Below are 67,255 nucleotides of genomic sequence, written 5' to 3'. Positions count from 1 at the left end.
GCAGCTCAGCCACGGTGTACGGAGACCCCCAACACCTGCCCATCGACGAGCAGCACCCTGTGGGCGGCTGCACCAACCCCTACGGCAAGACCAAATACTTCATCGAGGAGATGATCAAAGACCATTGTAAGGCAGAGGAGGTATGGATTAGGAAGAAGAATGGCATTCACACACACACACACACACACACACACACACACACACACACACACACACACATATATATATATATACACCACAAAATCTCTCATTGTTGCTTCTGTGTGAGCAGAACTGGAATGCAGTGCTGCTGCGTTATTTCAACCCAATTGGAGCGCATTCCTCTGGCCTGATAGGAGAGGACCCTCAGGGTATCCCCAACAACCTGCTGCCATATGTTGCCCAGGTAGGTCAACTCTCTGCCAAATACACAGCTACATCAGAGAGATTTTGGGAACTCATATTCCTCTATGTGTTTCAATTGGATCTGGCAGATGATTTGACATTATTTGCTTTACTTACTTTATCATTCCCATAGGTTGCCATTGGGAGAAGAAAGAGCCTCAATGTATTTGGGAATGACTATGACACACTCGATGGAACAGGTAATGGAGAAGATCTTTTATCTGCAGTGCAAGTATTTAATTGGGGATTTGAAATATTATTTTGGGCAGAGGGCTCTTGATAACAGGTAAACTGTCATAGCACTTGTTTATTAATATTCAGAGTCATGCAAACAAGGTTTTCTCTCTCTGGCTAGGTGTGAGAGATTATATTCACGTTGTAGATCTGGCAAAGGGACACATCGCAGCTTTGAAGAAGCTGAAGGACGACTGCGGGTGCAAGGTACATTTGGAAAAACACAAAAAAAGCCTTTTAAAACATATTTTCTGCCTATGTGTGCATGCTTGAGGTGTTAATTGGTGCGCTGACATTTTTGAACCATTGTGTATGTGTCTGTAGGTTTACAACCTAGGAACAGGAAGGGGTTACTCTGTGCTCCAGATGGTAAAAGCCATGGAGAAGGCATCAGGGAGAGAGGTGAGTGAAATCTCTCCCTAGTCAATTTCAGGATCAGGGTTTTGTATTGTATCCTCTGATGGTAATTGAAGTGACTGTAGTGATCATGTTGTCCTCTGAGTTCAAGGATGGCCAAGCTGAAGTTGACTATGAAGATGCCCTCTGATCCATTTGGGTTTCCTTTTATTAACCCTCGGATAATGTGTCCTCTCTACAGATCTCATACAAGATTGCCCCTCGCAGGGGAGGAGACATCGCATCCTGCTACGCTGACCCTCGTCTGGCCGAGAAGGAGCTAGGCTGGAAAGCTGAATTTGACCTGGAAAGAATGTGTAAATTTACTTTTTCTTATCCACCTCCAAAAATAATGTAATCATCGATTTTTCTTGTTAAAATATTCTCCCATAATGCCCTGATGTTGTTTTTTTGTTGTTTTTTTGTACCCGTTTCCATATAGGTGAGGATCTGTGGCGCTGGCAGTCAATGAACCCCACAGGATTTACCAATGGCACAGCGTCTTGATACAACTCCAGCCTGTTTTCTTTTTTCTTTTTTTTTTTTTATATTAAGTCCTCTTCGAAATCACCGGGCCAAAGCAAACCATCAACTTCCTCATTTTTGCATATCACATAAACATATGATGAGACCTCAGGAGGAGCTGAATGCTTTATGTTTTGTCACGTTTCATTTCCTATTAGCTCCATATTAACAATTGTCTTGTTTTCAAATGATTGTGTAAAAATGTCTTTCTGTTTTTTCTGTGTTGGTATGTCAGATTTAACAATGGATATTTTCTCTATAAATGCATTGATCTGTGAGCCATAACAATGAAAGAATAAATTAATTTTCTTACTGAAGAAACACAAGCCTGTAATTCTGCTCCATTATGACACTGGACTTTTGCAAATGATAGTAAAATGAGTTGTAATTAGGGGAGATTGAATTAGATTAAATCACAATACAAAACCATAAGAATACTCTGATTTAAGATGCTCTCACCTTTAAATATGATGACATGGCTGTAAATTCACTATTGAGCAACACAGGGACATCACAGGTTCTTTTAGGAATACCACAGTAATGCCATGTATATTAAAGAAAAATACCTATATGATGAGGTGAGTGGAATTTGAGTGTCAATCTATAAATCCCTGCAGAAATGTTGTATATATCATTCTCAATGTATAATTCTGGAGTATTCGGTGCTCCATAGCAATATTCTGTTCATACACTACATTTAAACGGGGCACTGGGGCTTTAAATGGCTCCTTGAACCCTCGGGCACCCAGTTAATAAACACCCACGTCAGCACAGTGCTCCATTCGCTCTAACCGGGTTTCGGTCTTTAGGGCTGAGCAGGAAGTGCCTGCCTGACCGTGGACCCTGGACGAGAAAAAAAGAGCACGGGGAAAAGAGGCAAACGAAATTAAACATGGATATGGTGGCAGACTTGGGGGCAAATAGACTCTATCGGGCGCCGGGTGAATCAAGTCACCAGTGAGTATCGATGGATTTTGTCAGGGGTATCACGGCGTGGGGCGTAAGCGGGTCCTGCCGACACCTCATGCCTGGGAAAGAGTCGCTGGGTTTGGGCAGCAGGCAAATCCTCCCCGCTGCTCGCAGCGCTCCGGACCTCCGGCGAGAAGTGGGGGTGGTCTTGAGGATGAAAACGGGTGTATTAGTACGTCTTATCCCCCGTGTGACAATAATCTGAATATTTGTCAGCTCGCAGCATGCTCAGTTGCTGGAGGTTCGTGTCTATTTTTCTATTGTGTGCTGGCTGGAGCCTGAAGTGGGCGTCGCTCCAGGACAGACTGGGCTGCTCTGGTGCGCCGCTGCCCGCTTTTCTCTCGCAGGACTGCAGCACTCTCGTGTCGGTTTGTAGGTCGACTGATGTCTGAATTAACGGGGAATTGCTCAGTGGAGATATTAGACTTGGTTTGGTGTGACATGAGGAGCACTATAGAGTCTTGCGACCGGGCGTTGCATCGTGAGTTATCGGGCGCTGCGGAGCCTGTCAGCAAACATCGCATAATTAATAACGAATGTGTGTAATTCAGAGTCTAGGAGGATGGCGAAATAGGTTACTATTGAAGAAGAAGAACTATTCTGCAAATGGGGTTGCGGCAGATTTGATTCATTCTTTGGATGTAATGTCCAGCTTCAGTTTTTTATTTTCTCCTCCCACCAGTCTCGTGTGTTTGTAACACCAGAGATTTCATGCGCGCTTCACCCTCCCTCAGGTATGATTACTGGGTTTTGTCACCCGATGCTCTCTGACTGGCGTCGGGTGTAGCCCATTAGAAGAAGATTTTTGATTGAAGGCTCGTTCAGCCAATCACAGTGCAGAGACACTTGTGGGTGGGCCATCTGCGGAGCTGGTGTTCGTCCAGTGCAGGGACAAAGACGGGGGATAATTGATAGCTAAGTCAATGGGGGTGTTGCAGCTGTTTTTTTTTAATGTGACCTGCAGTTAATATTTGAGGTCTGTAGCATAATCATTTACCAAGGTAAGTTTAGAGTCACGAGGTCAGATGTCCCATGGAACACCCTCCAGGAGCCAGTGTTTCCCTCATTAATATGCAAATTACACATCATGCATGCAGGCTCATACATTTAGATTTTAGTAAATTCAGAAGATGAAAGTGTCTCACTTTCAGTAACGAGTGTCCACATGGCACACAAGGCCTCTGAGATTTGATATTTTCTTGCAGAACAACTCAGTCTATGCTGCATACAGAGCTAGTGAGAGTGCTGTCATGTTGTCTCCTGCAGGCAGCCTCAGAGGTGGTTCAACACTGCTGACATCACAGTGGCTCACCAAAGCAACCTGCTGAAGCAGCTCAACCAGCAGCGCCGCCAGGAGCTTTTCTGTGACTGCAGTGTGCTGGTGGAGGGCCAGCTCTTCAGGGCCCACCGTAACGTCTTGTTCGCCAGCAGCGGCTACTTCCGCATGCTGCTGTCCCAGGGGCCCGACGGCCTGTCCGACTCTGTCAATGCCACCTTCGACGTCTTCAGCCCCGAGACCTTCACCGTCATCCTGGATTTCATCTATTCTGGGCAGCTGGACCTCTCCAGCCACAATGTGATCGAGGTGATGTCTGCAGCCAGCTACCTGCAGATGAACAATGTCATCAGCTACTGCAAGAACTTCATCAAATCCTCCTTGGATATCAGTGTGAAAGATGAAGACAGTGACCGCTGCCTCAGCTTGTCTGAGACCTGCAGCTTCACCAGTGGAGCTGGAGAGGAGACCTCAGAACAGCAGCAACAAGGCCCCTGCTCTGTCAGCCCCCCACCTGCACTCTGGACCAGGGACAACTCCAGATCTCAGTCTGGTTTTATAGGGAAGGACCTAGACCAGGACACTTCAGCCTCAGCCATGAAGACTAATCCAAGCAGCCCTGCTAATGAGCTCAATGCAGAGGCAGAGGACATGCAGGACCCTCAGGACCCTCTGTACACCTTGCCTGGATCAGAGCGCCGGCGAGGTAAAGGAGGAACTAAGAGGAGAGCGCCGAACAGCACCCGCTCCAACCAGCACGAGGACTTGGATATCCAGGAAGCAAGGGCTCAAAAGGCAGAGAAGGCAGAGGAGCTGTACGCAACTCTACCACCGATAGTAGGTGTTATTGGACACTTTAATAAAGGTGAGTTGCACATTTGGTGACAAAATGGTGACTCAATAGTTCTTTTTCCGGAAAATTGAGAACATATACAACATACTTCATCATAAGCAGAGTGGCATGAATGTAAGCCTCAAAAGAAGAAAGTTCTATAGAAAGTGAAATCCAGTGAGTAAACAAAAAAGTAAAATGTGTGACCAGTTTCTCTTCCTCTTTGCAGACTCCAACCCCATTATGCGCTTCAAATGCCCCTTTTGTACCCACACAGTGAAGAGGAAGGCAGACCTGAAGCGTCATTTGCGTTGTCACACTGGAGAGAGGCCATCCCCCTGTCAGGCCTGCAATAAACGCTTTACCCGCCTGGAGCATCTCCGCAGCCATTTTGAGACGGTAGGTACAACACAAAACCAGGAAGTGATGTATATAAACAGATATCAATGTCCGTGTACTCGTATGCACATAGCTACAGGAACACAAGCAGATATATAACAGGTCAGGACTAAAAAATCTTTACATATTATATAATGTGTTTTTGTTTGATTTTACACTTTTTGCTTCCTTTACAGATCCATCAAGCCAGGAAGCTGGTGTGCAGGAAGTGTAAGTGTCAGGTGACAGAGGAGACAGGGCATGTGGTGTGTGAGGGCACACGACGCTACCGCATGTGCACCGCGTGCATCCAGGAAGTGGGCTGTGACAACATCCCCATGGACAGTCTAGAGGGGGCCAACGAAGAGCCGGCCCTGTTACTGGGCGTGGACGGGGAGGAGGAGGGGGACACCAAAAGGAGCTGGATGGTAACCGATGACGACGACCTCGCCGAAGACTCAGGGGCCGACCTCATCATCCAACAAGTGGACGACAGTGATGAGGAGCTGCAGTGAAACTGGACCAAAGTGTGTGTGTGTGTGTGTGTGTGTGTGTGTGTGTGTGTGTGTGTGTGTGTGTGTGTGTGTGTGTGTGTTCAATCCATGCAAGAGAATTTATGCATAAAATAAGTGATCCACTAATGTAAATACACACATTTATGATGTATTAGTTGTCTATTAGTTAAATGCAACTGGTTAATCTTTCCTTTCGATGAGATTGTTGACCTTTGTGATGAAATGGAATGCTTTTTGTTAAAATTCATAAAGATATGCAGTATCCAAAGCATGCATATTCAGTGTTTCCTCTGCTTCAGTTATAGTTATATGATAACTCTTTCAAAGATATGTTTTTTTTTCATATGCATGGAAGAACACCTTTGTACTTTCTGGGACTCTGCTTTTATAAAAGCTGGTGTTTAAGCTAAACAAAGTGACAAGGACAGAATGATGACTCTGCTATTTTCCTACGCCCTGTAGGGAAAGTTGAGAGCAGGCTTTTTTTTTTTTCCATGATTCACGGTTGCAGTGCTTTTTGATTATGATATGCACTATGATATGAAGCCAATTATAATTTATTTGTTTGTTTTTTTCTTTTTTAACTTTTTGACACATTAAAGATATTTTTATACATTGTGCATCTGGCTTGTTCATCCTCATCATAAACAAAGGAAACAGGAAGAGAGTACAATCACATGATATAAAAGTAAATAATGTCAGCTACAACAACAGTTAACTAAAATTTGTTTTGTGCCATTTTTTTTTAGGGTTTATCAAATATATAATGTCTGGAAGGGAAATAGCGTGTGTGAATAAAATAATGTTCACATTATAATCTTTTATTTATAAATCAATGCAAAATGTTTTCTAAATATGGCAATATAACATTTCTAACAGACAGCTTTAAGCTGTGTTTATAATGTGAATGAAAATAATGAAACCCAAATCATTGAGTAAATTTACATTTGTATCTTAAGGTGGTGATAGTGCAATGTACCACAATCACCCACAAAAAAAATAAATCCTATGGTAATCACAATTATATCCTCACACCACCGTGTGTGCAGGTCACCACCATTTTCTACTAAAAACATAGGATGTCTGATTTCAATAAATACATCATCTACTGGTAGCTCTACAGGTTGGCCCATTACTGAAAACTCCAACCTCAACAAATTTGATTTTATAGACACCAGATCTACCAAAGCCTCACTGACAAATGACTTGATTCTTCAGCATAATCTGGCTGTAATTGGTTTATGTGAAACATGGCTTAGAACAATTGTTTTCCTACCATTAAATGAAGCTTCCACACCTGAGTAAACCAATGTCCATGTTGCTCAGGTTACTAAACAAGGTGAGGTGGTTCCTTGATCTACAAATTCAACCTTCGAACTGGATTTTGCTTTTAACCCTTTTGAGGCTCTTGTATTAAAACATCTCCATCAGCTATAAGTTGCTCCAACCATTCCACCTATTGGTACTCTGTATACCACTGGGCCCTTATTCACTAGTTTAAGAAAGACGAGGAGAATTTATCTTAATCTGAGACTCTAATTATAGGTGACTTCAATCTTCCCCTGAACAAGGCCTCTGATCCTCGATGTAAAGGCTTTCTGGCACTTGCTGATACTTTATGAGCCTAGTCACTGCAATGATAGCACACTTGACCTAATTGTATCTCGTGGGATAAAAGTTTCTGATCTTACTGTTTCCCCTTTCACATCCGTTATGTCAGATCACTGCCTTCTCAAATCTGAAGCAATATTAGTCTGTCCTCGTAATGTATAGATACTGATTTATTTAAATGGAGGTAGATTTGTTTCCCATTATTTGTGTGAACAGATTGACAATCTGTGTGTAAATGTGTAATCTAATACAAATAATAAATTTGCAAATTCAAAAACAAATTCCACAAAAATTATCTGTGAATACATTCAACTGATTTGCAAATAAATGAAAAGCATTTGTTAATATCTTGCTAAAATTCACAAGTTTCAAACAAACATTTGTGAATCAATTTTCTATTTGTAAAACGAAAAAGTATTTGAGGATCTCAACTTTACCTTGTGGATTTTCACAGTTTCACTCGGCCACTTTCGGAAAAACATCATCACCTGCTGATGATGCCATTTCCGCTTATCAAAGAGTACATAGTCTTCTATGTGTTGTTTTTTAATAGGCTAAAATAAATGCAAATTTATATATTATTATTATCATTATCATTATTATTATTATTGTTTATTAATATTATTATTGTTGTTGTTGTTGTTATTAACTTTATTTATTTATGTAATCTCTGTCTGACTGGATATTCATTAAAAAAGTGTATATGGAGGTGTTGGGTGTAGTTCCTTTTTTGTTACTCACCAAAACAAAAATTACAGTAAACAGTAAATGAGTGAATAAATAAGAAGTAATACAAATAAAACTATTTTTCATGGTGTCTAATCTTGTTATATAACCCTGTGTCAAATGATAAATAAATTTACCTTGTAACCTTTAAGTTATTGTGCATTCTAACATACTCCTTACTATTACCCAAAGCCGGCCCAAACCATTATGTGGCCCTAAGCATAATTTGATTTGGACAGCTCCAGGCCCGGGATTCGAACTAAGAATGTTCTCAAAATGAGGTAACATTTCTAACCACTGTTCCAGCGTGCCTCTCCATCACAGAGTCATAATATAGTATGGCATAAAAACAATATATTATAGTAAGGAAAAAAAGTCATAGTAAGGAATTGAAAGGTCACAGTATAGTAAGGCATCAAAAGTCATAGTATAGTAAGACATAAAAAGGATATATTATAGTAAGGAATAAAAAGTGATAGTATAGTAAGGCATAAAATGTCATAGTATAGTAAGACATAAAAATTTCACAGTATAATAAGGCATAAAAACGTCATACTATGTTAAGGCAAGTCAAGAAACTACATAGTATAGAAAGCATAAAAGGTCATAATAACGTTATAATCTCTTAAGGCATAAAAAGTCATAGTATAGTAAGGCATAAAATGTCATAAAAACTCCATAGTATAGTAAGGCATCAAATTTCATAAAAATGTAGTAAGTATAGTAAGAAAAAAGAAGTCATCGTACATTATGGTATAAAAACGTCATACTATGTTATAGCATAATAAGTTATAGTATATCAAGGTAAGAAAAGTCAGAGTATAGTAAGGCATGAAAACATCAAGAAACTACATAGTATACTAAGGCCTAAAAGGTCATAATAACGTTATAATCTCTTAAGGCATAAAAATGTAGAAAAACATCATGTAAGGCGTAAAAATATCAACAACAAAAAAACGTCATAGTATAATAAGGCATAAAATGTCATAAAAATTTTGTTTTTATAAGGAATAAAATGTTGAAAAAAGTAAGAGTGTAGTAAGGCATAAAAACATTATAGTATAGTACAGCATAAAAACGACATAGCATAGTAACTTATAAAAAGTCATACTATAGTCAGGCATAATATGTCACTGTATTGTAAGGCATAAAAAGTAATAGTATAGTAATGCATAAAAATGATATATTATAGTATGGAATAAAAAGTCATAGTATAGTGAAACATAGAAATGTCATAGTAAGGCATTAGAGTTAACCTAATGTGCATGTCTTTGGATCGCGAGAGGAAACCAGAGTAACTAGAGAGGAACCACACTGGCAGAGGGAGAACTTCCAAAGTCCATACAGAAAGGCCCCAGGCCCTGGAGTATAGCTCATAACCTTCTCACTATGACAAACATTTGTAACCATTGTTTCACTGTGCTGCCCTATCACAAAGTCTTAATATAGTAAGGCATTAAAGGGTCATAGTATAATAATGCATCAAAACGTCAAAATATAGTAAGGCATAAAAAACATAGTATGGTAAATCATTAGATTACCCAATTGACCTAATATGCATGTCTTTGGATTGCGGGAGTAAGCCGGAGTAACTGGAGAGGAACCACACAGGCAGAGGGAGAACATGCAAAGTCCACACAGAATGGCTTCAGTCCCGGGGTTCAAGCCCAGGACCTTCTCACCTTAAGGCGACAGTGTTAACCACTCCTCCACCGTGCCACACCATCACAAAGTCGTAGTATAGTAAGGTATAAAAATGTCATAGTATAGTAAGGCATAAAATGTCATAGCATAGTAAGGCATAAAAATGTCATAGTTTGATAAGGCATAAAAAGTCATAGTATAGTAAGGCATAAAAAAGTCATAGTTTGATAAGGCATAAAAAGTCAAAGTATAGTAAGTCATAAAAAGTATTTCCACATATCTAACAGTAATCTTTTTGAACCTTTGTAATCTGCCTTCAGTCACCCACTGAAACAGTACTTACTAAAGTGGTAAATGATCTTCTGCTTACTATGGATTCAGATCCCAGTTCTGTGCATCTCAGCTTTTGATACCATAGACCACTGCACACTTTTATTATATTTGGCCAGTACCCCAGATCTCTTTCCTTGGCCCTCTGCTTTTCTCTTGGCCAAATTAAATGCAGTCATGGAATTCATTTTTACCATTCATTGGCCTGGCCCAACATAGACACCAGTTTGAACTCTCAACAACTGTGTAATGTCTCCAAGTATGACAGCCACGAACCATGGTGTTAAATAAAATCCCACCATCTCCTGTGATCATAACATTAAAGACTTCACCAAGACTTTCTTTTTTCACCTATAGTACATGGCTAAAATTTGGTGTGTTCTGTTTATTGCAGATGCTGAGACCCTACTTCATGCCTTTGTGTCATCCAGACTGGATCGTTGTAACATTTTGCATTTCTGGCCTTCCACATGCTCTTACTAAGAGTTTTCAGATGGTTCTGAATGCTGCAGCAAAAGTTTTAACTAAATCCAGAAAATTTGATCAAACCAATTTTAGCTTCTCTTCATTGGCTCCCTGTCTACGTCAAATCTGACTTTAAAGTGCTGTAAGGTTCTCTGATCTCCTTAAACCTTCCATTTAATCTAGTGCTCTTCACTCTCAGAACGCAGGGCCCATCAGTCCCCGAAGTTTTAAAGAAGTCAGCAGGCTGCAGCTGCAGGCTCTTATTGTGTGCCCCCTTCCTCTCTTGCTGTCTCTCTCTCTCTCTCTATCTCTCTCTCTCTCACTCTCTTTCTCTGCATCCCCAGATGCACTCCTCCTGTTCCTGTCTTTTCTCTGTGCATTTCTTTCCCTCTCCTGGATGTGTGAACAAATAGCTTAGTTTTGCCTCTTGTGAGTTTGTGTAGTCTGTCCTCTTTCCAGGTCCTCAGGGTGGGGAGGAGGTTGTGTGGCTCAGGTCCTATCCATTTGGTGGCACCTGGAAGTTGTTCAATGTCCTCCCAAATCATATTCGTCATTAATGTTTGGGATCTCTCCTCTTTTGAGGTTTCAATTTTTTCCCATTACAGGATTTCTTTGGGGAATTTTTCCTTGTCCAGTTTGAGGGTCTAAGGATAGAGGGTGTCGTAAGGTTGTACAGTATGTTAAAATGGTTGAAGCAAATTTGTGTGACTATTTTGGGCTATATAAATAAAATCTATTTGTGTCAGGTTTGTTTTTTACGTGAGCAAAATATTGGACTAAAGGTTTCAATTTCTCACAGCAATGGGGCTCTACATGAACACAAAGTGATCTGCCAACATTTAAACAGTTTTGGTTACTTAAATTGAAAGCTTTCTGCATTTGTGTTTTTGACTGTCTTTTTCTCAGTAATTTGAAGTGGGTTGGCCTCAGTTGGAAATAGTTGATGTCATGCACCTTTGTGTACCAATCTGGATTTAGGTAAGCATCAAGAGGTCCAGCATAAATACAAATGATACATGATAACAATGTGGCCACAATGTTTCATCCACATCTGAGGAGGAACATTTGTAAATTAAACATTGAAACGTCCATGTAGAATAAAGTAAGGACTGGAAGTGAGACAGTGGCCTGTTTTTGCCAGTCAAACTTCAGCAATATTTCAATCTACATGCGATGACAGTGGCCTTTTTCCACTGAAGACATTTTGTTACATCACAATAGGAAAATCACAGTATCACAAATACTGTAGTTCCATTTAGCTGCCTGGTTTCAGGGTCCTGATACTGTGCATTTTGGCTCAGTGTCACACTGTCAGGGCTTACTTGACAAAAGTAAGAAATTACATAATTAATGTTGCTACTAAGACCTATGCTTTTCTTTGGAAGACAGGTCAAAATGTATGGTGCTTTTAATGTTAACTTTAGTTGGTGCTTATTTAATCGCGTCATGTTATAAATAATTAATTTTCAGGCGCTTTAAATGTACTTCTGGAGCCTGGGTATCTGGGCACGCACAATTTACACGGTGTACGTTTTATTTAAATTCATATTTTAAATTCCAAAAATACTTTTCATTTCAAATTTCCAGCCAGTAGATGGCGCCCTCGCGGTGCTTTTATCAGCTGTGAGGCCCGCCGCTTCACTCTGCTCCCGAGGAAGAAGTGACGTCAGACCAGAGGCTGGACCAACATGGCGGCTATAATGAGGATTGTCAACAGAAGCACTTTAAGTTCAACAATGGGTCAGCAGTACCTGGCGTTCAGCTCCGCAGCAAAGGTGAGAGCATTGAGTCTTTTTGTCCTTTTGTGCCAGCAAATTTTAGCGTGGACGTTTGTCCAGCAGCGTATGTCTGACAGCTGTCAGCGTCCTCTAACGTTACAGTTACGGTAGGAAGTCAGCTAGCTACATATCATACTCTTTCTAATTGAACAGTTAAAGCTACTTCACCTGTGTGTTTAATGTATATGTGTGGGGATGTGTGTGTATTTGTGTGTAGGCTGGCGTAAGGGCAGGTCAAGCTCTTCCGGAGAAGGTGAAAATAGTGGAGGTGGGACCCAGAGATGGTCTTCAGAATGAGAAGGTAACTTTGTGTAAAAATGGTTGGTTGTTTTGATTACACAGCATCAATTACAGGCAGGAAATGTCTCAAAAATGCCTCAATGTGACGTTAACACTCCTCAAAACAGTTTTAACCATCGCTGTTGTACTGAGGTGGGGCAGGTGCACAGGTCATGTGTTATGTAACCAGAATAAACAATCTCAGTTCCGCCTTGTGTTGTTTTGCTGTTCCCACTCAGACAATCGTACCAACAGAGACAAAAATCCATCTGATCGACTTGTTGTCAGATTCCGGGCTGCCAGTCATTGAGGCCACCAGCTTTGTATCTCCAAAATGGGTTCCACAGGTGAGTCCGTTCTCCCAGAGGAATTCATATGCCAAGTGTTGCACACACCCCACTGGGGGCAGTACAGAAACTGCCGCACTAACTGGTTTCTGTTGTTTTGTTTTTTTTATTTTATTTTAACCCAATGTCAGATGGCAGACCAGGTGGAGGTGATGAAGGGGATCTGTAGAAAACCTGGAGTGTCTTATGCAGTCCTTACCCCCAACCTCAAGGGTTTCCAGGCTGCTGTGAGTGTCAAGCATTATATTCCAACGCACTATACACACAATAGCTACATAGACATACTTTATATGCAGCTTCTTATACTATAGATAGGATGTTTAAAAGTTTCACAACTGGGCTAAATTTTCCCTAAAATGCCTTTTCCTTGCTCTTACTTACCACAGGTGAAGGCAGGAGCTTCAGAGGTGGCCATATTTGGTGCTGCATCAGAGCTCTTCAGTAAGAAGAACATAAACTGCTCCGTGGACGAGAGTTTACAGCGCTTTGATGAGGTTATGAAAGCAGCTAAAGAGGCTGGTGTGCCAGTTAGAGGGTAGGAATACAGGCTTGTGCTTAACTGTGTGCAAACCTTTAAACCATTGAAATTTTTGTTGGATTCTTGTATGAGTCTCATCTACATGTCTTGTTTACACAGATACGTGTCGTGTGTTGTTGGATGCCCGTATGAAGGCAAGGTGGCACCTGAAAAAGTTGCACACGTGAGTTCTCACTTAGTACATGTTTACGTAATGTAAAATGCCAAAAATCTGTGTATTATCCTACAAGTAACATAACAAGTCAAGCTTAACTTTACTTCTGTCTTGCAGGTAGCAAAGCGTCTGTACTCGATGGGCTGCTATGAGATCTCCCTGGGTGACACCATTGGAGTGGGGACTCCAGGTAGCATGGCTCAAATGTTAGAGGCAGTGAGCAGAGAGGTGCCAGTCAGTGCCCTGGCAGTGCACTGCCATGATACCTATGGCCAGGCCCTGGCTAACATCCTGGTAGCCTTACAGGTCAGTCATGGTTCTGGTTATTTTAACCAAGTGGTTGATTAGTTATTAGAGCAGTGTTAACTTACAGAGGTAAATATTGTCTTCGTTTTGCAGATGGGAATCAATGTGGTAGACTCATCAGTAGCTGGACTGGGTGGCTGTCCCTATGCCCAGGGGGCTTCTGGGAATGTTGCTACTGAAGATGTAGTCTATATGTTGCATGGACTTGGGATTCAAACGGTAAGAAGCCACACTTTGTTTCTCTTTAACCTTCCCTGTCTTTTAGTTCCTTCATATTAGATATTACAGATGCAACCCTATTGTGTTTACTGTTTAGTTATGTACAAATGAAGGAAGAAAGTGACTTCTTCTTTTTTTCTGTATTAGTCATTAACAAACTACCAAACCTTTAAATTTCCTTTCACCAGTGGACAAACAAATAGACTGAAATCACACATAATTTAGTTAGCAGTTCTTGTTTACACTGTGAGCTACCTCTTGAAATGCTGAGGTTTGAGCCTTTGACTCTCTGTCCTCACCACAGGGTGTGGACCTCTCCAAACTGATGAATGCTGGAGCTTTCATCTGCCGAAGCCTCAACAGAAAGACCAGCTCCAAAGTGGCGCAGGCCCCTTGCAAACTGTAATCAATCTTTCACAGACTGTACACTGCAGCATAACCATGTAAGCTGGAGCCGTCACCCTCTGTATGTACAGATCAATGTCTGATTAGGTATTCACTACATGATAGTATAGCTTGAACAGTGCCTTATGTAAAGTCAATCTAATCATACAGAATCTGTCTGTCTAAAACCTTTTTCTAATGGTGTGTTTACGTTACTTTCTGGCCAGTGGGTTAGCCAAAGTGCAAAGATCTTTTTAATACTATGTCAAATCAACCAGTAAAATATCTTAGGGATGCATAAACTCACTGTTGATGTCAGAAAAGACAGAAGTGTTGTTTTGATTTCTGATCATCCTCTGTATGCTGTGATCACTGTCTTCATATTAATGATCTATCTTGGGAGCATCTGTGGAGACCATCGGTTGGAAATTGTGCTGGTTTGCGAAAAATAGGGATGTGTTGTATTCCACAGATTTTTTTTTTTTTTACATATGTATGATTTTTTTGTTTTACCTTTTAATATGTTTAAGTATTTATTTTAATATGCGTGTACATATCAAACAAGATTGAGTTTTAAAAATAAAACAATACTGATTAATGTGTCATTAATCTGAAATAGTTTGATAAGCTACATGATGTCTCATATGTTCAACATCAGTTTTACAGATGTTGCATCAAAAGAATAGATTTAAAGCATCATTGGCCATGTAAGGTACTCAAGTGAGAGCTAATCATTCACAATCTCCATAGTGATTTTACAGTTTGTTGCGGAAATGATTCAGAATAAACAAAAACTGTTTTCTTTGCCGCACCTTGGGGGAACCTGACTGACAAGTCTGACAGGCAGACTGAGATTCTTAAAGCAGCCCTATGCGACATGTATAAACAAACATCATAAGTATCAAAGACAGGAAAATAGCCATAGTCATGATGATTCACAGCAAATTGAGATGATTAGTGGCTAATTGGCATGCAGGCCCGGTTCGAGCAGGAAATTTGGCTATGAGTCAGCAGCAATGGAAAAAAATCCAACTCCCTAAACAGTGTTCAGATAGTATCGTGGGAGTATAAAAATGTGTTTATACTACTATAGATGAAAGGTTTTATCTTTAGAAAGCTAGTGGTGGTCTTGAACATGTTTTAAATGATTTGCTAAACTGTATGAATCTGAAGCAATTTCCCAAATGGAAACCATATTAATACATATTATATATCAAATTCACAAGGTATCAATAAGCAGCCCTTACTATTAAAACTCCAAACAGAAACACACGTTCAATAAACTTAAATTTAATTTATATAATTGTATAAAAACGTTATTCACAACGAAGAACGCAGCGCAACACAACGCAGAAAATACATTTTCATCTGATGATGAACAGTGGACAACTCACAAAACTGCGTAATAGTTCAATGAGCCATCTGTTTGTTCTCCACTGTGCTCCAGTTCTACCAACACAGAATTAAACAGCAGCATTCCTGTCGCCTTATTTAAATCAACAGTGGTCTTGCATCAGGCGAGGTTGTATACCAGCATGTCAAAGCACAGGCAGTCTTTATACAATGTTCGGCTGTGCGGCATAAACCTGAGAGCAAGCGTATGCCTGCTGAGATAACAAAATATACTAATCATCCATGCCTTTTATTTATCAAAGAGAGTAAATGCAATAACAAAGTCATTTTGGGCCAGTTTGCACAGCTTCAAGTATTCTTCAGCCATAAATCTATGACTTTGGGAGCATCTACACTCCAATGTAGAATTGTTTACTGTTCTTACAAACTTGAGATCATCAGGGCAACTGTGATGTGAAGCCATGAGAACAAGAGATCACTGGAATGTACACATTACACTCAGTGACCACAGAGCACCCTGACACACCACTGTACACCCTGACACTGGCAGGGTGGGAGAATACCTCTGCCAGGTGTGTCCTGCCTCCTTGTGTGCAGTTGAGTGGCTCATTTCCTTGCCTGTGTCAAAACTCCAATCACAGGAAAGACTGTGTGAAACTTCACTGGAATGTTCTAACAGGGGTGAAGTGGTGAAGACACACAGACCTTTATTGTATTCAAAGAGGAACTTCACATATCATTACCAAATCAATTCGGCTCTACCTGACATGTAAATATTATGGATGTTGGCTTGGAAACCAAAGTTGATGCGCTCCAAAAGAGTCTTAGATGTGGACACAGGGGCCCGTATGATGAATCCAGAACTGATGATGACTCAGCTTCCTGGGTCTCAAACATACTGCAGTTTGGCTCATAGCTCTGAGTCTGTATTTTTTAGGTTTGTCATTGGGTTATAGCCCAAGCGCTGCTGAGATCTTGATATTTGCCCTCATTTCAGCTTTTACCATTTGGTAGTGGACAGGTTCGGAGCAGAGGCCCGTATCTTCTCTTCAAGCTTGAGCGCTGAAGGTCTGTATGAAGACTTGAAGTATGGAGGCTTTTCCTTCATGTCCAGCCTCGACACTGGCTGGTTGGAGTTGTTGAAGGGGTCGTCGTTGAAGTCTTCATGATGCACGGCCGCTCTGCGATTACGCCTCTTGATCTTGTTTGCGATTCGTGCAATGCGCTTGGCGATGAGATAAATGATCTCGCAGATGTTGAGGATGATGCAGAGGGCCGACGCTCCGACCATGAAGTAGGTGAAGACCTTCTTTTCGGTGGGGTGGCCAATGTAACAGTCCACCTGGTTGGGGCAAGGCTCCACCTCACACTTGACCAGCCTTGGAAGGTAGAAGCTGTCGTACACCCTGTGGAGGATGTAGAGGAAGGAGACCTCGATGCCTGTCTTTACGAAGAGGCTGACCAGGTAGGTCCACCACAAGCCGCCATGTTTCTTGCCCGTGTTGTTGTACAACTTGCTGTCTTCACCATGCTTGGCCCTGTGCTTGCGCTCACGGTCTTCACGGTAAGCCACGTGCATGACCACCATGAAGGAAGGGCACGTGACGAAGATGAGCTGCAGGGCCCATAGGCGGATGTGGGAGATGGGGAAAAAGTGGTCATAGCAGACGTTGGCGCAGCCGGGCTGCTTGGTGTTACAGTCAAAGTCCTTCTGCTCGTCGCCCCACACTCGCTCCGCTGCCACCACGTACACCATCACCCTGAACACAAACACCACAGACAGCCATACCCGCCCAAACGCCGTCGAGTACTTGTTCACCCCACTGAGCAGGGCCTGGAAGGTCTTCCAGTCCATGTCTTTGGCTGGCCGTCAAAATCCCTTTTCTCTGGAAATCTTTGTTGCTGGTGGTAGTTTATCTTTAAACCTGGATGAGGCAGAATGAAGAATGGGTGAACATGTTCTCACTGTCTGCTGAGTTATGGTGGTGTCTCACTTACTCCAGGAGTCTTTCATAACAAATCGCACTTTATTATGGCTTTTTAAATCAGTAATTCATCTTCCAAAGCTGATTTAATGTTAAAACATTTCCCACAGATCTCATTTATCAGCCCCACCTTTTACCAGCTCCTAATAAAACACACACAGTAAGGAGTGGGCCTCCAGCCAAACCAATCGTAAAAGAAGCGAGTTGGACCAAAGTTATTAACACACTCAGAGCTTAAACATATATTTAGAAAAGGCAGCCTGTCTACTTTAGATCATTTATGCAAACATTTATTTTATAAGAGCACACATTATCGGTAATAAGTTGGTATACATTTGAGAAGACATGAGTCTCCCAACAAAAAAAAACTGTCTTTTACGCACAGCTTGTGGGCGTTCTTTAAACGTGTTTTCGTGGCTCTTTACCGACATACTGTCCCTCTCCTACGACCAGAGACAAATGATGGAATCGTATACGTATAAAAAACCAAGGAATTAACAGATTTGCTAACACTCATTCCCAGTGAGATGAAACGCGAACTTAGAAATTCAGGAATCTTAACTCATCTCAAGCAGATGAAAAGTTCATCACGGAGAGTTTTTCACTTACCTAAAGAAGCATTAGTCCATGATTAGTTCAAAAGTCACGTGAGTGAATGTGTGTCCGGTGATTTCTCGCAGTTTTAATGGCGTTTTGGTCCTTTGACGCACAGATTTGATTTCCCCTCGACAGGTAGAGGAGCGCAGTGTACAGAAATGCGCCTGTGGGTGGGGTTAGAGAAAAACTGAAGCTGCCTTCGATGTTTCCTATTCTCTACTTCCCTCCCTCTTTTTGGCTGCCTCCGTCTCTCCTTCTCAAACGCCATGGTTGCATGATAATAAATAGGCAGGAACCATCTCCAGGTTCTTGTAATAGGAGTTGCCAATAGGTTTACACAAGATCAATCATGTCTGGAACCAGCGTACCAATCACAGCCTTGGTGATTTGACACCACATATAATTCAGACATGGGTTGGGAAACATTGGGATCACCCTGCGGGGCCCTGCAGCACCTTGAGGAACAATTTCATTTTGTTTCACAATGAATTAAATCACTCAAAAAGGATAGATGCTTGTCATCTCCACACATACATTACAGACAGATACAGATTTTTATCCGAGAGCTTAAGTCTTCTCAGAGAGGGTTACGTTGGTAAAACGTCTTTAAAAGATGTGATTGTGCTCATATTAAATAGTTTCAGGGGCGACAGGTTTGGCTTCATTTTTTTTCTCCAGGAACAGGACTGTCACATTGCCTGAACTTGCCCCTGCATACTTGGCAGTGTACACATAGGAGGCAGACACACCTTAACGTGAATGCATTGTTGTGTTGTTGTACGTCTTCAGTCTCTTTCAGTTGGATTCTTCCAAAGATTGCTAAGCAACATATTTTCTGAGATGTTGTGAAGGAGTAGTTTGTTGACAAAGGTGGGGTGGTAGGTGGAGAGGAAAAGAAACTTTTCATCATATAACTAGAAAAGTATTTGTTTCCCTGTTCATTTCTTTCCCCTGGCTTCTTCATGCAACACCCACGGGAGTGCCAAAAAAAAGTGTATTGTATTTCCTTTTTTCTTTTTAAAGCCAGGCTCTACTCAGATAACACTGTCACAATTCATGAACTACCAGTGGACTGAAGCTCATCCTCACTGTCAGATCGAGAGCTCCACCGTTTTCTCCACTTTACTATCCACTCACTTTTTCAACCAAACTTCTTGTGTTAGTAGAGGAATGTAATCCCCCAGATGCTCTAAAGAATATCAAATGGCTTGTTCAAAATACCCTCGCTGTGCCAGAGTCTACCAAGTCTTGCAGATCTACTGACTTTTGTGTTTACATAATATAACCAGGCACAGACTTGTTCATACATCACCCGCCTCAAGTCAAGTCACGTTTATTTGTATCAATCAGTACAATAAAATCTCAATGGGCTTGTTTCATGCTCACAACAGTTTCCAAACAAACCCAACAATTTCTGAGAAGGCAATGAAGAGCAAAAAAACTTTTTCTTATAACTTCATACAATAATCCTGTAACATAAAAGTGTGTTTATAAAAGCAGAATGAAAACCTGACAATCCAGCTGAACTCAGGTGTGGACAGCAACTCAGGAACCAGGCTAAAACATTATGCTCATATATTTTCATTTGTGCACAAATAATAAACACAATAATAAACACTTTGTTGTAAGAGGCTGTTATAAGAGGCGGGATGTGTTTAATTCCCAGGAGTGAAGAATAACAAGTTGTGGTGCAGCTTTCTCTAAATAAAACACCTCATCTCAAAGTCTCGCAGCGATGACATTGTTAGAAATATCAGATTGCAGTTGTGCTTTTCAGGAAAGTCATCAATGCCTTAAAGCTTGAGCCTATGAACACAACATCTGTACTACAACATTTACAGTAGTCCAGTGCATTCAGTGGGGGGGGGGGGTTCCTCCAGATGAACAACTGGCAGGCTGCTGAGACATACCTGGAGGACTCAACCTCTGTGAGCTGCAAGTCTCAACAAGACGCAACAACAGGATAAACCCGTTGCTTTCCACTGCTGTGACAGGAAGGAAATGTACCAGAGCTGAGAGAGAGCTGGGACCATGACAGATAATAACCAGGAAGAGCTGGGAGGGTCTCATAATGAGAGTTATTGTTGGCTTATGTACAGAACCACAAATCCAGGTTGGACAAACAGAACCGCACATACTGGATCTCTCTTATGTTTTCAGGGGCAATATATTACAGTTTAATGATTTTTCCATTTAATCGTATTTTTGGTTTCATCTGCTGAGGCTTTGGCACGTGGCACACTGCAGGAGAGCTATTACATTTCAACAACACCTTGTCTTTGCTAAAATAGTGTCCTAGTTACCATGATAATCCACACACCTCACTTGTTAACAGTTTTCATCGCAGGGACTGTTTACTGAAATAGATCTAATGGTTCCAGTAAAAAACTGTTAGCGGTGGTGTCTGCTGATTGTCCTGTCATTGTGTGTGGAAAGACACTTTGCTGTTCAAGTTTTTAAATGTCAGTCTTTATTCGGGCCAGCAGTAACAAAATGTATTCACCTTCACTATCTTCAGATGCCAGTAGCAGTTTCCTCTGAAATGTCTATTGGCAGATTCAAATTGAAAATATCCACACAGGGAGAGACCATAAGTGAGAAAAGATGTGTTTTTACTCTCACTACATCTCTCCTCCGGCACGTTGCAGTGTAAATACTGCAATCTTCCATTCAGCGTCTGCACGGACCGTCAAATTCCTGCACTGGGTGGTTCCACACGTCAGCATGGATGAATCAGAGCAGTGGGAGGCTCCTCCTCTGCCCTACTCAAAGTACCAATCAACCTAAGAAATGAGGGTGCCGCTCATAGCAACAGAGCAATCTGTGCGGCCAGTGGAGAGGGAGGGCTTTATGAAACGCATGGAAAATTTGGAAGTGGAAGTGGAAAGAAAGTCTGTGTTTTCTGGTCGAACCACAGAACTGCAGAATCAACATGTCCTTTTCTATAGAGACATGGCACATTGTTCCTTAGTACATGAAAAGACTCTCCTGTGTAACTGTTGAATGCAGTGTTCACCACTGTGTATGGACATGTCTTCCTTGATCTTGAGAAAAACAAACACATTTTCAAAATAAGAAAATGATCTTTAATGAAAATATTATTAACAACTATGCAGCCATGCTGCACCTCAACGCTGTTAAATATGCAAATCCTGAGTTACTAATAACAACTGTGTTTCAAAAACTGCATTTTTCCACAGCATTGCTCTCTTCTGCCACTACGCAGAAACATGACAACGACAGTAACAAACAACAGCACAATCTTTCAAACCTGTTGATAAATTATATATAGTACAGCATTTAGAGCAAGATACGACAATGTGTGAGTGAAGGGAGAAGACACAGCACAGTCAGAAGTAAACATTTGAGGTCGGGCACGAGCAGAGGGAAAATCTTACACAGAAAACCACATGTTTGTAAAACCATACTCGCCAAACCCCGGAATGACTCATTTAATTGAACGAGAGGCTAAATCTGACACTGCATCACAAATTTTTCTTTGATTTTTCTTTTTCGTCTGCTGTTGAACTTTATCCGTAAAAACATCTGTAAATACTCCCAAACCCACAACATTGAGCACATTCCAGATCAATGACGCATGAGTCCTGAAGTCCTGAACTCCTTTGATTGTGGACTCTGTAAACAGTAGGGAACCAACTCCATCATAGTTCAATCTCAGAGTAGACAAAGTCTGCTGTCAAGTCTTTTGAAGAAGTGCCTCGGGACTGAGGAGAAGCTTCTCTCCTTCCCCATGTCTTTGATAGTCTTTGCCTTTATCTCAGTATCTCAAGATATGACGACATAGTATGAGGGCGCAGGTGTTTGAGGGGAGTTTTTAGCTGTCAGCTTTAGATTATTTGACTCCATCAAGTTGCTTCCACTGGACATCGTGTTGGTCACGACTCGGCGAGACTGATGGAATGTGGTGACACATTCACGGCACCGTTTCCCAACCAGGTAGAGAATTTCAAAAACAGAGAGCAAGATGCAGGCCAGGCTGGTGACCACCATGAAGATGGTGAAGATTCTCTTCTCAGTGGGCCGAGCGATGAAACAGTCCACCTTGTTGGGACAGGGTTTCTGTTCACACTTGATGAGAGATGGGAAGTCGTAGCCCTCATAGATATGGTAGAGGAGGTAGACGAAGGTGGCGTCCACACCTATTTTGAAGACTAAGGTGAGGACGTAGGTCCACCACAGGCCTCCACGCTTCTTGCCAGTGTTCTGGTAGAGACGGCGGCAGTTTTCCCCGTACTTGAGACGGTTTTTCTTCTCCCTGTCCTCCCTGTAGGCCACATGCATGACCACCAGGAGTGAGGGGCAGGTGACGAAGATGAGCTGCAGGGCCCACAGCCGGATATGGGAGACAGGGAAGAAGTGGTCATAGCAGACATTGTGGCACCCAGGCTGAGCCGTGTTGCATTTGAAGTCTTTCTGTTCGTCACCCCATACCTTCTCTGCTGCCACCACAAACACCATGACCCTGAAGAGGAAGACAATGGAGAGCCACACTCGGCCGAAGGCTGTGGAGTACTTGTTCACCCCGCTGAGGAGGCCCTGGAGGAATGTCCAGTTCATGACGAGGTTTGATCACAGTCTCTTCCTGCTGATGGAAGACAGGGGGGGGAGGTTCCCTTCAGCTGAAATGGCTCAAAGTTTAGGTATATCTACCAGCGTGGGACACAAAGAAAAATCACAGTCATATCACAGTTACAGAAAAAGGACAAGAGAACAAGGAATAAAGAGACTAACAGAGGGTGAACTGGGTCGTTAAGAGATGAATTCACGTGTATACGTATCTTAAGACAAAAAAAAAAAAATGACAGAAAAAAGCGCAATGAGCAGAAAAGTGAACGGGTCTTTTATAAAACCAGTGAATTTGCGCTTATATAAGCAACAACTTTTGATTTCGAAGCAATGCGGAGATACAGTCAGACAACTCTTACTCAAACAAGCCACTCACTTTCCAGCCACTTTCAAGTTTGGTTTTTTTTACATTCGTGCGCAATTTGTGCGTATCCAAAAAAAGCCTTAAACCGACATAACTATGAATCCAAACAAGTTCAATTCACTATCACACTCAGTATTGAACGATTTTAATCGATCTGAATACTCACGGTCTGAAAGCTGCTGTTGCGGTCCCGTGTCGGGGCGGAGGAACAGGCTTTGGATGAAGCTCCGCGATGAGATTCAGTAGATTTCTCAACAGGACGGGAGTGGAGGGGGTGGAGTTGTTAGTCTGCCATGTCTTCTCCGCACTCAACCTGCTCAGGTGTGGCTGCTCCACTCCACCAAAGACTTGTTTGACCAATTAAGGGAAGAGAACTGACGACTTTCACTCTTCCATTTTTCACATTTGGTTCGGTTGTTAAAATGCTGTTGAAATGCGACCAAAACAGACTCCCTGCATCCAGCACGTAGTCATTTTGAATTCGTATTTATTATTTGCTTGAAACGCATTAAAATCTACATATTTTCGCATGATAACCAGAGTGAACAATGTGGCGGTTTGACACTTATTCGTGAGAAAAACGTTTATTTTTTTTCCTTAATAATTAAGAAAACGTGCGCTATAAATAGATAGTTGTGCAACTATAAATGAGAAAGCCAACAAGTCCTTACCACAATGTGACATTTAATTTATAGAGTAACAGACATCAAACTGTGGGTTCGTCATAAAAAAAGGTGTTTATTGAAATATTTACATGACAGAAGATGTTGGTTCAAAGTACAAAAGACTATGAACATACTCATGCTCTCAGACATACATTTCCTCCATACACACACACACAAACAGGTCAAGCTCATACTTTTTTTTTTTTTTTTTTTTTTCCATTCACACATATTCTCCACAGTCTGAGATGATCACCTTCTGCTTCGGCTTCCCGTCTTTTGTCCCCTGAGCCTGCAGAAAGAAAATTATTCATAAGATGTCACAATATAAATGACTTTTTTCTCACTGTAACACAAAACCACATTAATAAAATACTAATCACCACAATTAGTACCACAATAATGGGTACTAATTCACATACTTTTACCCAACAGTATGATCAGTTATTAAAAAAAATTAAAAAAGAAGCTTTATGTCTGGATTTTTTGGTTTCTTAAATAGCTTTTGCTAATTTTTATTCTAAGTTTCTTCTACACCCATCCATAGTAACTGTGGAACAGACAGAAGCAACAATCACTGCGTGTAAAACATTGGGAATGGGAATATTTTTATGCGTATTTTGCTGTATTGATATATAGGCATAAAAATTAAACTATCATCACTGAAATAGCCCTTTATTAATCTTGGAATCAAACCCTTAGTGAATCCCTTTATCCTTTACCTCCATTGCACGGAGGACATCCATCCCCTCCACCAGCTCTCCAAACACCACGTGTTTGCCATCCAGCCAGTCTGTTTTGTCAGTGGTGATGAAGAACTGAGAGCCATTAGTGTTTGACCCAGAGTTGGCCATGGAGAGCTGCCCTGTGAGCACAAGAGAGACAGCAAGTTTGGTTCCTGTTACCAACAGGATCTGCTAGTAAACACAAACCATGAACAGGATCTGCTAGTAAACACAAACCATGAACCTCACTCTCAGACTTCACCACACTCCTTACCTGGAGCTGTGTGTTTGAGGACAAAGTTTTCATCATCAAACTTCCGGCCGTAGATGGACTTGCCACCGGTGCCATTGTGGTTGGTGAAGTCGCCTCCTTGACACATGAACTGAGGGATGACCCGATGGAAGCTGCTGCCTTTGTAGCCAAAGCCTTTCTCATGTGTACATAAGCAGCGGAAGTTCTCTACACGGTCGTGCCAGAAGAGATACTTGTGTCAATATTTGCCTTAACTAATTCTTTATTTTTGAACAGAGGCGTTTTAATTAGGTTGGTTTCTCTTTACACCTGTATAGCTTAATATAGTGTCCTTTTCGAACACTTAAGGATGTGTAGCTACAGTATACATTTTTTTTTTTTTTACAAAGATATGATGGTTAAAACCCTTCAGGAGACTGTATACAGACCTGCTGTCATGGGAACAATGTCAGCCCGCAGGAGGAAGCGTAGTCTTCCTGCTGGCTTGTTGCCGATCTTGATGTCCATATAGACCTGAGGATTGACTCTGCCCTTTTTAGCTGGGGGTTCAGCCTACAAAAACAAATCATACTTGACTTACTATCTTAATATGGTTAGAGTCAGACACATCAGCACTAGAAAGAAAGCCATCTCACATCCTGTGTTGCCGTGTTGGTTGTTTCTCCACCTGCTGCCTCCCCCTCAGCCTCTTCTGAGGTCTTCCCTGAGAACTTCTTCAGCCAGTCATCGTCCGACCACACTGAGGGAGAGCAGAGTTAAAATAAGAGCTATGAAGCTATGGATTAAAATTACAGCACAGCTGAAGCCATTTGTGTACAGGTTTTCAATAAGCACCTGGTCGAGATGAACCTTCTTTGATTCTCATAGGCTTGGCAATGTTGACCCGGATAGTCCGTCCAAAGAGCTCAGACTCATTCTAGTAGACAAAAACAAAAACATTGATATTGAAACAGGAGGAGAATTTTTTGGACCTCTTGCGTAAACAAAACTAGGCCTTAGAGACAGGAATAAACCATCACTGGCATGTGTGTGCAGCAATGCAATGTACTTACCATGTTATCAATAGCTGCTGCAGCATCCTGCAGAAGGTAAAGGGTGAATGATTATTTACCATATGTGCAATAAATTACTTTATTCACATTGCATTCACCAGTCAGTCTACTGTTAACCTTCTTCAAAATAATGCTTTCCAATGAAACAGTTTTATACAGGATCAATTTACTCTTGCTTTCACACAATAGCACAGCCACATTAAAAACTGGGAAGTGCCCACATTACATTAAACTGTCTTTAAAAGTAAAATTCAACTTGCAAAGAAATTACATCCAACAGTTGTACTGCTGGGTGTTGCACAGTGTAGTTAAAACTCAATCACTCAGTTAAGGTGTGTACAATGTGCACTTCAATAATGCAAATACAAATGTCTTGAATTAACGCCACCTTTAAATGTGACTTAATTCGTTTATTTTCTCATTGAGAATATTATTACCAAATACTTAAATAGCACTATAAATACTACATACCTCTGCCAGTTCAAACTCAATGAAAGCAAATCCTCTGTGCTTTTCTGAAAACAGAACAAAAGCCACATCAATAGAGCTCCATCTCTCTCTTACCCACTGTATTTACTGTGACATCGACACAGTTCAGTTACCATCACACTTCACAGTAAAGCTCCAGCTCTTACCTGTTTCATAGTCTAACGGTATCTGGATGTCTGTGATGTCTCCAAACGGGATAAACGCTGCATGTAACACCTTCTCGTCCACCTCCTCTGCCAGTCCACCTGACAGAAACACACAGTACCGATGTCAAGTTAATGTACATTGAACATGTGAGAAGATATGATTTACATCCAAATTATGTAAACGTGTTGCGTTCAAGAAGTGACGGAAGCTGGACTTTTTAACGTTATTTATAGTTTTATTTCATTTCCTAACAAAACCGGACACAATGCGCTTTACAACTGGTGTTGATGAAACTGGGCTTAGTGTACAACCAGCGAAGTTTCAAATAGTTTAGCGACATATTGTGCCGGCTGACTCTCTGTGTATCGTTTTCCATGTTATATCCACTTTATACACGTTTGGCTGCGTCTGCTTTGATGCTTTAAAAGCAATAACTCTAGCACTTTAACTAGATATACCGAAATAGAGCGATTTTATCCTGTTTTTGTGAAAAATAAGAACAACTTACCGACATACAGCACTCGTTTGTTCGCCGCCATATTTGAGTTAACCCTTCAACTTTAACCCCACGAGCTCGTCATTGGTTCAGAGAAACTATGGCGTGAAACTAAAGCCCGCCTCTCTAGTCTCGTGAGCTCTCGCGCCACCTGTTGGAGGAAACCCTCCACACCACCAGTATAGACTGTATACACACCCATACATAAACTCAGTTTCAAAACGGTCTGTTAAACCATGTTGCACTGTTTAGTGTTTGGCAGACCAGCCTGACAGCCTAACAATAACTATCCACTCATTCATGTAATAATCCAAAATGTCTACCTCCACCTGCTCCACTGATATTCACTTTCCTCTGCCCCCTCCTGTTAACTCCAATATCTTTATCTTTGCTTGTCCTTCTGTCTGGCTATCAGACAAAGTATTATATATTAGGGAAATTAAAAGCTAAAATATTTCCACTTTTTCTAGTCTACTTAAGCCAATGAAAAGACAACATAATCATTGCCTATTTCTTTAACAGATTTCATACTGATGATCCCAGACGACCGTAAAAATGACAATTTGAACATAAAATTGACGTTTTTACATTTTTATTTATTACAATACATTAGACTTATTTACAAAATTAGATGCAATTAGAGATTTTGCATTTTTAGAGATGAATATCAAAACACATGAGTCATGAAGTCATGACAATGATTTTTACCATGAGGCTTCTATTGCAGGAGCTCAGTGGCAATATCTCTGAAGGGTAATTTGGCAAAGGAAAAAATCTTTCTCCAATCTTTCTGTCTTGAGTGCAAAAATACCTCTTTTAGAGGCAAACTTAAAAGTTTTCTTTTCCCTTCTTATGTTGCTTGTATCAACCATCTGTCCAAAGACAGATGCCAATTTAGCTAAACAAAATATATAATACATATAATATGGTTTTACTACCATTCGTGCTTCTCCTGCCGTGCCCTGACTATTCTACCATTTACCCTGCATTGGCCTTCTTTGTCACACTGCCTAGGTAAGGGTTTGTCAGATAACACATACACTCTTGAAAACTGAACAAAACAGGTTACATGTAAGGATTAAATAACACAAGATTGGTAACCTTGAAGTATCATCCCTTTATTGAGAATACCACACACCCATGATAACATGATAGGATGGAGGAGTCCATCATTTCAAATCAAGCATAAAAATGTCAAGCAAAGAAAAAGAACAAGGCTCATTTTCCGTCTAGAAAAACGTTTCTCTCCTCCGCCACAAAATGAAGGGCCTTCATTCAAGATTCATTTGCACTATTGCTTTTGGTATTACAGAACTAGAAAATTATGAACTGTAATATTTTTCAAAATGTTCAAGTATATTTTAAAATTACATTTTCCTTTTTTTATTCATGGTTTTTATTTTTGCATAATAGTTCAGATGACTCTGGTGTTCGGAGTCAGTGTAGTGTCTCTTCCCATCTCTGCTCATTCTTCTGTGCCCTGAAACAACACAATGACTTTTTATTAGTGCCACAAAACTTAAACTATGTAGGGCCAAATAAACAAGTGTGAATAGTTTGACTGATCATGTATTATCATACCAATCTAGTACAACACATGGTCTTCAGGATGTGGCAGCAGCAGCAGAAGTAGCCATGCTGCCCACTTTTTGGGTGGCATCTTTCTTTGCCTGATGGGCCTGTAGCACGGCTACAGCTTCTTCCACCTGTACAAAGACACCATCAACCATCAATAATAATGACAGTGCAGCATATGGTGTGACAATACGACAAAGATAGAGTTAGTCAAGTACCTTTGAACGCAGAGATTCATGAGACTCCAGCATATGTAGCAGTTCAGAGTTGTCAATCTCCAGCAGCATGCCAGTGATCTTTCCTGCCAGGTTGGCATGCATGGCCTGAATCAGAGGGAAAAGACGCTCCCCTGTTTAAAAAAAAAATGTGAAGGAGAATAAATCAACCTGTTGAAAACTGAGAAGAATTGCAGTTCATTCACTGTGAAATAGCAATCTTACCCAGCATCTGTTTCTGCTCCTGGGGGGGTGCAGCAGCCAGCATGGAGGCTGTGAGAGGCTCCTGGCCCTGAACGTGCACAGCTGGCTGAGCCTGGAAAGGACAGATAAAGGGCATAGTAAGGAAAGTTACTCATAATTATTTGCTGAAGGATAAGATGATGCGGTTGATCTGTTGCCCATACCTGCTGTAAGGCAATCGGTTGCACCACCTGGGGGTTGGGGTTACGGACACCGGTGGCATATTTGTAAGGGGGCATGGCTCGGGGGCCCGGGACTCCCATTGAGGGACGAGGAGCCATGGACTGGCCAGCAGCTGGTGGCAAGGAGAAGAAATGCAGCAGGATTCACACAGTATCTTGACAACCTCTACTGTGTATGTAGTGACAATACAATTCCAAAACCAGAGTCAGTGAAGTGATGATGATCATTGTGGCCATTTGCCACTGGTGAACACACCTCGTGGGCCCTGTGTGCCGCCACCAGGAGTCATGTGTCTCATGCTGGCACGTGGTCCTGGCTGACGCAGTGAGTTAGGTATCCCCTGGAAACCACCTGGAAGTGACAGAGGCAGAGATAAAACCAATGAGATAGGGCACATAAATAATTGCACTGGAATTTAGAATTTTTAAATGGTGCATTAGAGTATAATGATGATGTTTAGGTAAATGATGTAACAAATAGATGACAGATAGACCATCCAATAATACCCCACGCTCACCTTGACCTCTACCACCTTGTTGCTGCCACCGGGGGTTGGGGCGCATTTGGGCCAGCTGATTAGGTGCATAGTATGTAGTCCTGTTCTGGGCCTAGTGGACACGAGAGAGAACTGTATCATCTAATGACATTAAATGTCACACATAAAACCACTGATGTGACATGTGCCATTTTTTCAATGAAGCATGTTAGCATATTTACATCTGTTGTGTGGAAGACTGTCTCCTCTTACTTTAACTTGTCCCAAACCCCAACTAGTCATCTTTTAGGATGCTTAACCTGACCCCAACCTTTCCCCACACCCACCAATTCTCTATGCTCCAGACCTAAGAACTTTTTTGGCCATTTGCAATCATCAGAAACAAGCTCTAAACACAACACTGAGATCTGTATTATCCCCTTTTAAGTTGGCAAACACGTTAGCTTATGGTCACTATTACTATTATTACTTATTTACATATTCAGCATACGCCAAGTGACACTAGCATTCATTTGAAAGCATTGAGACTGAACCCAAAAAGTAAAGTTGTGGTACTATGATCCATTTTGAATATAAAAACATATATCACAGCCGCTTTAACATACACTGTCATCTTAGACTTTAATTGTCACACCTGTGGCACAGCGGGCATGAAGTAGCCACTGGTGGGCTGGAACTGATTAATGATGGCATTAGCCGGCATGGCCCTCATGCCAGCAATACGCTGCATGTACTGGTTGGTGAGGTGGGCCTTGCGCTCCTCTTTGCGCTGAGCGAGAGCCACGTAGAGGGGTTTGGAGCCAACGATGCGTCCGTTCATCTCAGTCACAGCCTTGGTGGCCTCTTCAGGGGAGGAGAAGCAGACGAAGCCAAAGCCTTTGGAGCGACCTTCCTCCAGCATCACCTGAATTATAAACAGACCGTGCCTGAGTAACTTCAAACATACAAATATTGTCCATATTGTTGCTATGTTTATATGGCAGTGATGTCAGGCAGGATTATGTCTTTAGTAGCGGTGATGCATCCCACCATTGGTCTGATTTAACTCACCTTAGCACTTGTAATGGATCCAAATGGAGAAAACTCCTTACGCAGTTTCTCGTCATCTATTGTGTCATCCAAGTTCTTAATGTAAAGGTTTACACCCTGAAACCAAAGACAATCAGTCGTCACACTGAGTAGCTTCCTTGATATAACGAAATCAAAATCTAATGGCTGGATTTAATTTGATTGTGGTCCTAGACTCTGCTGACCTGATAACGACTGATCCTCTCTTGTTTCAGTAGCTCAAACTTCCTCTTCAGCTCTGCCTGCCGCTCCATCTTCTTCTGTGCCCGGCCCACAAACACAGTCTTGCCATTGAGTTCAGTGCCATTCATGTCCTCTACAGCCTTTGGGCGAGGTAAGAATTATCAGAGGAAATTTCTAAGAGATAAAGATACACTTATCACATTTACATGAGGTCAAAGTACCTTGTTAGCGTCCTCATGCTTCTCGTAACTAACAAATCCAAAGCCTCGGGATTTGCCAGTGGTGTCTGTCATGACCTTCACGCTGAGGGTTTTACCTGCAAAGGCCAAAAAAGTGGATGTAAGACAGCAGCACTAAACTGAATTAAGAGGAATAATCAATGGAACTTGTTTCAGTTTACCATATTTGTCAAAAAGCTCCTTCAGGCGATCATCATCCATATCATCCCCAAAGTTCTTAATGTACACATTGGTAAACTCTTTGGCTTTGGCACCAAGTTCAGCCTCCCGTTCTTTGCGAGATTTGAAACGACCCACAAACCTGAAAATAAAGAGAGAGCAGCGAAACACACTCTTGTAAAACAGTCCTGGCAAAGTTGTAAAAGCAAACACCAGGCTCCATCTCTTTTGACTTCCTCTTTCCAATCTAAAAAACACTGGTTATCCGGGTTTCCACGTAAAGAAAGTTCCGCACAGACCTGACCACGCAAGCATGATAAGTAAAAGAGAGTACATTCTTTTACAAAAACAGGGACAACGTTCACAAGACAACTTCACAGCTACATCTCATCGTGTGTGACTCATCATTCCTGGGGTAAGCCATGAAAAAAAACACAAAAAAAAACCCCATCCAACTGCTGTTAATATCACCAGAGGCAGGCAGATATGTTGGCATGCTAGACAACACAGTGACAACCATCATATTTCTTGGTCCAAGACTTGATGAGGAGGTGGATGGAGAGGGATGGAGGAACAAAGTCTCACAGTACAAAGGAAAGCTGAGGAGGACCAAATGATCTTATATACCTTGCTATGATGACCTCTCCCCTTCCGCCATCCAGTATTGCATTCCTGCATTCGATCCATCACTAAAACACACAAGCGTGGTCATACACACACACACACACAAACACTCTAAGACGGGTGACCACCAAGTGGACAAAATGAAGCTACAGAAAATGCATCTGGTAGGAAAAGATAAGGAAGAGGTTTTAGTGTGTTATCTATCAGTTTAGAGGTTTTTCTTCAAACTGGCAGTGGTGAGAGATGAGCGCATTAGTCAGATTATTCACACACAAACTCACCAACTGAAAAAGACACGAAAAGTCAGTTCACTCAACACAAGTGTAGAACAGACAGGTCAGATTTATACATCAGGCACAAAATATATCACAGTTCATATCAATCTGATCCACATAAGCTGTTGCCATCACCTAGTCATCGACCTTCTACGTCTGGACAGACATTATAATCTCTAGTGCTTTCAAACACACCTTTAAAACTAATAAGAGGAAACACCAGAACAATGTGCTCCTAGATAATCGGACACTCACACCTTGCGGTCATTCAGAAGCATGCCGTTCATCTTCTCAATGGCGCGATCAGCCGCGTCCTGGGTCTCGAAGTGGACAAAAGCGTAGCCCTTTGACCCATTTTCATCACACACCACCTGGAGCAGGAGAAGACATGTGGGTGAATATGTGCACTTTAAAATGCATCACGCAGGCAGTTCTTCAACTTGAAAAAGGAACAGTTTGGCATTTAGTGAAACATGCTTATTCATGTTCTTGCAGAGATTCGGATGAGAAGACCGATACCAGTCTCATATCTGCCTGCTGAATATGAAGCTACAGCTAGCAGCTGTTTAACATAGCTTGGCTCTGTCAATGAATGTCTGTGTGAAAACAGAGAGAGTTATTGTGTAACAAAAAGCAATTTGTGATTTTACAGAGGGTTAAACCACAAATAACCACAGTTTGGACAGAGTCAGGCTGTTTTCTTCTGTTTCCAGTCTTTATGCTAAGCTAGGCTAACTGGCTGCTGTCTATCAACAAGGAGGTGAGGAGAAGGAAGTATTGCTTAAAGCAGCAGCTCTGAGGATAAATGCTTTCCTCTTTTGTCAACTACATCAACAGCCGACCTTGATTGTGTATTCACATGCAGGCAGAAAGGGATAAGCAGTGATGCTTTTACTTTACATAAATGTTATATGTATCTCAAACCAAGATGTATGTTAAATGTGGATGCTTTTAAAGAGTTAAATGAGGACAATGCCTTTGATCTAACTCCAAGCAGGATGAGTTTATACAGCATTAAAACAATATTCCTGTTTTTAAGTGACATTTACAACAAACTCTACCTTGCAGGAGAGGATGTTGCCAAAGGCGGAGAAGGTGTCGTACAGGGCTTTGTTGTCGATGGACTTGTCAAGATTCTTGATGAACACGTTGCCCACTCCAGACTTCCTGAGGGAGGGGTCTCTCTGGGACCACATGATTCTGATCGGCTTCCCTTTCACCACGTCAAAGTTCATGGTGTCCAGGGCTCTCTCAGCTGGAGGGAGGAGGGGCAGAGAGGTGGAGGGAAAGGTCACGGGTGGTTGTTTACATGGAGCAAAGAGTCTGAAAACATATCAGTTGCCAATATGTATGCCACATGTCATGCTTTCATCATGCGTAGTATTTTTTTCTATCGGTGCCATCCCATTTAAGCCACAAACACCTGCACTACATTGATAACATTCCCAGAGAAGCAACACGGGGCTACAGTGGAGTGTATCAAAACAGTTTATCCCTCTGTGCTGTGTGTGCCACAATGGAGGATCCCTGCCGCAAGCACATTAACAGAGCACGTGCAACATGGTTAAGATACTGCAGTAGACCATGTGGCTGATGAGCTGTCTTCCAGCAGCTGGGACGAGTGTGGGGGGCAGCTGCAGTGGGCAAGCACATGGAACACATGGCCCTCTTCTCTGACTTACCACATGCTGCTGGGCCACGTCCCACCTAGACCAGCGGTAGAGCAGCTGGCCATCAGACAATACAAACGGACTAAAACTGTGTTTTTAAGTAATGTGTTTCATTTTTAATTTGTTCAAATCAGTCTAAGGTTTAATTTATACATGTTTTTCCTCTGTCTGTTCTTTCTCTTCTTTATTATCACATAGGCTCTTATGTCTGTGTGGGCACAAATGCCAAACATCCTTTTGTTCAGTCACTCCACAGTAACACACACAGGCCAGGCTTTCCAGCTAAAAGTGTCTGGTAAACAAAACGGAGCTGCCTTGCGTCTGCTGGCATCAGCAGTTTGGCTTGCAATTGTACTTCACCACCCGTGTGCTCAGAGAAGGTGTGTGATCACTGTCAAACATGTGGACTTTGTTCACAGTGGGAAATCTTAATTTTTTTTTTTTTTTTTTTTTTTAAAAGAGCCAAAGCATCTACAGGACAGGATGATTATTCTAACATTAAGTTATGTCAGTCAGAATAATGAATAGTGAAATGAGTCAGTGTTGTAAAATGTAAACTGTTAATTGTTAAACATTTCTCATTTAAAGAACTAAAATATTATGGGCAGGCAAATTTTGGGCTGCTCAGACAGAAGCACTATATTTAGAGAGGGGTCCTGAGAGGTATGTGCTGGCATGGTGGGTGAGTAGAGCATTCTCTACCATTGATGGGGAAGAGACACATTAAACAAGAATACTCAGACGAGCAACACCACGTCTCGTGAGTGTTTACACATCTAGCTGAGATGTGAAGAAATCATCTGTCCTGACCTGTGACGGTTTCTTTTTCATTAACCATGTCATTATTAGTGGTATTTTAAAGGCAGAAAGCTATTGACCCACAGGCATGTGTTTAGTCGCCATTAAAATACCCAGCAGCCACAACCCCCCACGTCTACACCTCCAAGAACAAATGGTGTCTTCTCACTTGTGGCTCTTCTCACATTTACTCCAGTGAATGACGTTGCAACCTTTCTGGAAGCGAGCCAGTTATAACCTGTCATTACTCCGGCTTTTGGTAACCAACTTGAGCACAGAAAGGTTGTGACAGGTGTTTCACGTTGATACACGCCGCGAAAGAGTCCACACAATGTAAACATTATCAGCAGGCCTGTGCTGACAACCACAACACCTGCTACTAGTATTGCTCAATGCTTTGATACCATTGGCTGTAAATGGAGTCTTACAATAAAGACACATAACACTTCTGATACCTCAGTACTTACATATTTACATAGTTGGCATGTTTAGGTATCAGGTCCTCATAGATTAACAGTCAACATGCAGATTAAGTGGTTAAAATATCACACATAAATAATATAATTCATCTGATTCCCAACCAGTTCAAAAATGAAGCTGTGATTAAATCCAACAACTGACTTGTGGAGCAGGCCGGTGCTGGGGGTTATTGTTCAGCTGTGCTTGTCCCTTTCCTCACTTTCAGTGAATATAGCAGCAGAGGGCAATGGGAATTTGTTTCACTCAGTGGCCCTTTAAATAGGAGCAGAAATGGGTCATTTTGGGCTGAATAAGAAAGACCAACTACATATGTTTACATTCCGTAATGCAGTGATATAATTCATAAGCATAAAATGACTTTTCTGTTGACTTTAAAGCATAACTCAAACTCTGCATTTGGTGTGGGTTTTAACAATAGTGGTGACTTGTAATTCCAGGAGTATCCCAGAACTGGGACATGCTTATATGGGTCAAATGACTGCTTCAACCAGTCTGAAGAACTGCCATGCCTGTCCTATGAAAATATCCAAAAACATTTCAGTGAAAACCCATGTTCCTCTAGTCATCGCAAGCGTTTCTTTGATTTGGCACGAGATTGTGGGCAGTTTTAGGACTGACATTGAAAGCATATGGTGACATTGTCAACATTTGAGGGATGCATGCTTTCTGCCACTTAATCCTGCATGCACCGACGCGTGCACGTAACATGCTCAAACTGTACACATATTACTTCAGGTGTCATTTCTTACCGTCAGCAGGCTGTGAGAAGTTCACGTAAGCATATCCCAGGGAGCGCCGGGTGATCATATCTCGGCATACACGAATGGAAAGCACCGGTCCGGCTGGGCTGAATTTCTCATACAGCATAGCCTCCGTGATATCTGGGTGCAGGTCGCCAACGTAGAGAGAAGCCATCGGATAACTCCCCGTCGCTGTGTTCATATCTCGGACTTGACAAAATAAATGTATGTAAAGCCCTCACAAAAAGCCAGAAAAATGCCGGTGTGAACCGTTTCGAGTCCGAGCTGCGCTTCAATTCATCTAATAAAGACACGGTGAGAGGACAGCTGGCTCCCTGATCCAGCCGGTTGAGAAAATGTCAATCCTGAAAAATCACGATTAAAAAAAAAAAAAAGAAAAAAAAAAAAAAATCTCGATGTCTTCTGAAGTATTTCTTCCTTTAAAGACGCCAACTTCGGGTTAAGCCCGAGGCCTCCTGTTTATGGTATTTTTTTTTTTTAAATTAATGTTTTGCGATTTTTTTAACGTTTGTATTTCTTTAAGTATTAATGTACTTTTTATGAAGATTTTGTGGATTTTATATTTTTTATATTATTTTTATTTTAAGTTTTTTCAAGAACAGTGAGTTGGACACTCACGGTTGTTTTGTGGCCGGGGAAAGAGACTGCGTGAGGAAAGCATGGGCACTTTATAGAGAGTGGCGGTGCGGAGGAAATAGTGGCCAGGGTCAAACTTGGGATAGAAAAAAAACACTGAGCATGCGGTGTAAAAGGGAGAGCGCACACCGTACTGTCCTAACTACAGAGCCCAGCTCCCCACAGCGACATCTGGGTGGGAATACAAGAGGCTCTCACTGAAACATACTATATAGGCTTGAAAGGGTCCTTTACTGATGAAGAGTTTATTATTACTGAAAAAAAAAAAAAAAAATATTGAATAAAAAAGAAACAGCATTCAATTTATTGTTGCAGTAAGTTTATTCACTTAAAGTGCCATTATAAAAATTATCCAGTGAAGATGCAGTTATTCTGCCTTGTCCATCCTCCTGGGGATAAGAAAAAAATAAATTAGTGATATTCACATGCATTCACAGTAGCAGAAACTGGAAAGAAATAAATGATTCCAAGTTTAGGTACCTCAACAAATCCAAGAAAATTAAGTGCAGCCCTTTCTGCCTGGGCTTTACCACTTCTTCCTCATAACTCAGTGTCTGCGATCCATCCATGCCTTTGGAAAATTGGATTTTTGAGCGAATTATTGGTTGGACATCAGTAGTTTCTTCTTGGGACATGGCAGCTGCATCTACTTGCATTTGAGCCAGGTCTTCTCCTGTTTGATTAAAATCAATCTGGTTTAGGTCATTTACAGTCATCTCAGCTGGCAGAGGGAAGTTGATCTTGTTTGTGGGTGGATTCAGGTGAGACTCCTGATCTGTGCTTGGCACAGAAAGGTCAGTTGATACCACATCGCTCGCCTTTAACACAACAGTCAAACTGTCTTCGGACTCAGAACCAATATTGCTGCTGTGTTCAGTATCCTGCACCTGTCCAGGTAGCCAGAGGGTCAGTCTGGCAACTGGGTCCTGACTCACAACCACTACACCCTGTGGGGGAGAGGAGAACTTGCTTCTTGATACAGAAGTACCAGAAACGATTGTTTCGTCCGACACTGCAGCATCAGAAAGCATGGAGTCGGTTAGAGGGACAGGGGTGGTTTCTTGCGGTCCAGAGACAGCAGGCTCAGAGATCATCTTGTCCAAAATGACTAAGGGACCAGTGCTGACTGTAGCCTTGGCTGAAATGACATGAGCCACTGAGTTAGAGACCCAGAGATACCCTCATATCCACTTATTGCACTGTGATTAAAAAGACAAAACACAAAGCACCGACCTTCAGGAAAGTGTTTGACTGATGGGCCTTTACACCTTGAGCTACAGCACTCACACACCTCGAAATCTCCACTTAGCTCTTCCCACCTGAAATGGGGGGAAAAAAAAACAAAACAAAAAACAAAACTCTATCAGTAATGAAAAGGTCACAAAAATACAGTTTTATGTATTCACCAGCACTGTACCTTGATTGGATAACATTGTAGTTGCAGGATTTTGAGCCAATGGTGACACCCTGGTCTGAGATGAGCACAGTACAGTGGATGTATAGCTTCAAAGGAAAGAGTTCATAAGGTCATACAGCCGAGAAGCAGAAATCAAAGACCTGTCATGGCCGTTTGAAAAACTCACCTCAGAAATCAGATAAGATGTGTTCAGAGCTAAATTAACCACATCCCCCCTGCTGGAGGCCACAAAGTGTACGACAGGATGAGGTGAACCCAACGGGGTTGTGCACCTGGGACAAACGGCATCTCAGGTGGTTAGAAAATTAGACATAACAGTGGAGAAATGATGTACACCGGACTGCCTGCTTACCCTTTATTCATTATGAGTGCATGCCGAGATTTAGTCTGAGGCTCGGGGGATGCAGAGACAAAACAGGACTGGATGAAAAGCTGCTGATCAGGCCTGGTTTTAGCAGAAACCTTGAGGTTTACAACCTGACCTCTTTCATAGACATTTGACTCTGTGGCACTGGTCCAGGATGCTGCAGGAAACCAGAAAAAAACAAAACAAAACAAATCATTTGTTTCTACAAATGAAATTCTCAACTTAAAACAGCATCTTTTCAACTCAGTTTATCACTCACGATTCATGGCTTTGATATCAAAGCTTGTGAAACTCTCAGAGGGAGCCATTGCCGTAAAGAGGCCTGGGTTATCATAAGACCTGAAATGACAAGCATTTGTCTTTAGTATGGTTATTTATGACCACTAACAGATGTTTTAGTGGCTCACCTTTTTGGGATACAGGAGATGTGCAATGTGGAAGGAGTTTGCTGCCAGGAGAGAGGTTTCAGATTCAAGCGGAGCAAGTTCGTGAACGCCTTCAAGCCATTCTGTATCTGCAAGACAGACAAAATCCTTACAATAAATAAAAAGTAGCAAAAGAAAAGAATCTGGCCAACTCACCGCTTGTGTAGTTCCACACTCATTAACACTGTAAGTGAAGACAAATTGGTTTGGTCGCTCTCTGTTGCTATAGCAGCCATCACCCAGCTGTATCTCCTCTACCTTCAGCATGACACCATAGGATCTCTTATCAACCAGCACAGTCAGCCGAGATTCATCACAAAACACCTGAACTCTGGGAACGTTCATGATGGGAGGTAGATCAGCAAGCATGTGAAAGTCAGGGGTCCGGGTTCGCCAGGAGCTGAAGATGGTGTCATATGGAGTCAAATCAAAATTTCTTTCAAATGGAAACAGCATGAGATTGTCAAAAAATCCTGGAAAATTCTGGGAAAATGTATCATCCTGTTCTTTTATTACTGGCTGAACAGCAATACACTGTCCAACAAAAATGCAAAGAAATATCTCTGTTATCCCCATCACAAACCTCAAAGTGGGCCAACAACTCTGTCGGCTCCCCTGCCACACCTGTGACATTAATAAGGTGCAGTGGCAGGAGGGACAGGTGCTGGCAATCAAGCTAACGAGGCTGACACGCAGTCATGCTGTGTTTAGATGGGTTTCTGAAACCCTCATCCACTACTACACCCATGTAGTATGTGATGCTTTTTGTGTGTATTATTGTCTGAAAGAGGTATTTACAATTTTAAAAATACTAAGGAAATTGTGTGTTTTGTTCATGTCATTCCTGACTGCAAATATTTCACATATTTAGCATCTTTGACAGCTGAGTTAATATTTAAGTAACAAGCCAGGTCTTTATCATCTTCAATAACAGCAGCATTACGTACACATTCACTGAAAGGAAGTCCAAAAAATGAAGGATGAATAATATGAAATTCGTGTCCTTATAGTGTGTGTAAGTCATAAATAAATCTGTGTGTGTGACTTTTCCAACATTTTATGGTATCACAGTGTTGCTGTAATCTTTAAAGATAAAATTGACATTTACTTTTTAAATTGTTTTTGTAATTCTATTTGTGTGGTTCACATTTCCATTTTACATATCTCACATTTACTTTCCTTTTTTAACCTTTTCCCCTGGAGGAACTGAATAAAAATAAATAAATAAATGTGTAAATTTAAAAAAGAATAACAAGAAAATTATAGCGAAGGAAAAAAAAGAAGGAGAAAAAAAAGAAAAAGACCACAAATGACAGAGGATCACATATCTATAATTATGAGGGTAAACTCTAAGGTAAAAATATCATTGCCATCACATTCATCATCTTTACGGACATTAAAATTACTGACTCTATAGACATGTAATACACTTACACACTGATTTTTATATCTGAAAAACAAATAAGACAAAAATGAATCAAAGGCAGGTTCATCTTAAATAAGAGTAATGCTCCTGCACCACACAAACAAGTAAACACAAACTCAGACAGACAAATGTGAAAAAATGTCTTGTTTTTTCTTGTTATATTTTACTTTGATGTTCCTTTAAATATTGGAAGGTATTTTAATAGCTGGTGGGAACAGAGCTGCAGTATTTCTTCGCAGATAGATCACCCTCACCCCTTCAAATGTGACGTTTGTAAAGGTATTGGGGGAGGAGCTTCCGCATAGGTAGGCGGTTGTCTACAGGTGAGCGGCAGTTGAGGAAGACAAGGACCCACCAGCAGGAGCGTGTCAAAAAGCTGTCAGAAATGACTTTAATACAACTTGCACACTAATATGAACTAAGAGGGAAAAAAAACCCCACCATGGTGTATTTAGGTAAGTGAACTTATATGTTTGCTTCAGTGAAAGGACAGACTACATGGCTGTGGCCCGAGACAAAGTTTTTAGGCGTGGTCTGCGCATTTGTAAACGGAGCTCAGAGAAGAGACGCAGCTCACCTTCAGTTTATGGTGTTTGACTGACGGAACTCAATGTAATATCTTTGTGTTTGTGTTGCGAGTTTATATTCATGTAAACTTATATAAGTAACTTGTTAGTTAATTGGATAAGGTATTTAGCCTTACATAGGTGTGTTTTATCCAGAGTTTCACCTAAATAAAACTGAGAAATTTTTGGTTAGCACAGGTTGCATAGGATTCACGATTATGGGCCGTTGATGGATTAGATATAGGTCCATACAACAGTATACTATAGTATGGACTCCATACTATATATCCTATCATTATTATCAACCTAAATAAGGTTATTAATTACTAATTCAGGCAGAATGAAACAGACATGCTGACCCTGTGTAACTATCAGAAAATGTAATACCACATTGGAATATAAGAGATGGGCTATTAAGTGTGATGTCTTTACAGTTACTACTTGAATATGTAAATAACGCAAATATTAGATCCTGGGGTTTTTGTTAATCTGTACACTACAGTGACAAAATGTGATAGTGAGCACTTCAATGGCAGCAAACATTAGACAGAGCAAACAATATTATGACCTAAAACACAGTGAGTATTTCCACAGCAGCACCCACCAGTAGGACAGGAGCCATTATCTGTCTCTACCTCACCCCTCAGGCCAGGTGGTGAATGTTTGAACACCCCACCCAAAGCTTTGTCTTGTTAGGTCCAGGAGGGGCTTACATGGACTTTGAGGGTGGGTGCTTCACCTTTCTTCAGAGGACAGAACAAAATAGTGCAACACAATCCCCGTCAGACCCCTTCTCTGAATTGTCACCATAGCTGCAGGGTTTTGCTGCACGCAGAGGATGACACCTTCAGCCATCTCTGCAGGGGTCGGGGATAACTGTGGTGACTGACTTATTCTCAAGTGTTGATACAGTGTGCTAACCACTGGCCCGCTTCCTCTCTTCGCTTTGCTGAAACCACAACACTCCAACGAAGTCGGTTCTCACACAAGTTGTCAGTGTAGTGCAGTTACAGCTTGTTCTATATTTTAGATCATATTTCATAAACCTATGTGCACACTGTAATTTCATCTTGTTTAGTTTGTTGGTTTCTGTCAGCAGCACATACTGATACATGCCGCTGGTATTTATACACATAATTTTGGACTATGCTTCACTCGGACAATACAGATTGTGTTGTACACATAATGTAATTATTGTTTATCATTTAGATTTTGACAGAAGTAACAGTGCTCAGAGCTAAGTTAAGATTATGAGGTAAACATAATGTATTTCTGCTTCCTCTAGGAGTATGCTGCGCCAGCCTCAAGGACAACAAAGCCCTGATGAAGATGGGGCTGGGGCTGGTGTTGGTGGGCCATGTCAACTTTCTTCTTGGAGCACTGGTGCACGGCGCTGTGCTCAGGCACATCAACGTGCACTCTCAGGCCCGGACCATGGTCTACGCCATCTCTAATGTCATTGCCATCGTGGCAGGCTTGGTGGTAAGTGGCAGGACATATGCTTAAAAAACCTACAAGCAATTTGATATTTACTTTGAACATATTTATTAAAGGTATCAGCAGATAGCTTATACCTGTAAGTTGTGTCCATGGATGTAAATCATTCATCCTTAAATAGAGCCATTTTGAGTAGAAATATTTTAAAATATTAATTGTTTTTTTTTTTCATCTGTATGTGATGAAGTATATGTCATTTTTACTGAACATGTAACATCTTTTGTCTCTTAGGGAATTATTGGTGGAATAACAGCCATTGTCTTGTCCAAAAACAAGAAAAACAGGATCCTGGTAAATAACTGTTCCCCTGTTGTTGTTGCTGCTGCAGCTTCTCCCTCCTACAGTCAGCTCTCACATCTGGTCTTTTCTGGCTCCTGTTAGAACTTGCCCTTTGTTTTGACTTAGTGCATGGTGTGTGAAGATATGGAAGATCTATTTAAATAATGTCAATATGTCAATGTCAATTCATGTTCCTACTTTCCTGTAACATCTGCTTGACAAAGAGAAGCAGATTGTCTGTTATGGGGGACAATGTCTTTCACATATTAGATTTAACTGTTTTACTTTTTACCTTAAGACTCAACAAGAGCTTGTCATCATGTTGTCTTTGCAGCAGTGGGTCCTGTTGGTCTTCGGCTTCCTGGCTGGTCTCTTGGCAGTTGCCTCCACCTTGGGCTTGTCAGTTTCGATGGTAAAAGCCATTATGGATAAAGGCAAGGGCCTGCTAACACACTGCAGGAATTCTAATAATAATGTTGGCTCTTCCAGCATCACATATGAATGCCCCTTTGACCCCACCCGTATCTATGTAAGTTGAATGCAAATATTTACCCACTAGCAGTTTTGACATTTTCTTAAATTGCTGCAAAAAAACAAAATGTTAATTAATCAGAGTTATGTGCCGTGGCATTTTCTTTCAATGTTGATCAGGCGACCACAATCATTCTGTGGGTGCCCCTCATCTTGATGTCTGTGGTGGAAATGGTGTTCTCCTTCCGCTGCTTCGCTGCCTGCACTACGTTCCTCTACCTCTGTCCCTGCAGGAGGAGGCCGATCCAGGCAAAGAGGGTGAGCCACCGTCAGATCACTGACTCCGTCGCCCTGCAGTGTTTGTCACAGGCAGTGTGTGTGTGTTTGTAGAGAGAGCATAGATTAATGTTATGCTGCCTGTAATGTGTCACTTTATAGTAACGAATTTCAGTCAGACCTTTGAGTTACTGAACATAAAAAATGTGGTTTGCATAAATGTAAATAGGACAGAGGTAGGCAGGAAGGAAAATACTCATTTTTCTTCTTTACTGTTTGAGGTCAAATAGCAATGTGTTAAAAATACTATAACATCACTGTCTTAGGTAACAGTTAGGTAACAATTATTCTAATACAAGGCTGAGTTGTGACAGCGGCAGTAAAAACATTAGCTTTAACAGTTTTAACAGTGAACAGCCCTGGTTCACTCTATCCTGAAATAGTGATGTGACATTGAACTTAATACAGACAAATGGAAAGACCTGCTGACGATGCAAACTTCAACAGGGCAGCGTGGTAGCTGTTTCCCCTCATCTCGTGCTGTCTCCGTGCATGATCGCATGGTTTGATCTTGAAAGTGAAATTAAAGTAAACTGAAGAAGCACACATCATGAACAGTGGCTCGGTTCATTCACCATCATTTCATGTAAACGCTTGTTTCATATGTGCTCATGTGTTAATTGTTATGCATTACCAGCACTGGAGTAACATTAAAATTCTTATTTAAAATACATATTCAATTTACTTGGCATGACAGTCGGGGAAACAAATTACATTATCTGGACTGATGTATATTAACGGCCCCATCTATTCTTTCTAAACTGCCATTTAAAATTATATGACATATTCAAATTGCAATTTAAACAGTTGTTGTTTATGACTCAGGTCTTTATTGTAGTTAAAGTCAGTCTATGTTTAAATTTCTTCTTGTCAAAACTATCAGAACAAAAAAAAAAAACATAAAAAAAAGATGCCTGGTTGCTGATTTTAAAGAGACATTTAGTTTTATTGAATTTTTTCCACCTACTTTAGTCACCTTCCATTCAGACTGTAAGTTTGTCTGTTAGTTAACAGCAATATCTTCCTGCTTAACCTTCTTAATACTAAGAAATTTATTCCAATTCCTATGTAGGGTTGAGGACAGCATAGAAGTGCGGTACATTTGCTCCGCTAAGGTCATGAATGTGAGTTGGCTTCTCTGAAATTCCTATTCATCTACTGTTTCAGGTGCGTATCCAAAGACGCATTGAAACCCCAACACCAGCACGGGATCCAGAGATCAGCGCTGAAGCTGAGCCTGCAGAGCGGGATGAACTGCTGGACGGCAACACCGTAGTGGAGCAGAGTGAATGGCTCTGAAGCAGCTAAACCTAATGAGATAGGTTGCATACTGTTGGGATCAACTGGATAAGATGCAGCTTCATCTGTGGAGTTCTTGCATCATGTGTCTGTTACACACTACATGTCTGAAGAAGACATTTGTGGGACATAAGCCAGGAAAAGCAATAACATTTTATTTACCTTTACATAAAAAGGAGGAATTTTTTATCTGCTGTTGGTTTGGTTTGAAGTGGTCAGCTTTTGTTTGTATAGATTTTGAAAATATTGAGAATACAGAAAGCTTGTCATCTCTATTCCGACTTTAAAATTATTTCGTAATTTAAATGTTATCGCCAAACATTTCATCAAAGCAGACATGTTATGAATCTTATTTTGAAAAACTCACAACTTAAGACATTTACACAACTTTTTATGGCAGTTTTTATTGGTGTTTTAAAATGTGGTCAACACACACCTGGGTCTGTCTGATTTAAATGACACTTGCAAGCTCTGTGGTGAAACACTTTTACAAATATATACAACAAATGAATGAATTCTGGCTTTTACCTTGCCTCTCATTTTACACTGAGTACTATACAGTATCTTGGACATTCAAGCCCAAACTTCAGTGGAATCTAAGCCTGATACTGGACCCAAACATTTTCAACATTGTGAGTCACAGAAATTTAACAAAGAAAATGCCAGTGTGCCAGTAAAGGGCACATCCTATCATAACCTTAGATATAAGAATATAATAAACTTACATTGTGACATGTAAGAGGTTTATAGGTTTAGACAACCATCTTAACCATTCTTGGTGACCTTAGCAGGCAAGACCAGTGACACAAATGTATTAAAGAAAAGGATCTATCGTACAAACATGCTTCAACTACATATTCAAAAAGGCACAGGACTAAAGTGGGATTGAAAGACAAAACAGAGTAGCCAAAATATCTATGATTTAAATAAATTAAATCAATCAGATATATAAAAGCAAACATGTACTAAGCCATTTTTTTTTTTTTTACAGAGTTGCTTCACAAGGGAAAAGCACATGTCATCGCTTAAAAAGATTCAAGACAAAAAAATAAGAAAGCATACAAAAACAATACTCAAAAACACTCATTTTGACTCTAGTCCATAAACAGCAAAGTTGAAAAGTTGTCCTAGAAAAACATGGTAAGATCCTCGTCCCGTTTTGAGGGAGTAGGACCTCTCATTACAAAGGTTTAGTCCTTCACCGATTTCCTCAGCAGCAGCCTGGAAAGATGATCAATCCAAAAAATCTGGTGTGATCAGTTCTGATCAGCTGCTCTGGCATCTTTAGATGCTGAGGACCTCAAGGTGTCTTGGATTCCTCTTTTGGCCTAAAGGACCCAGAGTAAGGTAATGATTAACACTCCCACTCATCAGCCCCTCGCTGGAAAACATGGTCAATCAGTGTGTGCAGTGTTTTCTCACTTTGATGTGTCCATTTTCTCCTCCTCTGGCACCTTCTCCTCTTCTTTTACTTCTATAACAAAAAAAAAACAAACAAACTCATAGCCATCATAATAATAAATAAAACATTCTAATAAGATCTGTACTTAAAAAAAAGTGGGGTGATATAAGAATGAAAAAAAAAAAAAAAAAGGGTAGATACCTTTTGTTTCCTCCTCACCTTTCTTCTCCTTTTCTTCTCCCTCTTTCTCTCCTTCGGTTTTGGCTCGCTTTGCTTTCTTGAAGCTGGCTGCGTTTCTGCGGCCGCCTTCACCTTCATCCTCTGAGTCAGAGAACTCCTCCTCACAAGCTATCCTCTTGTCGTGGGCACGGACTGTGGACATTATCAGAGGAAAGGATAAAATCAAAACATGACGCTACCATTTTGTGTGGACTGCACGATGACAAAGTAAGGGTCACTGTAAAAAGGTTATTACTGGAGATGCGTTTGTTGGGGTCATCTTCCTCCTCGTCGCCACTGTCCTCCTGTACAGCATCTTCAGGGATGGCCTGCATCTGAACTCCCGGAGCGTGAGGCAGCATACGCAAGTTCTCAAACAAGCGTTGCCTGGAGGACAAAAAGTTGGTTGAACATACTGACCACAAGCACAAACAAAATCACAATCTGAGACTCTTAACTTCTAACTGATGTGGCTAAAGAAACACAAAAGTGACTGTAACTGCTGCTGAAACCGGTGAATCCTTAATTAGATGATGCTGTGCATTATGCATTTTGACATTTTGTAACACACATCGAGGAAAGAAAGATGAATTTGACTGGCACTATCATGAACTCACTTGATCTTTTCCAGGTAGTCGTTGGTGTTCTGGTTGGTCATGTTGGAGGGGCTGATGTGCAGTTTGAAGTCCGGTCCAAAGTATTCAAAGTAGTCATTGTATGGGAGCTCTGTAGAGTTGAGGAGAATTGTTAAAAAATTAACACACATTTTTATTGAATTAATGTTTTGTAATATGCTGTTACAAATATTTCAAGTCAGGCTCCTTCCTTGTGTCTATGCCAAGAAAACCTGAAGAGTCTACTGAAGTAGTTAAATAACAGGTCTGCAAGTAAGGTTTATTACAGATTCAGCTATTATTTTCCATAAAATGTCAAATGAGAAATGCCATGACACAAAAACAAGCAAATCATCACATTTCAGAAGCTGTAACCAGCAGACTGTGACTTTTTTTAGCCGATTACCAAAATTTTCCACTGACAAATCATTTGTGTTTCCTGTATTACTCCTGATGTATTATGTATTATACATATTACAATACTAAGACAAAGCTTTTAATAACCACCACAGTAGAAGCTGATTTGAAATGAAAACCAGATTACCTATATTCAGTGCAATACGGTCATTAAGACTCACCATTAGGGATGGAGGAATCGAGGGCTACAGCAGTTTCATATGTCCAGCAGCGTGCCACATTGCGGATAGTGTAGCCTCCTCCACCCAGCATCAGCAGTGGCAGGTTAAAGCTCTTCATGTACTCCACACACTTGGCATGACCTGAGCACACACATGGAAAAAATGTTTTGAAAATTGTACACTTTTGTTTCTCAGGTTATACGTCATAAAAACAGTTACATACCTCTGCTCATATTCTAACACCATAAGGACCGAAATGGTTCAATTAACTTACCTTTAATGGTGAGGTTAAAGCAGCCGAGCCTGTCTCCTGACAAAGAATCAGCTCCGCACTGCAGAACCACCGCGCTGGGCTGGTACATCTCCATCACCTTAGCCATGATCTACACAAACAACAATGTCCACTTTCAAATGTGTCTGAACCACAAGAGGAGATATGGACAGTAAACAAATCATTATTTACTCACAGGTTTGAATATGGCTTCATATGACTCATCATCAATCCCATCCCTCAGTGGATAATTCACAGCATAATATTTACCCTTCCCAGCACCAATGTCCTGCAGAGTAGAAGATAAATGTCAACTCATTGTATTATGACTATGACAACATGGCTTTTATCCACCAATAATTCAAGGCTTACCCTCAAATCGCCTGTGCCGGGGAAGTACTCTCCATACTTGTGGAAGGAAACTGTCATAACGCGGTCTGTGGTGTAGAAGGCCTCCTCAACACCGTCCCCATGATGGATATCAATATCTATGTACAGAACTCTCTGGTGGTATCTGGAAGGAGAGGAAAGATCCTCTATGTTCTGCTACTTTTGATCCAAGTGAATTTTCATTTGACCAACCATGAACAGTACCATCTACTCATTCACAACAACCCTGTACTTTAGTGGCTGCAACAGGGCTTCTGTACTCACTTCAGTAATTCCAGAATAGCCAGTACAATGTCATTGACGTAGCAAAACCCAGAAGCCTCAGACTTCTTGGCGTGATGCAGACCCCCAGCCCAGTTGATAGCAATGTCTGTCTGCTGTTTGTTCAACTTCACGGCACCAGCTGCACCACAGTGAGGAGGAAAGAATTAACAGCCTGCTTATACTAAACTTAACAGATTACTGGGGCAGTGATGGCAAGATTACAGTCCAATACAGTATGTTTGTGTGAACAGTATTTAAAGAGAAGCAACTTACCAACAGAGCCCCCTGCTGAGAGCTGGCAGAACTCAAATAAACCATCAAACACTGGACAGTCCTCCCCCACATTAACTGCAAAGCAACAGCACAGAGTTAAGCACTGTATTGCTTACACAGTTTATCTACAGGCAACCTCTGTCGCAAACTTACATCTCTGCATTTGTTTGCTGTACTCTGACATGTTGTCTGGCCGGATTGAACGCAGGAATTTGATGTAGTCGTCACTGTGATACTTGGTCATCTCCTCTCCACTGGCTTTGTGCGGACGCTGAAACACAGAGGACAAATGGGTTCCCGGGAAACATCGTAAAAGCAAGCCCAGCGATTTGACTAAGCAAATAGGTTATGTAGCGCAACATACGTATATCTCCATCTTTCTGTAGAGGCCATAGTTGAGCAACAGGTTGTGTGTCATGCGGATTCGGTGGGGCTTCATGGGATGCCCCTGACCATAGTAGTAATTTCCAACATCACCTAAAATGAGAACAAACAAAACACACGATGTTGATTTTTTGGTTTATCTTTCCTGAAAAATCGAAACAATTGCAGAAATGAAGTAGACTGGGATCACCCTTTCACAATAAGTGTCTGGGCAAAAGACGTCCGTCCAGTGAAAAGCTAAGTGAGTGTGTTCAACATTACTATACTGCATGACTGTTATGATGCTGCAACCGGACCTCTAACTTTCCCAGCCAAAATACTGAAATCAAACCGCTTCTGTTCAACTCTGCAAACTACCCAGGTACATTTACACGGTGCTACTTTGTTAACTTACACAAAGATAAATGACCGAAACATTATTTTCCGCTTAACTACCTGGCCTTTGAAGGTAGCAACATGAGCCGTTTTAACGTTAGCTTGGTGTTGACGTTAATTGTGGTGACAATGAAGTACTCACATTCCCATTGTTAGCTCGCTAGCTAGTAACGTTAACCAATCTAGTTAAAGTACTAAGATCCGGTAGATAAACGTCTAAAATAGTACATTCAAGGCAACCATTGCATTTACGGAAACTGAGCAAATGTTATAAGTGCGTTAACAGTGTGTGCGGACTCAGACCGATGAGAGCCGCCTGAGACTCAAGCTAGCTAGGTTAGCTAACGTGCCAGGTTAGCAAGAGGTGAAATAAACTGCAACCTTTGTTGGCGCAAAGTGGCGGATTTCACCGCTGCGTGCATCGGCTGTCAAAAGTATAGGCCCGTGAGTACTCACCATCATAGTAGTAGCAAACTTTTTTCTTTGTTCCTTGAGAAGTAAGCGCCATTTTAGTCTTTTTGGCAGGCTTTCACCACTCACACCGCAGGAAACAACAGCGACAAGAGGCGGATAGTTTGTATCACGTCCAATCAACGGATGTAATGTTACCTGCTCTCGACAGGGGGCGGCCGACTCTGTGCTACCCGGTAGAGTATATGGTCATAACCATAGGTCGTAACCCTAACCTGGTCAATTACTGTGACAATGTAACAGTTTTTCTACCTGCTCAGCAGTGATGGAGTTATTTTGACCTGGACCTTCTAAAATGTCTCCATTTCAAGTAAGGGTCTTGCATTCAAACTGTATAAACCATGTAAAACATAATTAAAGAAGTTTTATCATCAAAATGTACTTAAAGAAGTAAAAGTTCTCATTTTGCAGCAGAATGTTTCCTATCGAATGATGTTATGATATTTTTGTACAATATTAACTGTTTGAATAATGCAGGTGGAGCTATTTTTTGAATACAAAACCTTACAGTTAATTATTTACGTTAAAGTGACGTAAATATTGCACAACTGAAACTGGGAATTTATGTCATGAAACAAAACACCAACGCTGGTAGTGGCTCATTTTAGGTGATGTGGGTTCTTCTGACTTTAATGAAACAACAAACAACATCTATGAAAAGCCTTCCACTGTGAGTAAAACGCTTTGAAAACATTTATTAAACTGCAGAGTTAAAACACAGCTGAAGCCTTTTGACAATATTTACATCTTAATAATGAGCACCAGGAGAGCAACTATGTATTCAGCAACATCAGCCAGTCCTCAGTTTATTCAAGCAGCACGGTGATCACTCTCCTCTCTGTTGTTAGCTCTTCAGTGATCCAGCTGTCACAAGAGATTCAGGTTCATATAGTCCATGTATAATTGTATGAAATCTAAGAGGACACGTCAGAATAAGCTTGATGCAGAAACAAAGTACTCTTATTTGGCAAATCTCATTTTGTACTCTATCAATATAAAGGTATGAACTCTTCAACGAACAAAACAAAATCCGTCATCCACCTGCACAGGCTCCGACTTTAGTTTGAGTATATTTAATGTATGTCTCTATGTCTTTCTGCCCCACCAGGGCTACTCCTGGTACTGCCTCTCTGTGGCAGTGAAGAAATCCTCCAGAACGCTCCTCAGGTACTCGAAGGTGGGCCTGTCATCTGGGTTTTCCGTCCAGCACATACCCATGACGTTATAAAGCCCGTCCGGACAGTTTTCTGGCCTTGGCATTCTGTAGCCCCGCTCTAGGTTCTGGATCACCTCTGGGTTGGACATTCCTGCACAATAGGTAAAGTGTAGCAGAGTGGGCATTGGATATGATATTTTAAACATTTATAATATTGTAATTTGGTGACATTATGAAAGGATTTTGAGATGGACTAGAATGAGTACAGTGAATGAGTATTTACCAGGGTAAGGTATCCGTCCATATGTAACTATTTCTGTGAGGAGGATCCCAAATGACCACACATCTGATTTTATTGAGAAGGTGCCATAGTTGATAGCTTCTGGAGCAGTCCACTTGATAGGGAACTTTGCACCTACGAACAGAGGAGAAAACTTTATTTCTCAAAAAAGACATGAACACATGGTGGAGCAACTGCACAGATTTTTATTACACTTCAAGTTTTGTGATTCAATTTAAACTCTTTCGATGCCAAATGCATTCAAACAAAAACCTAAATAATGATGATAAAAAAAAAACAATATGACACATTATTTAGCCTGAACAAAGTTTCAAAGTTCAAAAGAACATGTAATATAAAAGATCTTTAGTGTCCGCAAGATCTTGTTACCCTCTCTGGCTGTGTACTCGTTGTCCTCAATGAGTCTTGCAAGTCCAAAGTCAGCAATCTTACAGATGAGCTCATGAGACACCAGAATATTGGCGGCTCGCAGGTCTCGATGAATGTAATTTTTCTGCTCAATGAAAGCCATGCCATCAGCCACCTACAGGGGACAGCATATCATCAGACACATAAAATGCCTGGCTGTGGGGGTCCTGTGGGGGTGTGTGTGTGTGTGTGTGTGTGTGTGTGTGTGTGTGTTGGACAAATGAGCAGAAACATTCCCAAACCAGGGAGTTGACCACTTCCCCAGGTCAGTTCCTTATACCCTTTTACCTCTGTACTCCACCCAGGTACACAGATGTGCCTGCTCCACTTCCTTATACTAAAACCTGTCGACCTGCCTTTGCCTTACCCCAGACTGACTGCATATTCCAGTGACTGTGTTTCTGATTCAGTCAAATACTATGAGTCATTTCCATGGTTGGACTAATGTATGAGCAAACTGGTTTATGAGGTGTTAACATTAAGAAAATGCTGATGATTTCTGCAAAATTCCCCACCCACATTTAATAAGCATCTGTGTAACCTGTGTTACTAAATCTGCGTTTAAATATTTAGCCATCAATGTTTTCCTGTATCAGTGGTAAATACTTAAGACATAAGAATCTATCACATAAGTGTGATTGGTCCTGAGGATCTTGTCAGAAACCTGATATGTACGTATGTGTGTGTATTTCACAAACTTCTACTGTTGTCATGACTCCCCACTCAGGCAACCTAACGCCGATTCCCACCCCCACCTCTCACCGTCCCATTCATTTGATTGTGGTATGAATCAACGCAAAACTTTAAAACATTATTTTGGATTCATTAGGTGAGGTATCTTCTTTGCGTACATGTATATATTTTAAGTGTAAGACATAAGGATATGGACAGAGTTTGCAATGCTGCAGTAAAAGTCATAAATCACTTTAATTCTTATTGTCCATCACATGATGGTTGGAGTTACTTTCTTTGAGCTTTCACCACAAATGCCATCAGTGCATGACGACTGGCTTGAAAGCATCATTCTGTAAAATGCTTTATGTTCGCCACAAAGCTCTGTAGAAACTCTACCTCTCTATGACAAGCTCTTAGGCGTCCGAGACGTTGCTTACTTTGAATGAAGAATCTTTTGTCTCGTTAGACTTTGAAACCTCAGCTTGTCTTCCTGTGGTTGAATTTTCCATTCCCACACCCACAATATACATAAGTCAGAGTTCCTTTACTGACATGTAACATTTCAAACAGTAGACGTCAGCATGAATTGAAATTCTTAATGAATAGTCATGGAACATAAAGCTTAAAGGAGCTATATGTGAGTATTTTAGTTTAAAACATTCAAAAATGAACTAAAATTATCAACAGAAAGTGAGGGAATAACAGTTTCGGCAGTATCTTAAAGACGTCTATGGCTTGTGTTGCAAACACCAAATAATATCTTCTGAAGTTAGCATGTTAATCCATTAGCCCCGGGTAGTCCTGTGTCGTAATACCACATTGTACCTCGCGGGGAGAAAGTGAGTCACTGTAGCGTCCAGTCTACCCTCAGTCCAACAGGACAAGAAACTACGTTCATATAAATAAAATAGGTTAATTTGAAGCAAAACATTGGACTTACTTTCCACTGCTGGAGACAGCTCTTGGCAAGCAAAGGAATGAAGTTTGATGCTGAACTCACAACATTTCTTGTAGCCTGCTATTAATGATAATGGTGGCTATGTAGTGATAGCAAAAATGTACATATAGCACCTTTAAAGAAAAGGTTTGACGTTTTGGGAAATATGCTTATTTGTTTTGTTGTGAGAGTCAGATAAGACTGATACCACTCTCATATCTGCATGCTAAATATTTGGATAGAGCCAGCAGATGGTTAGCTTAGCTTAACTTACAGTAGGAAGCAGCTACTGTTTGTTTAATCTGTACAAAAATGAAGGGGTTATGTGGCCACGAGCAGTGACTTTCTGGAGTCTTAGCTCTGCAACCAAGAGGCTGCAGCTAGTTAAAAACGATTAAACAAACCAATGCAAACTGGCTGCTGGCTGTAGCTTCACATTTAGAGTGCAGACATTCAGTGCCATCACTTTAACTTGTAGCCTGTGTCAAACCCCATTTCAAACATCTGGCTCAACTGACCAAATGAGTTGTTTGTCAGTACTTAAATGGTATATTTCATAACATTAACTTTCATTGGGATCACACTACACAATAATTATCACCTTGGCAGAGATGTCACCGAGCATCAAATTGTATATCGATGAAAGACAGCAAGACAAATTATGTGAAATTGAGTGGAGAGTCTGCATCATACATAATCATCATAAGTTCCTGGTTTTGTCACCATGCCCTGATTTTGAAGGTTAAACTGAGTTGGAACCTTTGTGAATAAATAAGAAATGTAGTGTGAGTGCTTGGTAGCAACACAGGTTTACTTGTCTCAGAGTGTCTAGACCGACAAAAATCATATCACACATATCTGCACACACACACAGCTCTACTGCTATTACAAGAATAGTGATGAATGTAATGTGCTACAACAGTGGTCAGTTTCCTGTCTATGGGGACCATGCTGAGAGAATAGGAAGTGAAAGAATAAACGAAAGGGTGTCTGGTAAATAGAGTGAAAGGAGTACAGAGATAAGACGAAAAACACATTTAAAGTAAAAAGAGGTGTCTTGCCTGAGATGACATGTCTATCAGAGTGTTCATGGGCAAATTGCTTCCCTCCGTCGTTTTTAGGTACTCCACTAGGCTGCCTGTAAGAAATCACATCCAAGTTATATCTCTTCAGCATTGATACATGTTTTCATTAACCTACTTGCTGCTAAGTGAGCTGAACATTTCTCTTCTAGCAACCTATTTCTGCAAATAAACTAGTTTACCAGCACCAGTGCAGATGCATACACTTGTTACAAGCAGCTTGTGGCTGTTATTGTTTTTACCTTGTGTGTGTATGTGCATGTGTGCGTGCGTGCGTGCGTGCGTGCATGCGTGCGTGTGTGTGTGCGTCCGTGTGTGCATGCGTGCGTGTGTGTGTGTGTGTGTGTGTGTGTGTGTGTGTGTGTGTGTGTCATCATGGCAAAATGTAGTCCTGGAGACACCTACTATAACGGGAACTATAACAGAGGCGGTTTTGAGCACTGTAGCAGGTTTATGTGTCTGTAGACAGACTTTTTGTCACTGCTATAGCATCATAACGGTGCAAGATACAGTCATCAAACAAAGATTGGTGTGATCCAACCCATGTGTACTGACGGAGTATTCATGGGTTGGAACGTCAACATGCTGGCAGGCGTTGCAGCTGATGAGATACCGTGGCAGGATGGTCTGTAGTTTATTGTATTGTATTTGAAGCTGCTATGTACAGAAGATTAACAAACAATGAAAGGCAGGCCTAATATTAATTGGAAAACAAAGGTAAAATCACGCTTTGTTCGGACGACTAATGATGTTTTCCTTTGTCAAAAACATCATGATTCCCCACAGACAGATATAGATGGAGTAGGACCAGAATAGCAGTTCATATCAGAGGAACATAACACTTGGAGGAAGTATATGAAACATCAGTCAAGCTGAATCATAATTTCTGACATCAGACTTTGTGTTGAGTTTGATTAGGATGGAACAATACCTCTGCACACCGGCCAACCAAGGCAAACCAAAGGAAATACTTTAAGAGGGATGACTGTGCCAGGAAAGAGAAGGCATTTGCTCTTCTGCTTAAGTCCGGAAGACTGCTTTTGAAGTCTGAGAGCCAGAGAACCGCTCTTTGTCAAGGTCACAAAGGGAAGCTGAGATGACACGCCTGTTATTTTCCATCTTTGTTGTCTTTGATAATAAAAAAAGAGACAAACTGAAAAAACGGGAACTCCAAGCCATCCTTTCTTTTGACAACAGAGGCGGCAACTGTGCCCTGTCCACACGTGGATGCCAGACAAAGAGGCAGCCTCATGTAGAAGCACTGCTGGTGGTTTACAGGCTACTCATACAAGACTATACAATGGAACTCCATTCACTTCAGCTGTAAGGCTGTTGTTGTGTTTCTGACAACATCTCTCTATGCATTTTGTCCTTGTTCGTCCCAGTGAAAAAGAATTACAAAGACTTTTGATAGTGACACAGATATTGGATCATTCTCATATGACAGCAGCATTTGGGCGTAATAATTCTTTACTGAGCTTTGAGGTTGTAATATGGAAAGTTGTTTGCAGGTGTTACCGTGACAACATTTTATTACTTTACTATTTACTTTATTACTGTGTTTGTGATTTGCAGTAAATTAACATGTTTTTTGTTGCAAAAGAAGACAGGAAAAAAGGGCAAGATCCAGTGGCAAGATTGTTAAAGTTTGTTTACAACTGCAGCCTTTTAGTGTTCCAATACTTGTCTGCATGTGTCTGTGCATGTGCGTAATACAGACTCTGGACAGTAGCCAACTCTCATCAGGGGTTTCAGTGAACAATAACATGGCGAATCACCCACCCCTGTTTTAACACCCCTATCTCAGACTTGCCAGGAGAGACTTCCCTTCTGTGAGTAAACACCAGTAAACTGTCTGGAAGGGCCCAGAGAAGAAGTGAAAGTTCATATTTGCTTTGAAACATTTTAACGCAGAATAACAAATACAGGAGGGTCATGCAGGAGAAGCTGAAAATAGCCTATCAGAAGCCAGGCCACTTCAGCAGAGCAGCATGCTTCGAGAGGCAACGCTCATGACTTACTGTAGCTCCCTTATTTAGGTTTGCTCACACAGCTGCATTCATGTCCCGTATCACAGGTGATTATTATTATGTTTAGTCCCAGTAATGTTTCTCTCATATCGTATCTTATATCAAACACAAGTAAATAGCAACGCAGCTGTGGCTGTGATCAAAAGATTCTCAGCTGATTCAACACAGTCACTGGAGTGAAGAGTACATGTAAAAACATGAAAAGGGTGAAACACATGGAGCAGCCCAGTCTTTTGTTCAGGTCTGTGTTCTCACCCAGAATCCGATAACAGATCAACATGTTTGATCCTGAAAGTCTATAACAGGGTTCTGACTGTAACACACACTGTCTTTGTCTTCGCTCCAGAGATCACTGTGACGACACCATCTTTGGTGTTCAGGGTTACAGCGCAGGAGATTAAGGAAACGATTGTTTCAGACAGGCTTAGACATGATTTCATTTACTGAACTGAAAGTAGCTGATATGATTACAGAGGGATTTCTTTTTAATTTATCATCAAACGAGCATTCATTTCATGGAAATACCCTGGGACCAGGTTTTTCTTTGCCTCTGATGCCTTCAGTGATATCTGGATTTCCCACTTGACAGTTGGTTTCATTAGTATAATGCTCCTGGCTATAACACATACAGTATTTTGACCTACCATTTTCCATGTACTCCGTGACAATATAGATTGGCTCCTGGGTGACCACAGCAAAGAGGCGGACGAGGCGAGGATGTTGTAAGTTCTTCATCATGTTGGCCTCTGCCAGGAAGGCTTCCACCGACATTGTGCCCATCTTCAGATTCTTAATGGCCACTTTCCTGTCATTATTGTAGACACCTGCAAGACACATGTAAACATCAATGGGTCTCTGAGAGGCATTGATTAAAACAAGACTAGGTCTACAGGCATGAGAGCAGCTCTGTGAGCCTGTCCTCAGGCACAGTGGTGCTTTGAGCTAAATGCTAACAATGCTAACATGCATGTTTAGTATGTTAACCATATTCACCATTTTAGTTTAGCATGTTAGAATGCTATCACTTGCTATTTATCGCTGAACACAGCTGAAGCGTATGGAAATAATTTGGTGGTTAGTTGGTCACAAACCAAAGTGTTAGAAAAACTAAATTTTGACTTTATGATGGCACTAGATGAAAAGCTATAGAGATCACATTGCACACTGCAGCAAGTTGCATAGCACTCCATTTAGTAGGTCAAAACATTTCACTTAACCACTTATGCAACCTCGTGGTGGCGTAAGAAAAGGTCAGGGGATCACCAAAGTTATTGGCTTTCATTTCTGAGGACCTTGAGTATCTCTACGAATTTGAATGGCCGGTAGATGTTTCACTCAAAACCAAAACTGTCAACCTCAAGCTAATGCTATAGGAAAAGTCACCAAAGTCAGTCGGATTCGACCTCTGCAGACCATGAATGTAAATACAATTCATAATACAGTCAAAGGTTCATGAAGACCAATCCAGTTGTGGCGAACAGAACGACATTGCTTAATATAGGACTATGCTGCTAGCATGACTTTAAAAAAAAAATGTGTACACATGAATTACTAAACTGTGTTTAATGTTAAAGTAAACCCACGCAGCTTTCATCTCAGCTGTAGGGGTCATGAACAGTGGTTACATCAGGAGTCGTGATCAAGAAGGTGCTAACAACAACAGATCCACAGGACTCTCATTCAAACAGGATCTCCTTCCAGCTTTGGTACACTAACACTCTCATGTATTATGTTAACTAAACCCACCGCCAGTTAGTTTTATAACACACTACATCTCACACCATGCATGAAGCGTAGCAATGCTGGGAAGAAATTATATTCACTATTCAAAGCATTCCTCTGTGTTTTTTTTAATCTGCAACGGAAATCTCCTCAGTATAAAGGATGGTTATCGCATATTTTCTTGTTAGCTAATGTGAATAAACCTTTCAAAGCAAATGACAGTCACTCCTATTATTCAAGTATGTCCCTGAACCGATGTTTGGATGAGAACACAAACATACACGGTGCCCAGACTACACGCATGAAGATACTGTAAATCGAAAGTGGCTGTGAAATGAGTTCCATGATTGGCGATGTTTAGCTCTAATACAGTGGTTTGTTTGGGACGTTGAATGGTGCTGGCAAATGGTGATGGAAAAATGGAGGGGGGAAATAACCCTACAATTGAATAATAAGGGGGCTGTGGCACAGATTATATCAACTGTTGCCCTTGTGGTCAAAACAGTTTGCCTTGTTGTTTAACTTAATACTCCACGATAACAATAGAGATTCATGTCAAGAATTGTTCAGAGACGGTTCCTCCAAACAATTAGCTCATTGATAAGGTAGATTCATGTAGTTTGAGTGATGTTGCGTAATGGGGTTAATACCTCACATTATCCTCTGTTTAACCAGCTCAAACAAGCCTACAATTAAGACTGTGCTGAGGAAACTGTTCTGCATACACCGCAGAAAACCCCTGGCTAAAGGCTGTCTGGCAGACGCTGTCAAGCCCACAAGTGATTGAGCAACTGAGCTTTGTACATGTGATGTATTTGTGCAAAATGGTTCCTCTGTACAGAATATAAAGATAACACAAACTTCTTTTCCAAAATCCATCACCAGCTTTTTCACTGCTTTTCACTCTTCTCTGTTACTCACCCATCCAGACTTCTCCAAACTGTCCCGCTCCCAGTCTGGACTCCAGCTTCAGGGACTCACGAGGAATCTCCCATTCATCCTGCCACCAGGGCTTCTGCGGTGCCCTCGACTGACACGGCTTCACCAGCTTCGTGCACAACCCATCTGCATCGCCTGGATGACAGAGAGAGGAGACAGGTATGAAATGATTCAGCGCAGTAGTCAGTAACCTTGATTAAATCCTCAAAGGGCTGTACGTACGTGAGTGATGCTGGACAAGCTCCTTCAGCGAGTTAAAGGAAATCTTGGCTGTGATGTAGAATCCACCGTTGTCCATGTTGCGGATCCTGTAGTGCTTGACTCCTTCACCTGTGTTGTGGTCCAAGTCTCTGATTGATAAGGAGTATGACCCTAGAACGATAAGGAGGCATAATCTTCTGTGAAGGAGCGTGCAGTTTACACAAACAGATGAAAGCTGAGATAAACAAAAAGTTGAATATTGATAGTGCAACAATAAAAAAGTTAATATTAATGGATTATTATATTTTGGTAAATTGTCACCATTAAAAGTATGCCAAATTAGCTTTTAGCAGGTCCTGTTTGCGGTGTACCCATGAATGGAGTGACAACTGTCAGCGGATTACTTTGATACTTATTTTCCTGTGATTTCTTAGTGGATTTATGGAAATGTATTCACACTGGACATTGGAGATGGTATCCTCAGGAAGTGTAAGTCACACTGAATCTCAAGATATGTGTACTATGCCTGTGTGTTCAGATGTGACCAAATCATGACGGTTTATGGCACATATCAGGTGGGGTTAGCATAACACTGTTCATGCTGCTTTTGCTAAACAAATGGGATGATGTAAAGATACATGTAAATATGTCTTCCTCCATTTTCATTCTTAGCAGTGAAGCAAAACTGAAATCACATAGATAAAGCGAGTTGGGATACAAAAGGTTTGTTGTTTGTTTGCCAGTAATAACAAAACCGAGGTTCACGGAGGATACCAGTCTCATTACACTCACGTAACACACTTATTTTGATGTTTAAAATGTAACAGAGGAAGGACATGTTCAGATATACTGCTTAGAAAGCGCTGTGTAATTCCATGTAGCTAGTATAGGGGGAAATGCTATGATGACTAAAAGATGAGTTCACCTGGGGTTGTCTCACTCTCTCGAATCAGGTAGGAGCCTTGCGTATTCCCAGGAGCGAGGAGGAGCCTCATGGCTTCATTTCTAGAAATGTTCTTGAAGAACCACCTACAGCACAAACACATAATATGCTTCACGCTTTTAGCTAACCACTTCCCTTTTCCCAGGGAAACAGCATGCATTATGTGAGATGATGTTGAGGCTGAGTGACATGGTGTTGAGAACAGTATCATTATTTTCCTGTATGACGTACGGTTCAGTCTCCACTGTGGTCATAGCAACAAAGTTGTGTGGGATGTAGCCCTGCTGGCCTGTGGTGAGAGACTCTGCCAAATACCACTCTGGATCATCCCTGGATGTCAAAAGAGACAAGAATAATACCATGAGTGAGTTACAGGTCTGTGATGCCTCACAGCAGTCCGGACGGTTTTAGATCAGAAAGCAGTTTCAAATTACCCCCTATAGGCAAAAGGGTGCTTCGCAACGTAAATGATCACTGCATGAAATGGGCCGCATCACAGTTAGTAGGCGGGTAAATTGTCTAACACAGCAGAAGAGCCAAGAGAGACTACTGAGAACAGAGGCGCACTCATGACTGACTTTTAATCTTCACCATATTGTATACAGCCTCTTAAATCTTTAAAGTTTTTCAGTGGACTCTATTTTCAGTTGAAATTGTTAAAATTAGAATTAATTATATTTTCATATCGATGTCCCCAATGGCCAGAGCCAGGATTTTAGGAACAGCAGTCCTGACTCCCCTCAAAGAATCCCACCCAGCTAAGGAAATGTTGTCTGGCCACCAACCAAACTCTGTAAAATTTACAAAAATCATATTTTATTTTTAAATTTAACTCTTCAATTGTATTTTTTTGTAATTTATGGATTGGTCACTGATGGTTATAATGTTAAATTTCTTTAACTTTACTTCGATATATTTAGTTTAAAAATCTTATAATTGGCCTTTAGAAGAACAATATGTGTAGTTTATGTATAATCAGAAAATTTTAACTCTTGTTCCTGTCATTATTTCGCCTGCAAAATGTCCAGAAATATTACAGAGGACATGACGTCAATGTCCTCAGTGGTGGCTACAGCCCTTATGTCGGTTTAAACTCCATTACCATTTGCAGGGTGGATACTGACTTGGTCGTTAAATTAAGGCAAATAAACTAGTTCTTTTCTTCTTTTTCATCTTTTTATTTCTCAAAAAAATAGAAGCACTGCACATCTGTAAGCATCATATTTACCTCTTATTTTCTTTATTTATATGTTTCCTGTCATTACGTTGTTTCCTCTTTCACACCCGTAATGTAATCATTTGGTTAAACTTTTTTTTGACATTTTTTCCAACTATGTGTCAACAGTAGAGAGACAGGAAACATGGGTTGAGCGAGCGAATGAGTGAACCAAAGTCTCCGGTCGGAAAATGAACCGGGGATAATGTGAATACAAACTGAGCACCTTAGACTGTAGGCCCCCGCGACAACCCAGGTTTATTTTTGGAGCTATAAATGATGGTTAGTATAGCTGTTAAGTATTATAGGTGCTGTAGACTCACACACTTAAATGAGGCAGAAGGTGACGTGGGGGTCAGTGGATAGTGATCAAATTGTTGTCTGTGGCTGAAATATTATTATAATTCAGTTTTACCAGGCTTTACTATGTGTTCATCAGCAGCTTACTTGTTGATGATCTTGAGTTTGTCTCCCTTCTCAAAGCCCAGGTCACCATCGTGGGTGGGTTCATAGCTGTATATGGCCACCACAAGGTTGTCTGCAAGAGGAATATTGTGGGTTTTAGTTAAGTAAAACATAAGTTAAATACACTGGGGACAGTTCCCATCGTTGTATTACAATGCAGGATTATGTTGTGTTTTGGGTGTTTGAATTCCTTTGGTATTGAAGGCTCGGTTGTAATGGCGAAGGAAGAGAGAGGGCATCCTTGTCTAGTCCCGTTGTGCAGTATGAAATGTGTGGTGATCTCCTCTTATTGACAATATGGCTGAAGGTGAAGTGCACAGAAATGTAACCCAATTAATAAACTATCCACCAAAATCAAATTTCTCTTGTGTAGAGAGAAGAAATTTTCAGTCACTATGAAAGCTTTATCTGACAAAGGCTTTTTGACTGATTTTCTTTTTTTTTTTTTTTTTGATGCGGTAAATTGTTTCCTTGATTACTGGAGTAACAATATTTTGTTTCCAAAGAGAATCCAACCACACAAGAACCTACAAAGGATTCAAGCTTACAATGATTTGCTTTTTACTTCAACAGAAATATAATACTGCAGGTACAGGAAGACGATATGGGGTTGTGAGAGCCGGGAAGTTAAGCCCCAGAAGGAACACAAGATGTGTGGGTTTTTTTTTTTTTTTTTCTGCTCATCGTTAAACATTTGCACACTTAAAGTTATGTCAAAAAGAAAGAAAGAACAAATTTAATTGCTTTTTGCACACAGTGATTGGCCAGTGCCCATGTTTCCACTGATAAACAAAACGTGGGTCCCAGCTCAGACTCCACAGCGACCATAAGACCCCGCAAACAAACTATCCAAAAAGCAAAACTGGAAAAAAAAATGTGAAGGAAATGGAAAATGCTGTTATGAATAAGACAATTGAATGGATTAATTGGGGTGATTTAATTTCTGCTAGGCTTAAGAAACTAATATAGCTAATAACCAATAAAGGGAAAAAAAACCTGTAATGAATTTTAGTAATTGTAAACACTATCATCTTATTAACCTCCAATCATACTTTTACAATACAATCTGCCGGAAACGGTTACACTTATCACACTCAATATATATTTAATATTTTACAGTATAGTATGTTTGTACTGTCCATCCTGGAAGAGGGATTCCTCTTTTGTTGCTCATCCTAAAGTTTATTGTAGTGTTTGATACCAACCATGTTGTTCAGACTGTAACGCCCACAGAAGCAAATTTGTGATCTTAGGCTACAAAATTAAAATGGATTTACCTTGACTTAACTCATCATATTACATTGTAGTAACATTACAGACACATGCACCTGTAGATAAACACGCAGACACACGGAAAAATATACTGTATCTTATTACCTGGTAAAGGCGATGTAGGGGGGGAATGTTGTGATGGGTAAGGAATCAGCTGATCTGTGTACTGGCAAGAGGAAAACAAGATTGAACGTACATTTGACATCCAAGAACAATGGAAGATTTATGAGGTAATACAAGAGACTAATGTCACACTCACAGTAAAACCAACTAACGCACATCTCAACGGTAAATCGTCAACAGTTTTGGTTTTTCTCCCAGACAAAGTGTCTCGGTGTGTTGTGGCAAATACAGGTGGTTTTCTCCTTTATTTTAATCTAATGAGACATCTCACTCACAGAGAGGAAACATTGGGGGAATAAACACGCTCCCTTTCGATTACACACACAAAGGACAACTTCCCTCACAGTTATGTAAGTTATAAAATATTTCTGGACTCAAACATACAATAGCAGATTGTATTTTAGAATTCTCTTGGTAAGATAAGTCAGTCTGCTTCTGTGTAATTCTTCCAAGTGGCCGTTCACATTCATCCACACAAAAGCCCAAAATCATTCATGTCAAACTACACACAAACACTCATTCATAAACTATAATACAGTATGGTGTATTGACACATATACATGTGCAAACAAATACATAGGCCTACTGCACATACAAAATGTATTCACTTACTGGATTACATGCCTGGGGGGGTATGGGACAGTTGCAGTGTTCACAGATTTCATCCAAGTTCTCAATCCAGTCACTGTCTGAATAGTCCGAACTGCAGTTACATCCCATCTTTTCTGCAATTTAGAGGTTAGCGTGATTATTTTAAAGGTATCGTAAGGGCATCAGAACATTAATAATATGATAGTTACTAATATTTTAAAGGCAGAAATTCTCCAATGAAAGTATTTTCTCTTTGGCTAGCATTCTAGGTAGACATCGTGTCCGAAAATAAACGTAATCTCGTACCAGCCTAACACATTAAATACTGTCGACAAAAATAAATATAAATAAAAATGTTTCAGGAAAGACCTCTCTAATGGCTGCATTTTAAAGCCTGCAAGTGGAGAACACGAACAGGAGACACAAATTGTTTTTGTTTCTGAACACTGCTTTAATCGGATGTGAGTGAGGGCCTCACCTCAAAATGGAGGCTCAGCGGTGAATCATGCTTTTAACTCAGAGCCTAGCAGCTCTAAAATCTTTCATTTTAGACACTCTTTTGACACCGTGTAAACATGCACACAGCAGTCTAATACAATCACTAAACTGTGACAAACAACTATGTTATGTGTTACCACCACTTTCCGTGCTGCGAACCACTGGCCTTAGAGGGCTCTATAAAACTGTCCCAATACTAATCTTGTATAATCCGGTTGTCTGCACGTGCGCTGCATTGTGGTGCACTGTACAAACTGGTTTTCTCAAGCTCACTGGGCTCCCATTGGACCACTCATGGAACAGGGTCAGTGGGCTAATCGCAGCAGCCGTCTGTCCCAAAGGCTCAGAGCCATGAGAAAAATCTGCTGAGGCCTGACCCCGGCAATAACAACCCACCACTGTACTGAGACCCCAAGAAATGAATCACAGGAGAATCACAGGGGTATGAAGAAGTCTTTTTTTTTTTTTTTTGAATTATCAGCACTCCTACGCCTACTGGCCCACAAACTGGGAATCATACAAACAAAGTCAGCATTTTCCGCTGAGGGGCTACCCTCTAATTTTTATGACATGCAGCTGAAAGCCTTTCTAAACAAATCCTGTTGATTGTTACTGTTTGCAAAGTATTATGGGTATGTATATGTTAAGTGAGGTCTATAAGAATAACCCAAGTCTTTCGTCTTAATTTACTGGCATTGTCAGTGGAGCTTGTGGGCTGATAAATTATGATATTTCAAAAGCCATTCAGAACACCATAAACTAAGAGACAACATTCCTACATGGAAAAAAAAAAAAAAGACTTTTTCTACATTTTTTTCAGAGTAGCATCAAAATCACAGTAACAATTTTTACACTTCACATTTTAATTCCTATTATTATAGTTCACACCCAGTTGCCTTTACCCACATATGTAGACATGCCTATGTCACAGGTGTGAATTTACAAACACATAAGAGCCTGAATCCTCCTTCAATTTTTAATTATAAGCTTGTAAATTAGATTAATAAAATACAGGCTATATTCTATTACAATCTGAAAGTCTGGTGTTGATCGTATGTCGTCCCGTCTTCTTTGTAATACTGAGTTTTTATTAGCAGTGACGATAACACAACCAGTATCTGAACATGTGTTGTTACAATCCTTTATGTTAAACCACGCAACACAAATGAGAACAAAGGATGGCTTATTTTCTTGTTAGCTTATATTTGTTATTTCGAGCAATTATTTTTGGGTGTGGATGTTGCTCCTCTCTATACGTCAGTTTTGAAAGTTCAGTATATTTCGTGTAAAAGTCAGAAGATCATAAACAATCTCTGATTTCTGAAGGATATTTGCTATAACACATAATACTGACAGGAAACTGATGTTAGGCAATCTACCTTTGTCACAGTTATTTCTAAACCTTTGTAACGGTGAAAGAATCATGAGCTTTATACTCACCTCTTGAAATACGAAATGTCTCTTCAGGCAGCCAATGAGGTCAGATTTCAGGTCCCGCCATCGAGATATTCTTAATTAAATTGTTATTTTTTAAAAGAGCTATTTAGCAATAGGTGAGTTTTTCACCACTGGAGCCAGAGTGTGAAGATGTCATCATCCGCTTCTCTTATTATAACTAACTCACTGCTAGAAGTACTGATGTGGTATCTGTACACACACACACACACACACACACACACACACACACACACATACATACGCAAGCACACACTTTGGAGGAGTGGAGGAGAGCAACCCAGAGAGTTTCCTGTCGTTGAAAGGTTGAGGGTTGCTCTGCAGGCTTCTAACAGGTGCTTTACTGTGCAGCTGTGTGTGAGCTGAGGGGAACGTTATGGGCTCCATGGTAAAGGGGTCAGGACAGCACCTTTCCCAAAGTGGGAGCCAAGATGTAAATGTTCCAATACAGTTAAGAAAGGAGGCTATGGCAGGCTGAGGTTATATTTACATGTTTTTGTGTTGCTCTTGTAACATCTGTTAGTCAGTGACCTTTAAGGTGAGGAACACCATCAGTGTGAGGCTGAGTTGGTTGTCCAGGGTTATTGCTAAAGATCTTATTGTATGAGTATTTGATAAGAGAGGGGATTTCATCAGACTGGTCTTAAAGGTAGACCATTGTCCCATGTATATGTAAGACCATGTGGGACTGTTGTGATTCACTTGTGTAATAGTTGCAAACCTCAGGTGCATTATACGCACAACAAAGGCTATTTTTGTCACTCGTACTTGTGGTTTGGGTCTGCCTGTGGCCAGTGAAGCATTTAAAAATAGACTTCGGCCTTGTTTACACCACCTAATCAAATAAGAAATAAAAGATCTCTCACTTAGAGAGGAAAAAACCAACAATGAGTGCATGACTCTCTCGCTAATCGTTATTTTAACCAAAGCTTTTTGTTGAATGGAGTCCACATCATGGTCACCTTAAGCCTCGGGCAGTGGGGTGTGTGTGTGTGCGTGTGTGTGTGTGTGTGTGTGTGAAATAACAAGTATCTCAGATTGCTGACACCCTGTAAGCCTGAGCTCTCGTGTTTTCTACCTCAGAGACAGCTCGAGCTGTGGACCACATCTCTTCTCTTGTGGTGAACGGCTGCTGCTACATAGCATGCACTGGCAGGAAGTCAGTCCAAACATTACAGGAAGTGCACAGAAATGTGTGCTTAGAAGACTGCCACAGCTTAGATTAAGTCTCGCTCGTGATGAAACCACCGGAGTTGTGTCTTTTACTGTTAAATTAGAGTGGCAGTCTAAGAGGCTGAGTGGAGCTGTTTCA

General features: G+C 41.0%; 11 protein-coding genes across 13 annotated transcripts in view; 4 read left to right on the top strand and 7 right to left on the bottom strand.

The window, feature by feature from the left end:
- gale (UDP-galactose-4-epimerase) overlaps positions 1-1,865 on the top strand; it is a 5,495-nt gene extending 3,630 nt beyond the window's left edge. For both annotated transcript variants that reach the window (XM_023399867.2, XM_023399866.2), the window contains exons 5-11: positions 1-140; positions 272-385; positions 518-584; positions 740-825; positions 943-1,020; positions 1,217-1,331; positions 1,457-1,865. The exon at positions 1-140 is cut by the window's left edge and continues 37 nt beyond it. In XM_023399867.2, coding sequence (XP_023255635.1) covers positions 1-140; positions 272-385; positions 518-584; positions 740-825; positions 943-1,020; positions 1,217-1,331; positions 1,457-1,521 — 665 coding nt within the window. In that variant the 3' untranslated portion in view covers positions 1,522-1,865. The remainder of the gene's footprint in view (positions 141-271; positions 386-517; positions 585-739; positions 826-942; positions 1,021-1,216; positions 1,332-1,456) is intronic.
- Positions 1,866-2,327: 462 nt separating this feature from the next.
- zbtb8a (zinc finger and BTB domain containing 8A) lies at positions 2,328-6,129 on the top strand. Its single transcript, XM_023399865.2, has 4 exons — positions 2,328-2,496; positions 3,775-4,649; positions 4,846-5,015; positions 5,192-6,129. The coding sequence occupies exons 1-4, from the start codon at positions 2,432-2,434 to the stop codon at positions 5,507-5,509; spliced, it is 1,428 nt and encodes a 475-aa protein (XP_023255633.1). The 5' UTR covers positions 2,328-2,431; the 3' UTR covers positions 5,510-6,129.
- Positions 6,130-11,936: 5,807 nt separating this feature from the next.
- On the top strand, positions 11,937-14,895 carry hmgcl (3-hydroxy-3-methylglutaryl-CoA lyase). Its single transcript, XM_023399859.2, has 9 exons — positions 11,937-12,060; positions 12,281-12,364; positions 12,582-12,689; positions 12,821-12,916; positions 13,076-13,224; positions 13,327-13,390; positions 13,499-13,687; positions 13,781-13,906; positions 14,211-14,895. Exons 1-9 carry the CDS (start codon positions 11,974-11,976, stop codon positions 14,310-14,312), a joined length of 1,005 nt encoding a protein of 334 aa, XP_023255627.1. The 5' UTR covers positions 11,937-11,973; the 3' UTR covers positions 14,313-14,895.
- Positions 14,896-15,564: 669 nt separating this feature from the next.
- Positions 15,565-18,438, bottom strand: gjb3 (gap junction protein beta 3). The gene is made up of 2 exons (XM_023399857.2): positions 18,238-18,438; positions 15,565-17,568 (listed from the first exon to the last, which is right to left on the bottom strand). The coding sequence occupies exon 2, from the start codon at positions 17,496-17,498 to the stop codon at positions 16,644-16,646; it is 855 nt and encodes a 284-aa protein (XP_023255625.1). The 5' UTR covers positions 17,499-17,568; positions 18,238-18,438; the 3' UTR covers positions 15,565-16,643.
- Positions 18,439-21,288: 2,850 nt separating this feature from the next.
- Positions 21,289-23,431, bottom strand: gjb10 (gap junction protein beta 10). The gene is made up of 2 exons (XM_023399858.2): positions 23,343-23,431; positions 21,289-22,892 (listed from the first exon to the last, which is right to left on the bottom strand). The coding sequence occupies exon 2, from the start codon at positions 22,801-22,803 to the stop codon at positions 22,012-22,014; it is 792 nt and encodes a 263-aa protein (XP_023255626.1). The 5' UTR covers positions 22,804-22,892; positions 23,343-23,431; the 3' UTR covers positions 21,289-22,011.
- A 463-nt stretch (positions 23,432-23,894) lies between these two features.
- Positions 23,895-27,070, bottom strand: ppie (peptidylprolyl isomerase E (cyclophilin E)). Its single transcript, XM_023399876.2, has 10 exons — positions 27,013-27,070; positions 26,504-26,602; positions 26,340-26,383; positions 25,869-25,895; positions 25,651-25,732; positions 25,452-25,555; positions 25,245-25,368; positions 24,838-25,023; positions 24,561-24,703; positions 23,895-24,130 (listed from the first exon to the last, which is right to left on the bottom strand). The coding sequence occupies exons 1-10, from the start codon at positions 27,041-27,043 to the stop codon at positions 24,062-24,064; spliced, it is 909 nt and encodes a 302-aa protein (XP_023255644.1). The 5' UTR covers positions 27,044-27,070; the 3' UTR covers positions 23,895-24,061.
- Positions 27,071-28,097: 1,027 nt separating this feature from the next.
- pabpc4 (poly(A) binding protein, cytoplasmic 4 (inducible form)) lies at positions 28,098-36,614 on the bottom strand. The gene is made up of 15 exons (XM_023399882.2): positions 35,958-36,614; positions 33,322-33,515; positions 32,516-32,631; positions 31,364-31,503; positions 31,185-31,279; positions 30,966-31,103; positions 30,763-30,858; positions 30,347-30,616; positions 29,734-29,824; positions 29,472-29,567; positions 29,198-29,328; positions 29,016-29,106; positions 28,794-28,924; positions 28,582-28,706; positions 28,098-28,480 (listed from the first exon to the last, which is right to left on the bottom strand). Exons 1-14 carry the CDS (start codon positions 36,148-36,150, stop codon positions 28,605-28,607), a joined length of 1,884 nt encoding a protein of 627 aa, XP_023255650.1. The 5' UTR covers positions 36,151-36,614; the 3' UTR covers positions 28,098-28,480; positions 28,582-28,604.
- A 293-nt stretch (positions 36,615-36,907) lies between these two features.
- Positions 36,908-39,410, bottom strand: zpcx (zona pellucida protein C). Its single transcript, XM_087172226.1, has 9 exons — positions 38,971-39,410; positions 38,797-38,903; positions 38,649-38,728; positions 38,375-38,546; positions 38,189-38,294; positions 38,023-38,108; positions 37,839-37,924; positions 37,086-37,743; positions 36,908-36,994 (listed from the first exon to the last, which is right to left on the bottom strand). Exons 1-9 carry the CDS (start codon positions 39,388-39,390, stop codon positions 36,973-36,975), a joined length of 1,737 nt encoding a protein of 578 aa, XP_087028352.1. The 5' UTR covers positions 39,391-39,410; the 3' UTR covers positions 36,908-36,972.
- A 1,130-nt stretch (positions 39,411-40,540) lies between these two features.
- On the top strand, positions 40,541-44,963 carry tmem54a (transmembrane protein 54a). Its single transcript, XM_023399879.2, has 6 exons — positions 40,541-40,695; positions 42,092-42,288; positions 42,535-42,594; positions 42,917-43,111; positions 43,234-43,371; positions 44,557-44,963. Exons 1-6 carry the CDS (start codon positions 40,683-40,685, stop codon positions 44,686-44,688), a joined length of 735 nt encoding a protein of 244 aa, XP_023255647.1. The 5' UTR covers positions 40,541-40,682; the 3' UTR covers positions 44,689-44,963.
- Positions 44,964-45,072: 109 nt separating this feature from the next.
- LOC111650093 (putative histone deacetylase 1-B) lies at positions 45,073-50,049 on the bottom strand. Of its 2 annotated transcripts, none has more exons than XM_023399881.2 (14): positions 49,915-50,049; positions 49,064-49,176; positions 48,853-48,970; positions 48,700-48,774; positions 48,427-48,565; positions 48,145-48,286; positions 47,969-48,061; positions 47,776-47,884; positions 47,502-47,642; positions 46,927-47,035; positions 46,566-46,696; positions 46,292-46,462; positions 46,111-46,162; positions 45,073-46,016 (listed from the first exon to the last, which is right to left on the bottom strand). In XM_023399881.2, exons 1-14 carry the CDS (start codon positions 49,964-49,966, stop codon positions 45,989-45,991), a joined length of 1,473 nt encoding a protein of 490 aa, XP_023255649.1. In that variant the 5' UTR covers positions 49,967-50,049; the 3' UTR covers positions 45,073-45,988. The 2 variants fall into 2 exon arrangements, with proteins under 2 accessions (XP_023255649.1, XP_087028347.1); XM_087172221.1 differs by having other exon boundaries at positions 46,310-46,462.
- A 532-nt stretch (positions 50,050-50,581) lies between these two features.
- Positions 50,582-66,108, bottom strand: lck (LCK proto-oncogene, Src family tyrosine kinase). The gene is made up of 13 exons (XM_023399878.2): positions 65,929-66,108; positions 64,012-64,124; positions 63,382-63,442; positions 61,987-62,077; positions 60,555-60,653; positions 60,306-60,409; positions 59,402-59,551; positions 59,162-59,314; positions 57,163-57,342; positions 54,468-54,544; positions 51,756-51,909; positions 51,369-51,500; positions 50,582-51,236 (listed from the first exon to the last, which is right to left on the bottom strand). Exons 2-13 carry the CDS (start codon positions 64,117-64,119, stop codon positions 51,040-51,042), a joined length of 1,506 nt encoding a protein of 501 aa, XP_023255646.1. The 5' UTR covers positions 64,120-64,124; positions 65,929-66,108; the 3' UTR covers positions 50,582-51,039.
- Positions 66,109-67,255: the final 1,147 nt, after the last annotated feature.

This window comes from Seriola lalandi, unplaced genomic scaffold, assembly GCF_002814215.2.
Source record: "Seriola lalandi dorsalis isolate HSWRI2012SDOR001 ecotype SW California unplaced genomic scaffold, Sedor1 jcf7180002052126, whole genome shotgun sequence".
Classification (NCBI taxonomy): Eukaryota; Metazoa; Chordata; class Actinopteri; order Carangiformes; family Carangidae; genus Seriola; species Seriola lalandi.
Note: the sequence above shows the minus strand (reverse complement) of the source record. Positions and strands in the feature narration are given on the sequence as shown.

Coding starts and splice junctions, on each gene's coding strand:
- gjb3 (XM_023399857.2), bottom strand. CDS start 17,498: ATGGACTGGAAGACCTTCCAGGCCCTGCTCAGTGGGGTGAACAAGTAC.
- tmem54a (XM_023399879.2), top strand. Junction 42,289..42,534: donor CCATCGTGGCAGGCTTGGTG/GTAAGTGGCAGG, acceptor TTTGTCTCTTAG/GGAATTATTGGTGGAATAAC. Junction 43,112..43,233: donor TTGACCCCACCCGTATCTAT/GTAAGTTGAATG, acceptor AATGTTGATCAG/GCGACCACAATCATTCTGTG.
- lck (XM_023399878.2), bottom strand. CDS start 64,119: ATGGGATGTAACTGCAGTTCGGACTATTCAGACAGTGACTGGATTGAG. Junction 62,078..63,381: donor CCCTACATCGCCTTTACCAG/GTAATAAGATAC, acceptor TTCCTCTTGCAG/ACAACCTTGTGGTGGCCATA. Junction 51,910..54,467: donor TGATAGACATGTCATCTCAG/GCAAGACACCTC, acceptor TGTCCCCTGTAG/GTGGCTGATGGCATGGCTTT.
- gjb10 (XM_023399858.2), bottom strand. CDS start 22,803: ATGAACTGGACATTCCTCCAGGGCCTCCTCAGCGGGGTGAACAAGTAC.
- zbtb8a (XM_023399865.2), top strand. CDS start 2,432: ATGGATATGGTGGCAGACTTGGGGGCAAATAGACTCTATCGGGCGCCG. Junction 2,497..3,774: donor CCGGGTGAATCAAGTCACCA/GTGAGTATCGAT, acceptor TGTCTCCTGCAG/GCAGCCTCAGAGGTGGTTCA. Junction 5,016..5,191: donor TCCGCAGCCATTTTGAGACG/GTAGGTACAACA, acceptor CTTCCTTTACAG/ATCCATCAAGCCAGGAAGCT.
- ppie (XM_023399876.2), bottom strand. CDS start 27,043: ATGGCGGCGAACAAACGAGTGCTGTATGTCG. Junction 26,603..27,012: donor CAAACGAGTGCTGTATGTCG/GTAAGTTGTTCT, acceptor TGTTTCTGTCAG/GTGGACTGGCAGAGGAGGTG. Junction 24,704..24,837: donor CCTCAAACACACAGCTCCAG/GTAAGGAGTGTG, acceptor TTGTGCTCACAG/GGCAGCTCTCCATGGCCAAC.
- hmgcl (XM_023399859.2), top strand. CDS start 11,974: ATGGCGGCTATAATGAGGATTGTCAACAGAAGCACTTTAAGTTCAACA. Junction 12,061..12,280: donor CGTTCAGCTCCGCAGCAAAG/GTGAGAGCATTG, acceptor ATTTGTGTGTAG/GCTGGCGTAAGGGCAGGTCA. Junction 12,365..12,581: donor ATGGTCTTCAGAATGAGAAG/GTAACTTTGTGT, acceptor GTTCCCACTCAG/ACAATCGTACCAACAGAGAC.
- zpcx (XM_087172226.1), bottom strand. CDS start 39,390: ATGGGGATAACAGAGATATTTCTTTGCATTTTTGTTGGACAGTGTATT. Junction 38,729..38,796: donor ATCTCCTGTATCCCAAAAAG/GTGAGCCACTAA, acceptor TTGTCATTTCAG/GTCTTATGATAACCCAGGCC. Junction 38,109..38,188: donor CATCTTATCTGATTTCTGAG/GTGAGTTTTTCA, acceptor TTTCCTTTGAAG/CTATACATCCACTGTACTGT.
- pabpc4 (XM_023399882.2), bottom strand. CDS start 36,150: ATGAACACAGCGACGGGGAGTTATCCGATGGCTTCTCTCTACGTTGGC. Junction 32,632..33,321: donor GCAACATCCTCTCCTGCAAG/GTAGAGTTTGTT, acceptor CTCCTGCTCCAG/GTGGTGTGTGATGAAAATGG. Junction 29,107..29,197: donor AACCGATTGCCTTACAGCAG/GTATGGGCAACA, acceptor TGTCCTTTCCAG/GCTCAGCCAGCTGTGCACGT.
- LOC111650093 (XM_023399881.2), bottom strand. CDS start 49,966: ATGGCGCTTACTTCTCAAGGAACAAAGAAAAAAGTTTGCTACTACTAT. Junction 48,287..48,426: donor GCTATTCTGGAATTACTGAA/GTGAGTACAGAA, acceptor CTCTCCTTCCAG/ATACCACCAGAGAGTTCTGT. Junction 46,017..46,110: donor GAGAAAATGGACACATCAAA/GTGAGAAAACAC, acceptor TGGGTCCTTTAG/GCCAAAAGAGGAATCCAAGA.